The 72,089-nt window shown below is 38.2% G+C and overlaps 1 protein-coding gene across 1 annotated transcript; it reads left to right on the plus strand.

The window, feature by feature from the left end:
* Window positions 1-12,062: 12,062 nt before the first annotated feature.
* On the plus strand, window positions 12,063-51,121 carry LOC126095324 (carboxypeptidase N subunit 2-like). Its single transcript, XM_049910129.1, has 10 exons — window positions 12,063-12,106; window positions 14,855-14,997; window positions 20,789-20,946; window positions 30,450-30,596; window positions 32,078-32,271; window positions 33,683-33,860; window positions 35,422-35,603; window positions 37,396-37,539; window positions 41,428-41,703; window positions 50,908-51,121. The coding sequence occupies exons 1-10, from the start codon at window positions 12,078-12,080 to the stop codon at window positions 51,059-51,061; spliced, it is 1,605 nt and encodes a 534-aa protein (XP_049766086.1). The 5' UTR covers window positions 12,063-12,077; the 3' UTR covers window positions 51,062-51,121.
* Window positions 51,122-72,089: the final 20,968 nt, after the last annotated feature.

Consider the following 72,089-nt stretch of genomic DNA (forward strand, 5'->3'; position numbering starts at 1 on the left):
AGGACATCACACAACACCCAGTCATCACGAGGCAGAGAAAATCCCTGACCCCGCAGGGAATCGAACCCGGGAACCCGGGCGCCGGAAGCGAGAACGCTACCACACGACCACGAGCTGCGGACTCACGGAATCTACGCTGGTTGGCACGAATGAGGTAATTCCGGGTAAGACACCTCATCCGCTGACAGCGTAAAGCCATTGCTAATTATAATTAGACAAGGGAGTGACACAGATGCTAATAGTATCCGCACAAACCTAAATATTTGTTCGCTCACACAGGATGACGCCGGCCGCGGTGGTCTAGCGGTTCTGGCGCTGCAGTCAGGAACCGCGGGACTGCTACGGTCGCAGGTTCGAATCCTGCCTCGGGCATGGGTGTGTGTGATGTCCTTAGGTTAGTTAGGTTTAAGTAGTTCTAAGTTCTAGGGGACTTATGACCTAAGATGTTGAGTCCCATAGTGCTCAGAGCCATTTGAACACAGGATGACTTAACAGTACTGAAACAATCGAAAAACGACGACAGTATACCGATGCTTACAATGCCGGTGTGTGCTGCAAGTCCATTTAGAGCATTTAACAGAGGTTCTCTAAACCCGTTCATAGTCGAGAGCACTATGCGACTTCTGGTAACAGCTGAGATGTTAAAGGGGCGATAACGGAGAGGTTTCCAGCAAGCAGCACACGGGACACTGACCATCGGCAGCGTCCGGTGACGTCACCGGCAAGGCCAAGGCCGGGAAGTGGGGGCAGTCTCGATATATTGGACGGCCGGCCGCCTGTTCTCCAGTTCTGCGTTTCGGCTGCTCAGCGCGCGACGCATCAGGTAACGATCTACCAACTGTTTACTTTCTTATTCTCCTTGTTTTAGTTACTTTAAGTCACACAGTTACATGTAATGGTATCTTATATTTACTACTTAGTCACATTCGTCTCATTGTTCTTTACACCTCTTCTCTCGCCCATCTAGTCGTTTTCTGTCTATAGGATGGTAGTTCATTGTTACTTCAGTGTTTTGTCATCTCCCACTGACGAAACGAAGGAACTAGTTTATTTTCTATACATTCATCTCCTGGTTCTTGTGTAATTACCTTCTGTAGTAGTGCAGCTACTATCAATTGAATAAAAAAAATACTGACTAAAACAGATAACGAAACTTATACCTCCTCAAAAGTTCTTAAATTCACATGCCGGAATGCTTAAGATTATAACTCACTTTCAAATTAGCTGCGATTTTCACAACCACAATGCAAGATCTGAAACTAATTTCTACAAATACTTACTTTTCTTCGGGAGGGATCAGAAAGCGTTTGTGCATTCTGTTGCAAAGACTTTTAACAACAGCATTACAATCCCATCTTATTGGCCACTATATTTACGGTTTGTCTGATACCTCGATTCTAGAACATGTCAAGCCCATTAGCAGGACGACGTTTAACACTTTGTTCATTACAAACAGGCTTTTTGCTCTTAGAGTATATAGATAATTGTTTGGCATTTAGTATTGTACTCATGTAAATACTAAGCACAATGGTCGATAAATACCTACTTCGCAAACCAGGAAAAGTAGCATCTTTATTATTTGTACTGAATGGAGACTTTACCACTACTGCTCTGTTTGCAGCCTTTAACAAGAAATGGATCAGATTATGTCAATTTCGGTGAATAGCTAATTAGTTTATAACTGATAATCCTCTCTCCTGCCATTTAGAATGACACGATCCACATTCGCAGAGGATTCTCCTTTCTGAAAATATGTATTAGAGAATGAATCACGAACACTGACTCTCTGGTCGCATACCCCTTAATCTGATCTACCGTATCTTCATTCGCCGTCGGCGTTGTCGTTGTTACCGTGAGACACCGTTATATCAAGAGGAAAGGTGCGTCGATCTTAGAGCATGAGATATGATGACCTTAAGCCATTGACAACACACAACGGTCACGGTAGCACCTGATTCCAGAATAGCTGCAGTAGTTAAGATCTACGAACTATCCCTTGTTGACCAGGTCCCCAAAACTTAACTCGTAACGAGATCCCTTCAAAGCAAATTGTCATAACGATCGTCTATAATGGCTTCGTACAACGAGAAGAAATGTTACGGTTGATGGAATAATAACAGATACGACCAAACTGTCTTGTCTCTTCTGCTTTATTTAATATAACTTCGTTCACAGTTTCATTTCGCATTCACCACTCATTCACCGATACCCTTTGATGAACAGCTTTGGTTGCTTAACACAACAGTCAATGATAATGATACAGCTTTTCTCCTTTTTATAAATTGAAGCCCGCTCTCCGTGATATAATAAGAAAAAAAACGGTCTCAATACCGCGTCCCTCGTGAGATGCGAATAGACTTATCCCGGAATTGACCGCCCTGGAGGTGTACTCAATTTAATGACCACACTTCGCTGTCCGCTATTTCGCGTAACTGAATGTCCATTTGTTAGTCTGATTATACACTGTAGCTATTTAAAATTCGCCCCTATATTTTTCACAACGCACAATTAGCACTTCGTTACTTATTTGTTTTTTGTTTTCTAAGAGTAAACGAAAAAAAAAGACGCCGTATAATCGGCTTAGTCGACATAAAGCAAAACACCTTAATATGCCCAATTTCACCTCTTCTTATAGGATCGGCTACCTTACTCATTAATTTACTACATATTGTTTCCAATAACACTAAACAGGTATCGCCGTTATATTTTAATTGTATTCAAAAGCATGTTACTACTATTATGACCAACCAAATCGTCACAAATCGCGCGGCGTGCGTTTTTAATGATAACTTTACGCTATTCAATTTCCGTTACAGCTATCTTGACTCAATGTTACACTGACCGTTAACAAAATGGCTCTGAGTACTATGGGACTTAACTTCTGAGGTCATCAGTGCCCTAGAACTTAGAACTACTTAAAATGAACTAACCTAAGGACATCACACACATCCATGCCCGAGGCAGGATTCGAACCTGCGACCGTAGCGGTCGCGCAGTTCCAGACTGAAGCGCCTAGAACCGCTCGGCCACTCTGGCAGGCTGACCGTTAACACTTGCAGCTCATTTCTGCCTCGTTACTACGTTCCGTTTCCCACCCGGTCTTCTGTAACCAACAAATCTGTACACTTTTGAGTGTGCGTGCCTTTTGTTTTATTGTTATCCCTCGGCTGTCGCCTATTAATTTTATTAATCTTTATACGCATGACACAGTTTATCATTGGATAGCGTGTACTGGTTCATATGTGTGGAGCTTACCAGACATGGACCATCAGTATTTTATTGGCTGCTGGAGCTATGTAATTTACGCATTAAAATCTGTGGCATCTTTTCTTCTTCCACACTGTTAAAAGTTAAATCTTACCCACATAAATGTCATATCTTATTGGAAACTCTTTCGTAATCCGAAAGATTTTCTTGTGTTTGGTATCGGTGAGAGAAAAATGGTAGTAAAATTATGGCAAAGTTGGAACGATGTACTGTCATTAATAAACAGTGCTTCTCACACCACTAAACAATACCAATTGCTGTATCATGAACATTCTAAGATGATGAAACAGAATTTCCGACAAGTTACACTATGCAAAGAGTCGATCTTTCTTATGCCGTGTGTGTTTTTTAATGTAATCCTTTGAGATTTTTAAACTATGGTTACTTGCTGGATTTGTTTCTAACGCCATTGAATTGCCCTTGAAGAGTGCAATGGAACACTGGCTGTTAATGTTTGCAGTGAGACGTTTCACTAAAATAGAAACCGTATAAAAATGCGAGGGCAAAATATGCGAACATAGCTCAGTTTCAGGGTAATCCGTGATAGTTTTGAAAAATGAGGTGAAACTGAAGCTGTATCAGTTTTGGGATTTACTTGCAGTAGTTTTCCTGTCTATTCATGGTAAATGTTTCATTTCAAACACTGTCCGTCATTATCCATCCTCGCTGGCCTTCTCAAGAGCTCTCGAATGTTTTTGGAGAGGTCCCCGCTTTCTAAGAAAAAGTTGTTACCTCACCACCTTGGTACATAAAAATTTAAGGATACGAGCTATGCAGGAAAATGATAAACCTTACTCCTTATCGGAAATTCTGGTTTGTGAAATATCGTAGATGTAATTGTGCGCCCCGATAGCTGAGTGGTCAGTGCGACGGACTGTCATGCTAAGGGGCTCAGGGACTGGGTTTGTGTAGTCGTCATCATCATTATCATAATCATCTCAGCGACGCGCAAGTCGCCGAAGTGGCACCAACTCGAAAGACTTGCACCAAGCGAGTCTACCCGAAGGGAGGTCCCAGCCACACGGCATTTCCATTACCGTTGAATTCTTTTTCTTGCTGTCATTTATTGACGCCAATAGGACGTTTGAATTCATTTTCTTTTTCCTTTTCCTCCTGAGTTCGTTTTAAATAACATCCTGTTCATTTTTCTTCATTTCTCGTGTTCTCTTTATCTCCATACACATTAACATCACACTAGCATTTTACTATGTACTGTCATCGTTTCACATCTCTTCTTACAAGGGAACCTCCCCATCGCACCCCCCTCAGATTAAGTTATAAGTTGGTACAATGGATAGGTCTTGAAAAACTGAATCCAGATCAATCGAGAAAACAGGAAGAAGTTGTGTGGAACTATGAAAAAATAAGCAAAATATACGAACTGAGTAGTCAATGCGCAACATAGGCAACATCAAGGACAATGTGGGCACAGGAGCGCCGTGGTCCCGTGGTTAGCGTGAGCGGCTGCGGAATGAGAGGTCATTGGTTCAAGTCGTCCATCGACTGAAATGTTTAATTTTTTTTATTTTCAGACAATTATCTGTCCGTCCATCCGTCCGTCCGATGCGAGGTAACTGCACCGTAGTATGGGGACGCCACACCTAAACAAACATCGAAACACGTCAGTCGACTACAGCGCACGGAAGAGAGAGTATTCCTGCTAACGAGGCTCCCTGGCTGGCAGTTGACTGTTCACTACTTTGGACGAGAGTGCATTAAATACGTGAGATGTATTCCGTGGGCAATATGAATCCAGCAAATATAGCTCGCGACTTCAATAACAATCGCACGGTTTTGCTGTGCGGTCGCAAAACACAGGCGCTAAACTTATTACAGTGAACAGAGACGTCAGTGAACGAACTGACAGATCGTAACTTTGCGAAAATAAATAAAGTAAAATTTTCAGCCGAGGGAAGACTTGAGCCAAGGATCTCTCGTTCTATAGCGGCTCACGCTAACCACGGGACCACTGCACTTCTACACTCGCAGTGTCCTTGATGTTGCATATCTTACACATGGACTACTCAGTTTGTATATTTTGTTTACTTTTTTCATAGTTCCACACAACTTCTTCCTGTTTTCTCGATTGATCTGTGTTCAGCTTTTCAAGGCCTATCCACTGTGCCAATTTATAACTAAATCTGAGGGGGGTGCGATGGGGAGGTTCCCTTGTTAGAGGAGAAAACCAATATTGTTTCATCCTAGATAAGCCTCGCGAAACGACTTTGAAGATTCAGTTAGTGTGATTCGTGGTCACGCGGAGACTTCTTCCCACAACTGGAACAGGAAAGGTGGAGTGGTGGGGTGGGGGGGGGGGGGGGGGGGTGGCAGTGGTAAGTAAAATACGAGGCACCACACACTAAAGTGGCTCGCGGAGTATACGGTGGATGTAAATGTAAGTAAATTCATTGTTGCATTGGTGTTATATCGTTTTTTTCCTGTAGTTTCCGATCATCGTTCTAAATACCTCTTTTAAACTTTTTTATCTTTGACGTGCCTAATGTTCTCGGCAGACTAAAACTTCTGTCTTTTGCTCCCAGGTGCTGTAAATTTTTGAGAACTGTTTGCTCCATCGTCAGTGAGAGCTCAGTATATTAAAAAAAGTTTATATCTCAAACGAATAATTGGTATCCACCGAATTATACCCAGACCGCAAACATATTTTATTAGTATATACAAAGTAAATAATTTTATGTCATTAATACGAATAATATAAGTGCCACCTTTTTCATTCGGCTATCTGAAATTACACGCCCGCATCTCGTGGTCATGCGGTAGCGTTCTCGCTTCCCACGCCCGGGTTCCCGGGTTCGATTCCCGGCGGGGTCAGGGATTTTCTCTGCCTCGTGATGGCTGGGTGTTGTGTGCTGTCCTTAGGTTAGTTAGGTTTAAGTAGTTCTAAGTTCTAGGGGACTGATGACCATAGATGTTAAGTCCCATAGTGCTCAGAGCCATTTGAACCATTATTGAAAAGTTGAAGATAATGTTATTGTGCCTGCTTCTCAACTAGAAAATTATTTGCGTCAGTGACTCAGTTGTGGCGCTTCTCGCAGTTAATGTGCCGTACACGGTGTTTTTATATGAAGAGACGCCATCTCATTCATATGAAAATGTACGACCTAAATTTATGTGTATAAAACTGCTTCAATCCATCCAGAACTTGTAGGTTTTGACACTTTCATTATCTTGGCCACTAAGATGGCCAAATGATTTGTCTATGGAGACGCATCTGGAAGCAATATATCCACGCATCTGGAAGCAATATATCCAGCGACGTAGCGGAAACCTTCTAGAGAACACTCTGAAGCTTCTATCAACTGCGAAAACAGTTAAATCATCTAATGTAGTCTCTCATTTGTTGCTCATCAATAACTGACAACGCTTCCTCAACGCCCGGCACAAGTCCGGTAAACAACTTGACAGTCAGTTTGTATCAGTTTCCACTGCGACTGGTGAAGAATTACGTAACTGTCAGCAGTTCTTTAGCTCATAATTAAAATACGCAAACGGCTTTTGAACTCCACCGGTAAGGGATCATCACATTCGCTGCCAGTTGCTCTTATCTGGGAAAGTAAGTTTTCCAGGCAGTCTTGGTTGAACCTTGAGGTCAATACATACTTCAAATAGTAGCTATGTTTCAGATCAGAGAAACAGCCCAATAATGACCTATCGAGTTGCGTTCCTGCTCTTTCTTTCTTTTTTTTTTTTTTTTTTTTCCACAGATGGAGTAGAATCTGCGAACAACATCCTCTTTTGTCTCCATTCACAATCGAAAAGCACTAGAAACTGGTCGCTTGACAACAGGCACCTTGGAACTCATGACGCCAGAGGTAGCTTTCACCAATTTAAAAAATTCTGCTCTATCTTTTTCTTCTGAGATCACGAAAGAAATCTGACACGGTGCTGGAAAGAGCTAGCGGGCAAGATGAACACGTTGTCGATCCCTTCCGGAAACTGTCAGATGACGAGCAGTAAGTTTAGGGCACCATTTTAATTCGTCATTAACTTAAAACAGCTGCTCGATTGCTCGTTTTATTATGGTTTTCCATCGCTTAATGCAAAATCATCATCCAAAAAGTGATTTCTCAAAAGTTTCACCATATGTGACACTTCACTTCAGCAGCAAATACCAAAACACGTTTCGTTTCATCGTTAAGGTTGATGAAGCAAGTGCTTGGGTAGTCTATATGGAATTTCTTCCACACTTTTCCATTTTTACCTCCCAAATCAGACACAATACCATCTGCATTACATCCCACTTTCTGCGTCTCTTTGATACTGACCAGAAAAACCCGATGCATTTTAGTATCAAAACTATAATACACAGGTTGCTTCCAGGTCCCACATAAACCACGTGCCATAACAACCTGTATCTGACCATGTGACCCGTATGTGGTGTCTCTCTTGGTCGTAGCATATGCGATTGTTCACATTTATTTCATCAAAATTCAACACGCACAACCTCTCTGCTTCGCCAACTTGTCGATTTCCCAAGTTTTATGAACACGATAAGGAGATGAACGGAAACACTAACTCTCTCGAAGACGCCGGAGGAGCTGCTTGCAGAACAATTAGCGGCTCCGATGTCGAAGGTGACGTAACGGCCGGGGAGCGGTGTGTTAACCACAGGCCCCTCCGTTGCTGCTGACCGCTGAGTCACCAGGCAGGGGTTGACATATCGGTCGTTGTGGCGGTACGCCACATAACGTGATAAAACATTAAATAACTTCGCAAATATACCAAAGCTGATGTCGTAACGAAATACGTTACTGTGTGAAGTGCCAAGGACAAAAATAATATCTCTTCTCAGGAAAATAACCAAGTCTCTAATCAATTAATATGATCTGCGAATGTAACTATAGTCTCTTTTTTTGCAAAAAGATTCCTTCTCTTCCCTTTTTTCGTAGTGTAAGAAGCCGTTTTGTGCCGAGGCACGAAAACGTAAATTTCGTGTAATATTTAGCCTAAATATAATCAAATATTACTTAAAAGTATTCTCAATTTTTATATGCACCAGCTTCTAAATTCATGAAGTGGTAAAAATAATTTCTATGTGCAAATTTTATTTGGTACATTGGTGCAGAGGCCAGCGCCATTATTCTAAACGATAATGGCCCAGAGTCGTAATAAATATCTTAACATTCTATAATTTTGACAACTAAAAATAAATGTAAATGCAGGATATTTCTCTTGATTAGCGGTTCTTCCTTTGCAACAATAAAAGTAATAAAATTTTTAATATTAAATCATATTTGAGTAAACTGAGTTCAGTAAATTTTTTCGATCCTCGCTTAACGAAATCGCGAGAATCTCCTTAGCCTTGTATTTTCACAAAAGTAAAAATAACTGACAAAAATTAATTTTAACAACAGTCATATCTGGAATTTTGTTTGAATATTGGATCACAAGTTTGAAGCCCTGATATAGAAAAAAGGTCCTATGCTTAAGCCATACGCACTAATAAGATTTTCATTCTTATACAGAGTTAGCGGTTCTTAAAACTAAAATAATAGGCCAAACAATAGCAGCAGAGAACAACACGCAGGCGTACAGCTTCTGCGGTTCTCCAAAACGGATTAAGACATTTAAATTACTCTTCAAATTTTTGAAAATGAGGCGATTAATTGTGTAACTTCTGTATCATCATGCGTAGTAATGTGTCAAGTAACTGGAATTATATAGTTTCCTTACTATTTAAAATCAGCATGACAAAAGTGTTATACACTATTTCCGATTGTGACGCAAAATATGTTTTCTAAACTGAAAGCTCTTGTCATTGTTGCATTTACGTACAATTGAAAATTGTATAATATTTGAAAACTGACTGAAGTAAGCTAAATTATGACTTATATAATGAAAAATATCGAATAATAGAACATACATGTTAAGGAGACCACAATCAATTGTTTTGCCATTCCTAGAAAGACAGTATAAGAGTTTCATAGACGCAGTAGGTAGTAACATTCGGTACCTGTATAGGTAAACTTCTATCGAACTCATGACTGATTACACGGCCCTTCAGTTTTCGTAAATAAATGTATGAGAGGAATAGCGCCTGAAGGTTCTCGACAGTGACGTCACGAGGAAGCGCGCGATGGCTGCCCAACGCATCGGCCCAGCCTTGTATGTAGGAACCTGGCTACAAAGCATTGGCCGTGCAAGCCAAAGTTCCTTTTCAAAGGAACAAGTCCGGCATTTGTCTTATGTGATTTACAAGAACTATAGAAAAGCAAATCAGGAAAGTGAAAGTTTCGTTTATTATTTCGTCTGTCGGTGCTTCCATGCTAAGCTTTATTAAATTTCTTATCAACACAGAGAACTATTTCTGCTTCATATCAAATTAAGTTGGGAATGTCATTTATAAACAAGGTGTCAGTCGTAAAAGGAATTTCCGTGATATCTCATATATAATTAAAAATACGGAAGCAAAGAACTTCGCAGTTTGATCTGATTTATCCGTAAATCCAGGTTAATAGGGTAGTCCTGCAGTGAGTCTGCAGTTACAGTTTTCACATTTCCTGATCCTGACTTTTCGAGATGGCTTCACTACAAATGTTGTTATATGTTCAGGTATTAGTCGTACCGTGAAGTAGTCACCTTTCTTACAGACAACTTTGTTTCAATGTCTCATCCCGTTTTGAAATATGAAGGACGTTCGTAATTTCGTGACACGTCATTGTATCTACTGGTGGATGCAGAATCAGCTCCTATCTTATAACAGTACAGATATTTACACGGTGAGATGATGATCTTTTATGCAAGCAGATGCAGCTGACTAACTTGACTCTGTTGCTTCAGTCCACATTGCCAGTTGTGTTAGCGTGGATTTGGTTAGTCTAAGACCTTGGTATTACATCACTCAGATTGAGGACAGAAGGGTGAGAGGTGTAAAAGATGTGTTTGTTGACCGAGAGGCAGAATCAGAGTGTGACCCCGAGCCTGATTGTCACCGTGACCCACTCCTATCTGCACAGGTTAGGGGCTATCGCGAACTCTCCAGCCGCCATGGAGATGACCTACCAGCGCCAAGTCTCCTCCGATAAAACGTGTCGCTTGTTTTCATTTGTTCCTTTCTATACCGATTACTGACACTGAAAAGTTAGGGTGGTACGCGATAAATGGTAAAGTGTTGCGTAATGAACACAGATCGAACAAATACGTTGGACAAACCGGTTAGCGTTGCAAAAATTGACGGTCTTTTTCAGAGAAAACCGCAATGCGTCGTTGTAAAACATATTCTATTGTCCGCTTAGATCACTTTTTTTTATTTTTAAATTGTGGCTGGTTTCGGTTCCACATGCGCCACATTTAGATCCGTAAAGCAAAAAATAAAGTAATTAACCAACATACGATCTACAATGTGCAACATTACCATATGTACCAGGACGTACCTGAATGTACTGACTGCCATTTAAGAGTAACCCGTACAGTTCATCAGCAAAATAAGTGAACTTCGGAGAAAAGGCTGTAAATAAATATTCCGTACGATAATGAGATGAAGCACACATAATTAAACAAAAATTTATTAATAAATAAAAGCCGGCCGGAGTGGCTGCGTGGTTCTAGGGGCTACAGTCTGGAGCCGAACGACCGCTACAGTCGCAGGTTCGAATCCTGCTTCGGGCATGGATGTGTGTGATGTCCTTATTAGGTTTAATTAGATCTAGGTTCTAGGCGACTGATGACCTCAGAAGTTAAGTCGCATAGTGCTCAGAGCAATTTGAACAATTAATAAAATGGCCCAGTTCCTTAGAGAAGCAATTAAATGAGCAGCGGCCGCCATACTGTAGCTGACAACGACCATTCTGGTTTCCTGGGAGACAGTGATAATCCCTAGATCAGGTTCCTCATGTTTCTCTGAATACTGCGATTAAAGGACAAGTACACACTCAACAAAGTTATTGTCTTCAGGTCTTCCGACAGTTCCAATACTCTTCTTTTACGTAAGTGTATTCGTTTTGCATTACAGTGAAGTCAAGACCACTGCCACATTAAATAATTATTCCGCTTGTTAACTAGTCGCAGTTAGAATTTACTACCAGTAGATGTTTGGCTCTACGGGTCTTAACTTCTAAGGTCATCAGTCCCCTAGAACTTAGAACTACTTAAACCTAACTAAGGACATCACACACATCCATGCCCGAGGCAGGATTCGAACCTGCGACCGTAGCGGCCGCGCGGGTCCAGACTGTAGCGCCTACAACCGCTCGGCTTCTCCGGCCGGCGTAGATGTTTGTTTTGCGTCATTCCCGGTTTCTTTTGTTTTGCGTCATTCCCGGTTCATGAAGAAACATGCTCAGATGTCTGTGTGCTCTAATTGGCAACATCTTTCTTCTCTTTCGCCGGATTCGATCGTGACGTGAAATACACGATTGTAAACGGATGTGGTACGGTATTAGCCGACAAGAGATCCGATATCAGGACGTCTTTAGTGTTGAGCTTGGCTTCCAAAATGGCTAAGTCCAAGTTTTATCACCATTAGTTGCCGCTAGTTTTCGTATTTGCTCGTTTTGTGTAACAAATGAAAGAGAGAACACAGATTTCACATTAATATGAGATTGACATAAGTTAGTAACTAAACAACGCAGCGTGTGGGCATCTGTGTGACTCTTGTAATTATTTTGAGCAAATGAGTTGTCTTGCGTTGCTAGACGAGTAAAGCTTATGAGGCACGAAGTAAGGAACTCCATAGTCGCGGGGCTGACTTGAAATCGCATGCAGGCGAGACAAATTCTGGCCACTTGCCCAATGTCGCGCATTACAGATGCAGGAGCGGACCTAACTGCGAGAAAATTGCGCCATAAAGCAGGATGTTGGTCTCGCCAGCTGTGCCAAATCGGTGAGTCACAGTTAACCACTTCAGTACTGGGAAAACATCCCGCCAGGCTATGGTTAGTTCTTGATTCATTGCCATTGTCAGGACTCAGTTTCTTGTGCGTATTTGTGTCCAGTACCGGTATTGTTCGCACAAGCAAGTGTTATTGAAGAGAGAGGGGGGACCAGACAGCGAAAAGATCTTACGGCAGGGCATTCTGGAAGATGTGGACAAACATTTAGAGACAATAATTTGGGCCCCTCTGGAGGAAAAATATCATAAAAACACGTGCCCTGTTCTTGCCGGATTCCGAAATACTGTTGTTTGAAACAATAAGGAGTAGGAGTGTTGAAAGGTAGTGTTAATTTCTAAAATTTTAGGTGCCGGAACTCTCCTCTTCAACCGTACAACCTCCCCCAAACTTAACAATGAAAAATCACTTTTTACAAGATACTGTTCTGAAATTCAGGCATTTATAGTAAAATTTCTTAAGACTAAAACAATAACGCCACAAGATTTAATATAAACAGGTGTTAACTGTCTGTCCTCGGAGCATTTAAAAGTTCATTGCAGCCGGCGCAGCGGCAAACTACACTTAGCGGTACTTTCCGATTCGACATCACGTGTACTATTTGCCGACTTTTTTCAGTCAAGCTAAAAGAAGGAAGTCTCTGGGAGATGCCGGTGCGCCGTTCCGGCCAAAATTAATCCCTGGTTCAAGGATACTTGTCTAATTCTGTTATCGATTATAGCTAAAATAGGCACTGCTATCTTCACTGCATTTTAAAGCGGATGTTGCCAAAACTTGTGAGGGTACATGTACAAAACTCAAATAATTTGTGAAGAACAACATTTGAAAGTGAACAAGCAAATTCTCCCATATACATAGTTGTGCCAATAACGTAACTTACAAGTGACCAACATGGTGCAGATAGTGACACGACGCTGCATTTTGCAGACCTGTTAAGCACAGAGCATATGTTTAATGGTTTTCCATTCAGAGTGGCACATGCTATGCAGAGCTGTACCGAGGTGATCCCGTGTCCTTTGCAGAACTACAAAAGCTGAACCCCCCTCCATTTTGTAAGTAAATTTAATAAAAAGCATTATTGGAAAAGAAATTATGATACTTAATGGAACCGTACTGTGTACAACCAATTAAATGTATCATTGTACTCTGGTGTGCAAAACTTTTGAATGAAAGTAACTTTCATATGTCACTGCCAAGTAACATAGCTTGATGAAACCTGGGACTGTACAGTGACTGAACTGCTTCAGTATAGCAAGAAGGTAACTAAAAGAAATACGCATAGAGACAAACAGAAATGACACTATATCCATCATTTTGATTTGCAGCTTCTTGTATTGGCCCTGTTTGCAGTTAAAATTGTTTGGATGTGAGGTCTGCCAGTTATGCAAAACACCATTTTTCTCAGTACCCAGACATGTTTTGTTTTTATTTATTCTGCAATGTGAACATTTTTGTTAAATGATTATAGAATTATGTGCATTTTAGTTCAAATGACAGATTGTTTCTTTTTGTAAATACCTTTATATTTGGTGTGCATGAATTTTCTGGATCACTTGTGTGTTAATTACTACAGGTAGCTTGTCATCTGCAACCAAACGATGTTGATGAGAAAGTTTTTTGCTGGGAGTTAACCTATCTTCTAGAATGTAATTTAGTTTTTCGCGATGTTTTTGCGCCTGTATTTGTTTTTACATACGTTTTCTTGTGGCGAGCGCGTCCATTCTCTGCATCGACACCTCAGCAGTTTGAATTAGCTAAATGTGAAGAGAAAAGGGAAGCTACATCTGCAAACAACTTTACTGAAAGATAGCTTGTGATGACTCACTAAATGGGGAGCAGTGTCATGGAAATGGCAACAGTATTCTGTATATTGATATTCTGCTTTCAGCAGTAAAAGTGGATGAATAGCAGTGAAACTGCACGTCATAAGCCATTGGACATCTAGGTTTCTTCTGAGAACTTGGACTATACTTGTTTGCTCAGTCAGTGAACAGGCTAGACTGCAGTGTGCAAAGTGAGTGGAAGCCGAGTACTATTCCAGGGAAGACAAACATTGAAACTTCCTGGCAGATTAAAACTGTGTGCCCGACCAAGACTCGAACTCGGGACCTTTGCCTTTCGCGGGCAAGTGTTCTACCAACTGAGCTACCGAAGCACGACTCACGCCCGGTACTCACAGCTTTACTTCTGCCAGTATCTCGTCTCCTACCTTCCAAACTTCTGAAGACAAACATTGTTTGGATCACACTGCTCATAACGCATTATTGCAGATTTGCTCTGAAACAAATGTATTCACTTAGTCGTTACCAAAGGCACGATGGCAGTTGTATTCTTGTTAGCCACAAATCCTTTGCAGCTGGTGTCGTCCATACCAGACGTGGAATCTTTCAGTATGACACAAGAACGGAACACAACAGTTATTCGAGTTGCTTGTGGCTAAATTCCTGTCAATGTACCAGCTTACAAATGTCAAAATATCAAACCTCTGAAACACACATGATGCAGAGCACAAGCTAGAAGTATTTAAAGCTCCTCATTGTGGTTTTTAGTGAACACACAACCATTTGTAGTTGGATGTACGAAAGAGTTGTAGACTTCATATCATGAATTGCAGGAGTTTTGTGTAACAACACTGTTAGGTGGTGGCAACAATTTTTTTTAACTTGTCAATGCATTGTGCATAAGTAAGGTAGCGTTAAATAACAAGTATTCTTCAACTTATCAGCATTACAATGTTACAGAATGTGGAAGCTGGTGGCTTTGACTCTAGCAGCAGCCTGCTGCATTGTTCTGGGTGAGGAGTGTCCCTGCAACATCAGTGGGAACAAGCTCATCTGTACTGGTATCAAACTTGATGCTTCACCACCGGAGTCTTGCTTTGCAGGTACAGTACTGATATAATTAAAATTTTAATCTTCTGCAACTGTAGGAAATGCTAAGGTGCAAGCTCAATGGCACCTGGAATACTGTTCATGTGACATTGTATTTTATAGATTCAACAAATCACACTGTTGTACAATTTGTACATCATATGGTATTGGACAAGTCAAGTATACATTTTACAAGTAATTTTTACAATTTATTTGTTAAAATTTTAATGTATTGTATAAAAGTCTGTGCAATATTGCTAGAAGGTAACAGGCATCACATTGTAGGCTTCTTTCACTTGGGTTGTAAATTCTTTTTACAGTACTATGAAATTCAATGGAACATGTTGAGAGCAAAATAGGAATAAAATACAGACCAGTACATACATCCTTTTAGGAAGAATGCACAATAGTGCCATCAAGAATTTGTAACAGCAAAGATTTTCAGAGTCGCAGCATACTTAGTGTGTACTGGAACTGAAATATTGTATTCATTATACTTGCATTTCCATTATAAAGGAAGACAGATAAATAATGTCCCTACTTGTGCAGTTGTGTGGAGACCTTTAAAAAGAATTGTGAAAGTTTCCAACTGCAGTAGATCATCTTATGAATTTGTGTGATGTTAGGGACTGTAAACTGCCAGCCATAAAGCTTGTGCCATTAATATGCTGTATTGCAATAACTTCTTTACAAACATAAATTGCACACTGTGGATGATCTATATATCTATATAAAATATTGCTTAATAATTTTATTGTCAGTAAGATTAAATTGCATTCCAAGAATTTTAAATTCATCTTGATCTCTCCATACACTATTATAATTTGATATATTCATAATTCTGACGGAAGCAAATAGCCACTACTTCCAATCTAAAATCACCTCTATATTAAACACATGCACAAAACTTAACTTCTTTATGTTGAAGCATTTTGCCGCGATAATTGACAAGTGGTTATCAGATTATTATCAGAAGTTAGATGTTAATAGCAGTGATACATGTCACAAAGATATGTTGAATGTTGATGGTAGAGGCGTTTTTATAGCTATAAAAATATATCATCTGGTAAGGTTAGTAAGATTTTGAATGTGAAATAATTTGGGTGAAGCTAAATGTTAAGGTCCCCTTGCCTCAGAAGCAGTAGTGGTGGAACATTTGAAAGGAAACTTGAAGATTTTGTATAAGTTCTCTGATCAGTATTAGTTGTAGGTGGAGATTTCAACTTAACCAACTATAAGGGGTGGGGTTTGCAAAGACAGGGAATCATATTAAGTTTCTGTAAATGTTGTATTTGAGAATTATCTTGAAAAGCTAATCAGAGAACTGTTTGATAAAGACAACATTAAAGCCATTACAGCAGTAACTGAATATGGCTGTAGGTAGGAATGTAAAGAAAAGAAAGGAAGATATTTCTGCCTTGCAAGAGCAACAAAACACAGATTTTAGATCACTTCAAAATTAATCTCTTAGACCAAAATTCTGAGTATGAATAGAAAAAACTAGTGTTCTACATTATTGCTCAGATATGTGACAAGCAAAATTGTGGTGAAATGTTTTTTATTCCAATCTTTGATCACAATATAAATTGATATTGTGATCAAAGACTGGAATAAAAAACATATCATAGTATTGGATTGCTGTTCGTATATGCAACTGTTGCAACTGGTGAAAAAATTGTGATGGATGAGAGAGACCTGCAGTGGTTCAGCAGCCACATTAGAAAGCTGCCACAGAAGCAAAGAAAGCTGGAAATTTAAATGTATCCAAAAGTTCACAGACAAAAAACTGAACAAAATCAAAATTAGCATAAGGAGAGCCATATGTGAAGTGTTCAGTGAATTCAAAAGTAAAATTCTGTCTACTGCCTTTGCAGATAGCCCTAAGAAGTTTGGTCTTCAGTTAAATCAGTAAATTGGTTGAAGCCATCAATCCAGATACTCTACATCTACATATACTCCACAAACCACTGTGAAGTGCATGGCAGAGGGGTACGTCCCATTGTACCAGTTATTAGGATTTTTTTCCATTCCATTTACATATGGATTATGGGATGAATGATTGTTTAAATGCCTCCACATGAGCTGTGATTAATCTCTTATTGTTGTCCTGATCCCTATGGGAGAAATATATAGGGATTATAGTATATTCCTAGTGATAATTTAAAGCCAGTTCTTAAAACTTTGTAAGTAGGCTTTCTTGGGGTAGTTTGTCTATTTTTAAAGTGCCTGCCAGTTAAGTTTCTTCAGCATCTCCATGACACTTTCCCACAGGTCAAACAAACCTGTAGCAGTTTGTGATGTCCTCCTCTGTATACATTCCGTATCCCCTGTTACTCCTATTTTGGCAAAAGTCTCTAAAGCTTGAGTAATATTCTAGGATGGGTCGCATAAGTGGTTTGTAAAGCTGTCTATAGACTGATTGTATTTCCCCAGTATTCTAGTAATAAATCAGTCTGCCACCAGCTTTGCCCATGACTGAGCCTACATGATCATTTCATTTGATATCCCTAGAAACTATTAGACCCAGCTATTTGTAAGAGTTGACCAGCTGCCTTCATGAGTCACTAATATTACATTTGTAGGAAACTGTGTTTGTGAAATGCATTTTCTAAATGTTTAAAGCACGTTGCCAGTCTGTGCACTGCTTTGAAATCTTGTCAAGATTTGGGTGAATATTTATGCAGCTTATTTTAGGCAGACTCTGTGACCATAATGCTCAAAATGGAGACTGACAGAGAAAAGATAAGGCCAAAATAGTAAATGCCTTTCTCTGAGTTTGTTTCACCCAGGGAGATCATACTGCAATTCTTTCTTTAAATCATCATACAAATGTCAAAATGACAGGTAGCAAAACATGTAATCATGGGATAGAAAAGCACCTAAAACCACTCAACAGGGGGAAAGCCACTGGACCTGATGGGACACCATTATAGTTCTGAGTAGAGTATGTGAAGAGCTTGTTCCTCTTTTAGAAGTAGTGTACCATAGGTAAGAAGGATGGAATATCAGACTTGTAGAGAGAGAGAGAGAGAGAGAGAGAGAGAGAGAGAGAGAGAGAGAGGTGTGTGTGTGTGTGTGTGTGTGTGTGTGTGTGTTGTGCCTATCTGTGACTCCTGGATTTTCCATTGTTTGATTATTGTTGATCAGTCTGAGATCTGTGCCAGATAGTATTGATGAGGGGTGAATAGAAAAGATCTGCAGAAGAGCAGTGCGCAAATGCATCGTGGAGACACTCGGCCAACTTCAGCAGCAGGCACTTCAACAGAAATATTCTGCATAATGCTGAGGTGTGCCTTTAAAACACAAAGAGCATACATTCCTAGAAGAGTCAACTAATAATATTGCTTCCTCCTACATATGTCTCAAGAAAATACTATGACTGTAAAATCAGAAATTTGAACTGTCACAGAGGCTTACCAAGAATCCTCCTTGTGAGCCATTCATGACTGGAACAGAAAGGAGGAAAAATGACAGTGTCACACAAAGTACCATCCACCGCATACTGTAAGCTTGCTTGAAAAGTATATAATTAGATTCTACATACATTCTCGTAGCTGACACAGAAATCACTTCAAGGTCCTGCGAATGTATGTGTAACTTGCAAAAATTTTCTTCCAGTCATTTACTTACTATTATTACAACATCTTGTATTTGAAAGATTTTACATTTTCAGTTCAAATAATTCCTGTTATGATGAGCAAGATGTATGAAACAGGCGAAATACCCTCAGACTTCAAAAAGAATGTAATAATTCCAATCCCAAAGAAAGCAGGTGTTGACAGATGTGAACATTACCGAACAATCAGTTTAACAAGCCACAGCTGCAAAATACTAACATGAATTCTTTACAGACGAATGGAAAAACTAGTAGAAGCCGACCTTGGGGAAGATCAGTTTGCATTCCGTAGAAATACTGGACACGTGAGGCAATACTGACCTTACGACTTATCTTAGAAGAAAGATTAAGGAAAGGCAAACCTACGATTCTAGCATTTGTACAGAAACCAGATGGCAGTTATGAGTCGAGGGACATGAAAGGGAAGCAGTTGTTGGGAAGGGAGTAAGACAGGGTTGTAGCCTCTCCCCGATGTTATTCAATCTGTATATTGAACAAGCAGTAAAGGAAACAAAAGAAAAATTCAGAGTAGGCATTAAGATCCATGGAGAAGAAATAAAAACTTTGAGGTTCGCCGATGACATTGTAATTCTGTCAGAGACAGCAAAGGACTTGGAAGAGCAGTTGAATGGAAAGGATAGCATCTTGAAAGGAGGATATAAGATGAACATCAACAAAAGCAAAATGTGGATAATGGAATGTAGTCTAAGTCGAGTGATGCTGAGGGAATTAGATTAGGAAATGAGACACTTAAAGTAGTAAAGGAGTTTTGCTATTTGGGGAGCAAAATAAGTGATGATGGTTGAAGTAGAGAGGATATAAAATGTAGACTGGCAATGGCAAAGAAAGCGTTTCTGAAGAAGAGAAATTTGTTAACATCGAATAGATTTAAGTGTCAGGAAGTCATTTCTGAAAGTATTTGTATGGAATGTAGCCATGTATGGAAGTGAAACATGGACGGTAAATAGTTCGGGCAAGAAGATAATAGAAGCTTTTGAAATGTGGTGCTACAGAAGAATGTTGAAGATTAGATGGGTAGATCACATAACTAATGAGGAAGTATTGAATAGGATTGGGGAGAAGAGAAGTTTGTGGCACAACTTGACCAGAAGAAGGGATCGGTTGGTAGGACATGTTCTGAGGCATCAAGGGATCACCAATTTAGTATTGGAGGGCAGCGTGGAGGGTAAAAATCATAGAGGGAGACCAAGAGAGCAGATTCAGAAGGATGTAGGTTGCAGTAGTTACTGGGAGATGAAGAAGCTTGCACAGGATAGAGTAGCATGGAGAGCTGCATCAAACCAGTCTCAGGACTGAAGACCACAACAACAACACATGATCTACCCAATGGCTCCAAACACAAATTTTTACAATGAGCTCAACCTTTGCACTGCTTGCTATGAGCTCTCACTTAGAACTACCAACTCTCATAGAGATTATTTTCACAGCCATGTGCTTCTGCACTGATGGTAGCAAAAGAAAGAAAATAAATGCAAAAAATGACTTACTACTATATTAACTATTGCAATGTACATACCTTGAATATAATCATACTTCTCATTTAAAATAATTTTCTGTTTATTATTTTATAATAACTGTTTCTTGTTTCCTTATTTTGACTATACCTGTAACTGTAATTGCTTACTTACCAGTCTGAATTTCAGTGCAAATATAAAAGTTCTAATTAAAGATTTGATGACACAAAATGGGTTAATCAATGCCTATTGATTAACAATAATACAAAAATAGTAAGATTTCTCACTGTATTTTCCTCACATATTATTATTTTATTTGTGGAATAGGGCTCTATTTAAATTTCCAAATGAGATAAATTAATTTTAATAAAATATGGTTGAATTACACTGGAGGACCCAAGACTTAGATGTGTCACATTGTTACTGTTATAAACCTTCCATGAATGTTGTCAGAACATCAACACTCTTTAGTAATGTATACTATCTGTATGTATTATCTCTCAACAGTGTACTACCCAATACACTCAATTATACACAGTATTTTTTTCATTAATGACAGTTTGGAACATCCTTTTCTGAGATGTGATTGGAAGTTTTTTATTATCTCAGTCTAGTGAAGTTATCACACAGTAGGTCCAATCATCTCTGTTTGACACACACCTGCTGACATCTATTCTGATTTCTAGACAGCTGATGAATTTGCTCTTATTTCAGGTAAATCAATAAAACAGCTAGTAATTTCAAGACTACAAGAAGGTGGATTTAAGACACTGCAGTTGCCATCATCACAGTACTGTGCCAGTTTGGAAAAAATCATTGTGACAGACGTAGCCAAACTCTGGGAGGTGGAGGGTCTGTCACACTGCCCACAGGTAATAATCAAAATATTATTGTCATTTCTTGTTATGTGTGCTATTTACAAAAAGCAATAAAACAAATTACTATATATATTCTTCTTGTATATATGATACATTTACAAAGTTGTGAAAGTTCCATATACTTGAATAGCTGCTTTTAGTTTTTCCTGTGCAGCATTATTGAAATTTGGTTTTCGTTACACCTAGGTTCTGTTTTACTGTGGGCAAAGAAGGAATATCTTTGATTATCAAAGGATATAAGAGTAACAACCATCCTCAAGTCACTTCTTGGTACAATCACGTGAGAAAATAGATAGTGAAATTGAAATACAGAAGGATAAGTTGTCTCTGGTCCTATGTAAAATCACTAAGTGCCACTAAGGCTTCCATTCAGCTCCTTGATGACCAGTGTGGTGTGGCAGTTGAAGATAACAAAACAAAAGAAATAGTTTCAAATTTCATGTTCAAGAAATTGTTCACACAGGAGAATCGTACAAACATACCATCATTTGACCTTTGGACAGACTCCTGTATGGATGACATAGTAATAAGTGTCCTTGGTCTAGAGAAACAACTGAAAGATTTGAAAGCAAATAAATCACCAGGTCTGGGTGGAATCTCAAATCAGTTTGCCAAAGAGTGCTCTATGGCATTGGCCTCATACTTAGTCTGCATTTATCATGAATGTCTTGCGTAGCATAGTCCTAGGTGAATGAAGGTTGCAAAGTGAAAAGAAATGCAACAAGCATGTGAGAACTGTGGTAAGGAAGGTGAATGGTCAAGTTCAGTTTATTGGGAGAATTTTAGGAAAGAGTGGTACACCTGTAAAAGAAACTGCTTAGGACGTTGGTGTGACCTATTCTTGAGTATTGCTAGAGTGCTTGGGATCCATACTAGGTCATATTGAAAGAAGGCATCAGAGCAATTCAGAGGCAGGCTGCTTGATTTGCTACCATCATGTTTGAACAAGATGTAAGTGTTCTGGAGATGCTTCGGTAACTCAAATGGGAATCCCTGGAGAGAAGACATTCTTTTTGAGGGACACTATTGAGAAAATTTAGAGAACTGGCATTTGAAGCTGACTGCAGAACAATTCTACTGCCTTTAACATACATTGTGAGTAAGGACCACGAAGATATGATAAAAGAAATTAGGACTCATATGGAGGCATATAGATAGTTGTTTTTTTCCCTTGCTCTATTTCTGAGTGGAGCAGGAAAGGGAATGAGTAGTAGTGGTAAGGTACCCTCCACCATGCACCGTATGGTGGCTTGTGGAGTATCTGTGTAGACGTAGATTTGTTAACGAGAGCTTCTAATAAAAGACATAAATAATAAAGTGACTGCTTCTTAGTAGATATCAGTTATCTGGATTCCCCTGAGACCTAGAACAGCTGTAGAGGAACCTTCACTTGAGGGAAGTCTGGTAGTAATTGCAGAAAGGTGAAAAGAAACTATTATTTTTCTCATACTACAAAATCCTATTACTGGGATTTACAGAGAATGTTGTATACCATTATGAATAAAGAAGCAATAGCATATTATGAGCTGCTGGAAACAACTCATTATATCATATAGATGGTAAAATGGAGGGGCAAACATTTCTGTATTCCCTACTTAGGTGTACGATACAGCACAAACCTGAATGCTGATAAAATTTCAGAGGTTGTTTGGGGATATTTTCTAGGCATTTTAGTATAAGGGACACATTGTCTCCAATATCTCATCATGGAGTAACTTCATTCATTCATGTCGTTTTTGCCCTTATGGACAGTGTTTGAACTCAAATATCTCATGACAACACAATTTGCACTTCCATCCTTTCTTCCTTTTCTTGTCCCAAAATCTCTTCATCCTTTGCATTTGCCCTTGTTTCCTTTGTTCTGTCCATAATGCTCCCGTCTTCCTCTTCTCATTTACCATAAATTTTGCATTCCTAATTTTGTTCCTGAATTCCCTTCTGATCATTTGTTTGTTGATTCCCAGCTGCCTTATGTCTTCCTCTGTTTCATGATACCAATTTGTCTTAAGGCTTGAATGTTTTATTAAATCAAAGATTCTCTTTGTAAGTCTGGTGTTGTCCATTCTCTGTATGCATCAATCGAAATTTATTCTGCATTTCCTGATCATGTCTGTGTGTCTGTCAGTGTGTTGGTCTTTTTGTCCATGTGCATCTTTGTGTATTGGTCCAAATATTATCCTGAGAATTTTGCATTCTATTTTTTCTGTCTCTATAATGCCTGATGCTCCAGTTGTGGTTGTTTCTGACACACGTAGTGCTTCCGGTAATACAACTGTTTTGTAATGTCTAATTTTGGCCTGTCTTGATATGCTTTTCTTATTATAATGTGACCATGTGAGTTTATATGCTTTCTGGAGTCTTTTGGTTTGTTCTATGTTGGATGCCTTGTTTGATCCTCCTATTTGTATGTATTCCCCTAAATACTTAATGGACCCATACATTGTTTGGATGATGTGTACATTGTTGGTTTGTCGCTCCATGTATTGAGTCTTCTCATATATCTGTAGACCTGTTTTGGCAGCTATTTCATTATGTTCCAGTGCTTCCTTTGCCTCCTGTGTATTATTACTAAGTATGGCTATGTCATCTGCAAATGCCAGACATTTTACGATTGTTCTTATTTCACATGTTCTTCCTAGCTGTATTCCTTTAACTTGTTCTTCCCATTGTTTGACAATTTGTCTAAGACTATGTTAAACAGGATTGGTGAAAGCCCCTCTCCTTGTCAGACACCTATTTGTACCTGGAAGGGTTCCGAAATTTCTCCCAGGAACTTAATCTTCGAGGTGGTGTCTGCGAGAGTGTGTTGTATAATTGCCCTGGTTTTTCTGTCGATGCCATATTTTTCCGGTATGTCAAAGAGCGTTTGTCGGACTATGGAGCTGTATCTTTTTTCAAAGTCAACATAGGTAATGGAATAATAATGTAATTATGACTTAATTGTTTGTTCCCCCCAGTTATCTTTGTTACTATGAAAACACCTTCATATTGTTGAGTCATCAGAATGTACATCACTGATTTCCAGTACAGACAGAAGTAATGTGATATGGTTGCTTTGCTGCCTGAAAATTTCAGCATATCATTATTGTGCCACTCTTCAGTTCCATTCAGTGAGCACATACACATGAGATGCATGCTGGCCAACTCTTAATCTTTAAACCTATCAACACAATGCATGCCATTAGTTTATTGGAAAAATATTTTCGGTGCAGTATGGATGCAAAGATAAATGGGATGGGGGGGGGGGGGGGGGGAGGGGAGAGGAGAGAGGAATCAAACTGAAAAACAATTAATCTGTGATGAATCACTGAAGGCCAGGGGTCCCGTACACCAAAATACTCAGAATATGTCCCTGAGCGAATGAAGTGCCAATGTTGTCTGACCCAGTCAGCATAATTACCAATTTTTCCCACATTCATCGGTTGTTTTTGTGACCAGACAACAGTATGTGAGACCAGTCAAGAATGAATTAGAATGGGGGGAATGGTCAACACTACACAATGACATGTGATGTGATCCAGTGAGAGTTGGATAGAAACTTCCTATTGTTAAATACAGAATTCCTTGGGAAAGTAGGCAACCTCATGGTGATGATGTTGGATATACTTATATGGTATTTTGTTGGTACCATGTCAAGGAAAGGTTGTGTGTATGTATTAGGTGGTCAAATTTGTCATGCTTTGTTTAATATTTTTAACACAGATGAATATTTCTAAGATGACAGAGACAAAAGCATCCTTTTTTTATAAAAAAAACCTTGAGCTACCATATATATATATATATATATATATATATATATATATATATATATATATATATATATATAAAAAGAAAGATGATGAGACTTACCAAACAAAAGCGCTGGCAGGTCGATAGACACACAAACATACACACAAAAATCTAGCTTTCGCAACAAACGGTTGCCTCGTCAGGAAAGAGGGAAGGAGAAGGAAAGACAAAAGGATATGGGTTTTAAGGGAGAGGGTAAGGAGTTATTCCAATCCCGGGAGCGGAAAGACCTACCTTAGGGGGAAAAAAGGACAGGTATACACTCGCACACACACACATATCCATCCGCATATACACACACAAGCAGACATTTGTAAAGGCAAAGAGTTTGGGCAGAGATGTCAGTCGGGACGGAAGTACAGAGGCAAAGATGATGTTGAAAGACAGGTGAGATATGAGCGGCGGCAGATTGAAATTAGAAATTAGCGGAGATTGAGGCCTGGCGGATAGCGAGAAGAGAGGATATGCTGAAGGGCAAGTTCCCATCTCCGGAGTTCAGACAGGTTGGTGTTAGTGGGAAGTATCCAGATAACCCGGACGGTGTAACACTGTGCCAAGATGTGCTGGCCGTGCACCAAGGCATGTTTAGCCACAGGGTGATCCTCATTACCAACAAACACTGTCTGCCTGTGTCCATTCATGCGAATGGACAGTTTGTTGCTGGTCATTCCCACATAGAACGCTTCACAGTGTAGGCAGGTCAGTTGGTAAATCACGTGGGTGCTTTCACACGTGGCTCTGCCTTTGATCGTGTACACCTTCCGGGTTACAGGACTGGAATAGGTGGTGGTGGGAGGGTGCATGGGACAGGTTTTACACCGGGGACGGTTACAGGGGTAGGAGCCAGAGGGTAGGGAAGGTGGTTTGGGGATTTCATGGGGATGAACTAAGAGGTTACGAAGGTTAGGTGGACGGCGGAAAGACACTCTTGGTGGAGTGGGGAGGATTTCATGAAGGATGGATCTCATTTCAGGGCAGGATTTGAGGAAGTCGTATCCCTGCTGGAGAGCCACATTCAGAATCTGATCCAGTCCGGGAAAGTATCCTGTCACAAGTGGGGCACTTTTGGGGTTCTTCTGTGGAAGGTTCCGGGTTTGAGGAGATGAGGAAGTGGCTCTGGTTATTTGCTTCTGTACCAGGTCGGGAGGGTAGTTACGGGATGCAAAAGCTGTTTTCAGGTTGTTGGTGTAATGATTCAAGGATTCCGGACTGGAGCAGATTCGTTTGCCACGAAGACCTAGGCTGTAGGGAAGGGACCGTTTGATGTGGAATGGGTGGCAGCTGTCATAATGGAGGTACTGTTGCTTGTTGGTGGGTTTGATGTGGACGGACGTGTGAAGCTGGCCATTGGACAGGTGGAGGTCAACGTCAAGGAAAGTGGCATGGGATTTAGAGTAGGACCAGGTGAATCTGATGGAACCAAAGGAGTTGAGGTTGGAGAGGAAATTCAGGAGTTTTTCTTCACTGTGAGTCCAGATCATGAAAATGTCATCAATAAAAACTCCTGAATTTTGACCTCCACCTGTCCAATGGCCAGCTTCACACGTCCGTCCACATCAAACCCACCAACAAGCAACAGTACCTCCATTATGACAGCTGCCACCCATTCCACATCAAACGGTCCCTTCCCTACAGCCTAGGTCTTCGTGGCAAACGAATCTGCTCCAGTCCGGAATCCTTGAATCATTACACCAACAACCTGAAAACAGCTTTTGCATCCCGTAACTACCCTCCCGACCTGGTACAGAAGCAAATAACCAGAGCCACTTCCTCATCTCCTCAAACCCGGAACCTTCCACAGAAGAACCCCAAAAGTGCCCCACTTGTGACAGGATACTTTCCCGGACTGGATCAGATTCTGAATGTGGCTCTCCAGCAGGGATACGACTTCCTCAAATCCTGCCCTGAAATGAGATCCATCCTTCATGAAATCCTCCCCACTCCACCAAGAGTGTCTTTCCGCCGTCCACCTAACCTTCGTAACCTCTTAGTTCATCCCCATGAAATCCCCAAACCACCTTCCCTACCCTCTGGCTCCTACCCCTGTAACCGCCCCCGGTGTAAAACCTGTCCCATGCACCCTCCCACCACCACCTATTCCAGTCCTGTAACCCGGAAGGTGTACACGATCAAAGGCAGAGCCACGTGTGAAAGCACCCACGTGATTTACCAACTGACCTGCCTACACTGTGAAGCGTTCTATGTGGGAATGACCAGCAACAAACTGTCCATTCGCATGAATGGACACAGGCAGACAGTGTTTGTTGGTAATGAGGATCACCCTGTGGCTAAACATGCCTTGGTGCACGGCCAGCACATCTTGGCACAGTGTTACACCGTCCGGGTTATCTGGATACTTCCCACTAACACCAACCTGTCTGAACTCCGGAGATCGGAACTTGCCCTTCAGCATATCCTCTCTTCTCGCTATCCGCCAGGCCTCAATCTCCGCTAATTTCTAATTTCAGTCTGCCGCCGCTCATATCTCACCTGTCTTTCAACATCATCTTTGCCTCTGTACTTCCGTCCCGACTGACATCTCTGCCCAAACTCTTTGCCTTTACAAATGTCTGCTTGTGTCTGTGTATATGCGGATGGATATGTGTGTGTGTGCGAGTGTATACCTGTCCGTTTTTCCCCCTAAGGTAGGTCTTTCCGCTTCCGGGATTGGAATGACTCCTTACCCTCTCCCTTAAAACCCATATCCTTTTGTCTTTCCTTCTCCTTCCCTCTTTCCTGACGAGGCAACCGTTGGTTGCGAAAGCTAGATTTTTGTGTGTATGTTTGTGTTTGTTTGTGTGTCTATCGACCTGCCAGCGCTTTTGTTTGGTAAGTCTCATCATCTTTCTTTTTAAATATATTTTTCCCACGTGGAATGTTTCCCTCTATTATATATATATATATATATATATATATTTTTTTTTTCTTCCCTGTGCGATTGTAAAATTTCAGCATTAGGCCATTTTAAAGTATCTAACACGGAAGTTTCATACAGTGGATACATTAGTGACACTTGTGTTTTTGATATAGGAACAAATCATATCTGTACACATACTAGGCGCATTGACTTACTTTACGGATGATTTTTTGGTAACAGATTGTCATATACGTTGTTGCTCCTATGACATCATATCATGCTCATAAATTAGTTCGAGGTGTTCACACTATTTTAGGAGCACTTTATTTTTGAGCAGTTGTTGCAAAACTCTTATATATAATGTACTTAACACTAGGAAGATTATAATTATTTTACAGAATTTTGCTACTTAACCTGCATATGCTTTTGTTCTCAGTTATATTTAGTTATTGTTCATCATTTGTATAAATATGACTGTATGTAATTTCTTTAAAACAACTTGTAAATATTTGTTCTGTTATGGTAGGAGCACATCATTTTTGAATAGTTGGTACAAAGATCTTATATATAACATTTATCGCAGTATTCTAGTGAGATAGTACTGAGAACCACGAGAGTCTAGTAAAAATTGCTTTATGGTTGCTTGATGTTTCGCATTAGTCATATTTATTAATGAGTGTAGTGATAATTGTACATTCTATGCTTCTGTAATGCTTCGCCCTAGAACTGGTAGAAAATTGTCTAGGAATTTCCCATTTTGCAGGTCGTTTTGCTCATTTAAAACTGTCTGACTGATGTTTTAGATGTATGTAGATTTCAATTTCCTCCTTTATGTCCATGACTTTTCCTTCCTTTAGCTTATGTAATATTTGAAGTGATCCATCTATACTAGGTATTTTATGGTTGGTGTCTTTTAAGTGTGCAGCCCATGTGGATGGGATATTGTCATGTGTTCTTTAAATCGTATGCCAAATTTTCTTCCTGTTTGTCCAATATAAAATTTTGGACATTCTTCACAGCTAATTTTGTAGATTCCTGATTGTGAAAACAGCTCTGATTTACATAGTATGTTTCACAACAATTGGTTTAGATTGTTACTGCTTCTGTAAATGATGTATAGTTTTGTATCCTTGAATCATCGAGTAATTTTGTCAGAGAATTCCTAGACATGACCGTACAAGGACTTTATTTTTTCTGTGGTTCGTTTTTGTCTCTATTTAGTTATTTTGTCTATTCAAAAATGATGTGCTCCTACAGTAACAGAACAAATATTTAAGTTATTTTAAAGAAATTCCATACAATCATATTTATACAAATGATGAACAATAATTAAATATAACTGAGGACAAAAGCATATGCAGGTTAAGTAGCAAAATTCTGTAAAATAATTATAATCTTCCTAGTGTTAAGTACATTATATATGAGCTTTGCAACAACTGTTTGTAAGTAATGTGCTCCTACAGTAGTGTGAACTCCTTGAACTAACTTATGTCATAGTATCAACAACATATGACATAATCTGTTACCAAAAATCATCCGTAAAGTAAGTTATAATGCATCTAGTATATGTACAGATATTACTTGTTCCAATATCAAGAACACAAGTGTCACTAATGTATCCACTGTATGAAACTTCAGTTTTAGATACTTGAAAATAGCCTAAGGCTGAAATTGTACAATCATACAGGAAATAAAAAAAAGGCAGCTGCAAGCTTCAAGAAATCATTCAAAAAATTCATTGCAGTTGTGGACCCTATCTCATTGAAAATTAAAAAAAAAACATCTATTTAGCTTTGTCCAGGTGCATTCATCTGATAACATTTGTTGATAGCTTTAGACCAGAGAATGTGGTGCAAATTTGGTTATTTGCTAATGGAGACCTGTACTCCATCACATATAAGTGACAAAATGCACTCTGTGAAAGAGTCATCAATTTTTGCATCCATTATCACAAATTAAATATGTGACACTAGGTAAACTAATTGAACATGATTTTAATCATATCTGGTACAGTATTTTACTGTCCGATTGTGATCTGTAATTACCTGTTATTCACAAGTTTGCATTACCATGGGACCCCAAAAAGTTTTTACAGTGATTTCATACATAAGTTGCTTGTGCTATGTGTCCAGCAATATTTCTTATCAAAAATATTCTCCTGTTTCATCAGATAATGTCCTTTGAAACTGTTGTGATTTTCCTGGTTTCTGTTATTTAGCGGCCTACTAACTTATCATAGTTTACTACTATGTCAGGTACCTTAATGTTGCTCAGACATAGTTAATTCACTATTGTGTTGGGTAATTAGTTTTGCTGCCAGTCTGTAATATTTCTGAAAACAAAAATGTATTATTAAAAGCTTTTTATCTTTCAACTGGCACAAATAATATGAGAATTGTATAAGTAGTATGCTGTGCTGCATAGCAACCTGTTCTTTCATTGGCTTGCTCTGACCAACATGTGGGCAACAAAGATCAGTGTTTGTGTAGTGTTGTGTTGTTATGGATGACAATGGGATGAGCAGCTCATAACCTGTTACCAATTCTCATCAGTAACTTTCCACCGAGGAAAGCAGCACCATCCCAATTCTTGGGCTTCACCTACAGCTAGATTGGTGTCTCAGTTTCTGTTGTGTTTATGCTACTGTAAAGTTTTCATTTTGTTTATGCTGCTGTCAGTAAAAGATGTTATTTTCAAAGAAAGTTGTTTTAAGTAAACCCACATATTATCTTAATTAACATAAACCAATGTGTATAAGTAATTGTAGTATCCCCCCCCATTTTATGTGAATAAATTCGACAGACTACACATGTGTACTTCTGTTCTAATGTGTCTACAAATATCTTTCCAGATTAGGCAGGTTATAGTAAAATCATGCGCTCTTAAGCAGCTACCATCAGTGACTGGTCTTGCAAATCTGAAAGATGTTGTCCTCCGTAACAATGAAATCAGTGAAATTCCAGCTGATGCCTTTGCCACCAACCCCAGTCTTGAAGAGGTGAATATTCTGGTTTATAGCATTATACACATATCTTTACATCTAATTATACATTATTGTTAAAGCTGTTATAAAGCAGAGTATTTCTATAACTATATACACTGAAAATGCTTGTGGACTAATAAACAGAAGCAGAGAACTTGAAATTTCTGAAACAAAAATATCGGAAAAATTGGGGAGCAATAAAGTGTTTCATGTATGTCCTCCAGCAAACACACATCAGTTCAGTACTGCTTTGAAGAAAACTAGAACATGTAATTGATACTGACAAGTAAAAAGTGTATTCAGAAAAATCCCATTTGTCATAATAGATTGATACAATTAAAAGTAAAGAATACAATGCTTATATATCATCAGTGTACTCAATGCATGCTCCAACATTATTTGTAGCTTAATGTTGTACACATTATATAATTTACAGCTACTACGATGCATACATGTGCACTCTTGCCTGTGCCCCTCTGTATGCACTTTATAACAACACTGTGCATGCTGATGCATCATGTGTTGCTCTGCTTTGGATGCGATAGAGCAAGATGTGCATCATGAGATGTGCTTGCCCAAGCCAGCGGGCATGTGAGGGCACCTGATGTTATTGCACTAACTGTTGTTTGCTTACTCACCATTGCTTATCACTTAAAAACTACTCCTAGGAGGTGTGAGTAACAGCTAGTACATAATAGATTACTTTGATTAATGGTCGAAAGTTTTACACTTGTATATATAATGCCAAATGTTCAAGGAAGGCCTTGATGGCAGAATTTGTAGAACAGTAGCGAATTAGTGACAACAGATGTAATGTAGGTGCTTTATAATTTATTAAATTCTGTGTAATAAAAGTTAAAAATATGGATTTTCTTTGTAAGAGACAAAGAAACTGAAAAGTAAAATCAAAACTTGCATAAAATGGTATAAAGACATGCTGTCATTTTATCTGGTAGAAAAGTGATTGCAAAAGGAAAAGTAGTATACACTGAATTTATTTTGAGTAAATTACCTCCAGATAAGTCTGAATGCGCAAAAGAAAGTCAACAAAAAATTCTCCCAAGCAGTTCAAAAGGTGTGAAATATTGTTTTATTTCAGTTTTGGCTTTTTATTCACATTCTTAAGAAAATAATTATAAAAAAAGCTGAAGTGTGTAAAGTCAATGTGCAGCACAAAACCAAAAAGTTGCACAAAATCAAAAATATTATTATTTTTATTTTTTAATCTTTATATGCCTAGGTTTCAGAATGTCTTCCAGTTTCTCCTAATTCATCACATTTCCTTCATGCTGTTCCTCTTTGTTATTACAGTGTTTAAATTGCTAGGAGTAAACTTTGTGAGCAGCTTGCAGTGATGATACTGTTACCTGCTCAAGGGTCTGTCTGATACCATTAGATTTCCTTGATTTTATTTGATTGAATAATTATATAACCAATTCATAAAGAAGCATGTTTTAAAAATGTCTTACTTAAATATGTGTATATATGTTTTACAGGTGAATCTTTCATACAATAAAATTTCAGAAGTTCCAGAAACAATATTTGCAAATAATCCCAAGCTAGATGAAGTGGACTTATCATACAACAAGATTACCACCTTGCCATCTGGTCTATTTTCTCACAATCCCAAACTGGAAGAACTCGAACTTACCCATAATGGCCTTACTTCATTGCCATCAGACATTTTCAAGTAAGTCTATAAGTGTATTAAGGTGAAACAACATTAAGAATTTTTCAAGACAACCCTATACTGGGGCTTTTGTGGAAGAAAAGTATTCACCAAGCATAGGTTTCCAATAATGACACAGACAGACACACACAAAATTTGGAAGAAGTCTCAACTGACAATTTTAATTGATAGTCCATACACCCATTTAGTCATGTTTAGTATTTCTGACAGCTCATATTAACTTAAATTAACTAAAGGAATTAACTTAAATGTATGTTCAAAATGTGTACTCCATAAGTTATTTTAATTCATTTTTCTTATAAGGACAGCGTGGTTTTTACATTTGTCTTTGGAATAAGACAAAATTTCAAAGTTAAAAATTGGACATTGCAGTAGTTAAAAAGATGATTCTTGGTGCTACACATGTTTGGGAACAACACAGTAAAATTGTTTTGTAGGGGCATATTTTTCATTCAAGGCATTTTTTAACAACTAAAACTTAATTTCAAAGTGTTTATGATAAGAATTTTTTTGGATTTCATGTTCCTTAAGACTTTTCAGTGGAAGAGATTGGTACTAAATTCTAAACTTTGAAATTGTGGTCTTCTTACCTGAATTATTAAGAAAAAAGAAATTAGTGGAGAAACAAGAAAGAAGCCACAGAAGATACCTGTGTTACTAATGCTACAAAAGTGCTGAAGCAGGGATCTCTCTTGAGAGAGAAAAAAAGAGTAGAGAAGCTGATTTTCTGGATACATTTCCGAATAATGAAACATCTCCATTTGTGACGGAAATGTAAAAATCTGCTTTCCATTAAATTAGGACCTTAAATATTGTTTTTATAAAACTGTTGACCTCAATAGTTCACAAAAATAGCTAACTGTTCTATAATTCAAATGTTCATTTTTTGGCTGACATAAAATCTTTGACACTATGAACTCCAAGCCACTGATTCAACAGATTCCATGTGAAAAACATAAAGAGAGAAAAATGTGAAATAGGTAAAAATAGAAGTGACAATCCATGCTAAAAATTTATTTTTCTCTTTTGTTTTTCCACCATAGAGAGGAATCATTTGGTTCTAAATAATGATTTATCTATTTTTCATATTAGTATTGTTGCTTCATGCTTTTGTAAGATTCGATGACTGAAGTTACTTAAAGCTGTCCCAGGTAGTATGTTTTTATATTTTACCTTCTTTATCAAAATAAATTTTAGGATAATTCAAACAGACTTTCATTCTTAAACTCTTGTTTATTCTTGTTCTTTCTGCCTAGGGCACAATTAGTCCATTGTTTTACTGTCTTTGTGGTACACAGCAAAACTCTGAATCATTTCAGCACACGATAGGCAGAATTCATCATCAGTTTATTGTTATGGAGGCTATGACAAACAAATCTTATACTAATATTACCATTTTTCTCCTCATTAGAAACAATCGCAAGCTGGAGAAAATTGACATTAGCAGCAATAAGCTGAAATCTCTACCTGAAAGAGTGTTTGATGGACTGGTTGAGCTGGAAGACCTGTACATATCAGGAAATGAACTAGAATCTTTGCCTCCACATCTGCTAGATCCTCTTGTTAAACTTGAAGATCTCCTGCTACAGGTGAGCCTGTTTTTTAATTTCTTTATTGAATTTACTAAGAGCACAACTGACCATTGTATACTCATGTTATAACTTGTATCAAATGACAACTTAATACATGAAAGCAAATATGTGACATTATACAACAATACAAGAATTTATATTGTGGCATACGCTAATGGCACATTCATATTTGTATGTATATAGACTGAAGTGATGGGTGAAAATTTGTACCAAGGTCAAGAACTAAACCCGGGTCTCCTACTTACTATGCAGGTGCATTAGCCACAAACGCACCTTGGCACAGTGGTTCACGCAATTGCATGGATTACCTTTGCATGTCTCCCTCCTCAATCCAAATTCCCACTGCCACCCCAGCCTACTTTACATGTCCCCTTAAACACGAACAGAATTGCCGAGGCTCTCCATGTACTGGAATAGCACCTCAGCATCATACAAATGAAATGATACAATTTCAGGGACTTCACTGGTCTCGTACAGATAAGATTTTACCTATATAGACTGAAGCAGTGAGTGAGAATGTGGAAATCCTCAGCAATTCTGTTTGTGTGTGAGGGGGAATTTAAAGTACACTGGGGCAGCAGTGAGAATTTGGACCGAGGAGGGAGGTGCCCCAGTGTAATTCATGCAGTTGTGCAAACTGTTGGGCCAAGGTACCTTAGTGGCTAGCACACCTGCTTAATAAGTAAGAGACCTGGGTTTGATTCCTGTCCTTAGTACAAATTATCACTCACTGTTCCAGTCTATATGCATATAATATCTGTATGTAACCAGTAAAGTCTCTCCAGCACTCTTAGACTGTTTGCAGATGATGCTGTTATTAAACGTCTTACAAAGTTCTCAGATGATAAAAGCCAATTGCAAAATGATTTAGACAATATATTTGTATGGTTCAGAAAAAGGAAGTGAACAAAATATTGTGACTTATTGGCAGAACACAGAAAAGAGACTCTACACTATTTTTGTCTGTCCTCTTCTGGAGTATTGTTACACAGTGTGGGATTTGCATCAGATAAAACTGACAGAGGACATTGAAAAAGTTCAAAGAAGGGCAGCTCACTTTGTATTATCATGGAATTGGGAAAAAAGAGTGCCACTGATGATACACAAACTGGGACAGCCAAAAATTAAAACAAAATCATTTTCAATCACCAGCTTTCTCCTCTGAATGCAAAAATTTCTTGTTAGTGCCCAGCTGCATAGGAAGCCATGATGATCACAATACAAGAGAAATCAGAGCTCACACAGTGCTAATTTTTCCTGCACACTGTTTGAGAACTACACAGAAATAGCATGAAGGGAATTTTGGGGCACACTGTCAGGCACTTCATTGTGAAAAGATTGCAATTATGACCTGTTGGTTACTTGGAAACAACTAAACTAAACAATTTTTTATGCCTCTTCTAAGTCCATTCTGAAATGAAGGACAGGCTCAGTTTCTAATGGTATTCTCAATGACCATTAAATCATTATCAATGGCGATTCTTGATTCCTTTTTATCAGTATTTGTGATCTTATTCATTAAATGTTGCTTTTGTGAAACAAAACATTTATTTTTCAGGACAATTTACTGACAGAGCTTCCACCTACACTACTCAGCAGCCTGACTCATCTTGAAAAACTGAATGTATCCAACAATAAACTGGAAAGGTTGCCTGAAGGACTGTGTGCTTCCAACAGAAGGCTGGAGAAATTAGATGTTAGTGGCAACTATTTAACTGAAATTCCTAGTGATCTCTTGAGGTGAGTTTATAGCACGCTTGAATGAGCTAAAAAGAATAAGAACAGTTCTTGTCTTTCATGTTTAGTTTTTCATGTCAGATTAACCTTAATTTTGCTATATGTAAAAAGTTCAATCTAACTGTGTCAGAGGACTATGTAGCAGCTGTTTGCTGCCTCAGAAATGCTAAGTGGTGTAGGCTAATTGCTTTATGTCATTGTATAAATCTCCTCCTTTCCTGTTCTTGATGAATGACAAATTTGTTGAGTCACATTTCCTTCACATAGGCATACTGTTAAAGTTGTGTTGGTAGAGCTGCTCATCTGTAATTTATGCTCTAGCACTTTTGAATCCCCTTGCCCCTTTGATCATTAATATTTCTTCATTTATAACATGATATCTTAAAGAGTTGATAAAATGACAAGTATAACTGAGAATTTAGAGGAATTAAGATCTTTGCTCTCAAGAACCAAAAGAACCATTCATCTAAGAGTTAGGAATTATTCTGAGTGTCATCTGTTGCATGATTAGAACATATTGTGTCTCTAGGGTGCAATTAGAGGCTTCCCCTTAAACCTGTTGGTGGTTGTCAGGTAGAAATTTTTGAACGTTCCTCATAAGTGGGTTATTGGGACTGGACCTGGAGGGATTGTATTTCAGGTGATCTGAAAGAAAAAAATTAACAGGAGTTAAAATTTTTAGACTAATAACTAAGCATTATGGTGTTAGAAATATTTGTACTCTCAGTAGTTTAGAAATATACCAGTAAGTTCATTTTTATGCCTTTCAATGTTTTGTGAACAAAAATGGGCAAAAAATTCAATGAGAAATCATCATTTTACCATCCTAAACTTTCAGTACTATTATAGTTGGTCTTGGTTCCCATGTGATTATTGCATTTATCAGCAGATAATTTTCATTGAGATTTCTGGATGCCCCACTGTGGTTAATCTCAATTTTGAATTCGTAATTCTGTGTATGTATTTGTAATGGGTGAATTACTGATAATGTGGTTATGATGACACAGACAGAATTTCAGGATTCAATCCTCTGTCAGTCCCATGACTTTCTTTAATAGTTATCTTTCCTTCCTTTTACCTCTGGCAATGATTTGTACATGTGAAAAATGCAAGACTGCACCATTATTCTGAATCCACATTAAAACTGTAGATCTTCTTGGAAAAAGGTTTGATCTGTCAGTTCACATGTCAGAGTAAGGCAAAGAAATAGCTCCAATAGGGCCATGCCTAATAAAGCTCTCTGCTGTTCAAATCATGCTGAGGACTGCTTTGCTTTTGTTAAACAGCTTTGATAACTGAGCTGTAGTGTGACAGTCATGACTAGCTAACTAAAATATTTCAGTATTTTCACTATCAGTATTTTAATTTTTTGTATTTCTAAAATTGTTTATGAATATTGGTGGATCACACATTATGAAGTTCGAGGCAGTGAAATTAATTTTACAAATCTTCATGAAACCTAAGGACAAAATTGAAATGAAATCTCAAATGTTTAAATATAATTAAAACAGTTGTTTTTGATGGTTTGTAACATTGCTATCTTATTGCGGTATTCACCTTGCAAGTTTTTAGTGTCTCTGGACTGGTAGATTCAGGATCATCTTAAATAATATTTTATAGTAAGCTGGGAAACAGAATTTAGCTCCTGATGGCCAAAGTGGTCACTGAATGTTGAACTTCATACTCTAAAAGCACCAAACACACTTCAAAATGAGCTTCTTAATTAAATTTATGGTTTAGCACAGTCAGTTTACAAAAAATAAGCAAATTACACCCATGTCAAATTTTTTTTCAGTTCTGCATCCCGGTTGGAAAAATTGGCACTCTGTCATAACAAGCTGACAACTCTGCCATCAGGACTACTCAGTTCTGCAACACGACTGAAATATCTCTGGGCTGAGTCCAACAAAATCTCATCACTGCCTGCAGATTTTTTCAGGTGAGTATCCATTGAAAGAGGAAGGTAAAAAATAATGTGGACTTCTCCTGTAGTTATGAGTAACATATCATTTGATCTACAGTGGGGAAAAAATTGTTCTCAACTCATGTCAGTAGACTGAAAATGGAAGGACAAGTTAGATAAAATAGGCAGCAACATAGAAAAGGAGAAAATAGCAGAATTAGGTGAGAAAATACATGGGAAAAATTATCAGTGTAGGAGAAAATAGACAGCTGCTTACCAGCTTGTATAAAGAAGAGGAATCAAAATAGCATGCAACAGACATAAAGCATTGGCTATTGTGCTGTTATGTTATCATTATGTAAAAAGCTGACTAAAGATTGCTTTTTGGTTGGTATACAATGTGAGTCATTTCATACATGGCTCTTTCTTTAACTGGAGCTGACCAGGTATAGGTCTGACTTAGGTAAGTGTTGTAAGTCTTGTTCTTCAACAACCAGATTTTATTAAGCATAAGTTATTTACAATTAAATCACAGAAGGTGATTTTCAGATTTTCTGGAAATATACAAAATGACCTTTTGAGGTGGACACCTCTTGCCAATATATTACTCTGAAAGTTTGTTGAATAATTCACATCAGTGCTGGAGAACACCATATAAAGTGTCAACTGGGAAGCACTCTGTGCATCCATATTCCATCAATTTGTCCACTGAAAACAAAAATGTTGGTTGAACTTTAAGTGAAGACAGTGGTGCACTCAGCAGAGGGGCAAGCCTGTGCAGTAACCAAATATTGATAGGTAACAACAAAGACTAAATCACAGCCCAGGAGAAAAGCAAGTAGTGTAGGGTATAATCAATACACACACCAGAGCCCTTGCTGTAAATATTGACTCTTGTGTAACAAGTGAGGCTGCCGTGGACTGTGGCAGGCTTAAATCTTCACAGGTGTTTTGCAACATGACCTGTTACCTGAAGGTATATCCTTTCGTGCCATGCCTATTGACTTCATAGGACAAATGCATAATTATGATTTATCCATCAACAAATTAATGTAGTACTATGGTTAGCTGTTTATAAACCATGCCACAAATTTTGTTTTATTCCCTGAAATATTGCGAGTGGAAAGGTATTTCCCTCTGCTTCTCACTTACAATGAAGATATGATCTGAATGCATATTTCACAAAAATTTTCCCATTTGGGACTGGTGCTGACAATTACATCTATTAAGTATGGGAATATTTTTTTCAGATGGATAATAGCACAGACCACTGCCAGCAATACTGGAAAGGCAAGACACACTTTCCATGCTTGCTAATCCACTCCTTGTGGGCATTTTCTGAACTGCCCACAGCAAACAGATTCTGTCACATCTGTATGATGAAATGTTTGTCAGTTCCATGTCCTCCATGTGACAATAGACATTCTGAATATAATAGAGGGAAACATTCCACGTGGGAAAAATATATTTAAAAAGAAAGATGATGAGACTTACCAGGGAATCACCCTGCTATGCCACTGTGGAAAAATCTATGAAAAGATCCTGGAGAAGAGAATAAGAAGCAGTATTGAAAGTAGACTGCAAGAGGAGCAGTATGGTTTCAGACCGGGAAGATCAACAATGGACCTCATATTTGCGGTAAGGCAACTGCAGGAAAGGCACTATGAGTACGGGAAGGACTTAATCATGGCCTTTTTAGATATTGAGAAGGCGTATGACAGTATCTGTAGGGACAAGCTCTGGGATGTGCTGAACGCAAAAGGGATAGATGAAGAGATAACACGAAAAGTCAGAAAAATGTATGAGGGAAGTGAGAGTTGTGTGAAAGTGGGGAGGGAATGTACTGCATGGTTCAAGCTGGAAAATGGGCTGCGACAGGGAAGTGCACTTTCGCCTTTATTGTTTATTATTGTTATGGATGAAATCCTACAGCAAGTGTCAGATGCAATTGGAGATCATAAAATGAAAGCAGTGCTTTTTGCCGATGACCTGATGTTATGGGGAAATTGCGAGAAGGAGGTGCAAGAGCAGTTAGATGCATGGGAGGCAACGGCAGCACAATATGGAATGCATTTCTCTGCAAAGAAAAGTAAAATAATTGTCACAACAAGGAAGACGAATAGGCCAAATGTGGATATAACTTGTGGAGGGGAAAAACTACAAGTGGTAGAGAACTTCAAGTACCTGGGAAGCGTGATTGAAAGTAAGGGGGGAAACGCAATGGAAATAAATGAAAGGTGCAGAAAAGCAGGGCAGTTCTACAAATGCATTAGGGGGCTTATTTGGAGCAAGGAGGTGCCACAGAAATCCAAGGGAATTATATACCGAACCTACTTTGTCCCCATATTGGCATACGGAAGTGAGACATGGGTAATGCACAAAAGCGACAAAAGTAGAATACAGGCTAGCGAAATGAAGTTCCAGAGGAGCAGGTTGGGTGTAACAAGACGAGACAGATTGCGAAATGAGTATGTGAGGGAAAGACTAAAGGAGGAACCAGTACAGGACAGGATAGAAAAATCAAGACTGCAGTGGTATGGACACATGAAGAGAATGGATGAGGGAAGAATTCCTAAGAGGATGTTTGATCTGCAACTGGAGGGGAAGAGGCCCAGAGGAAGACCAAGAGATAGATGGGTGAAGGGAGTGAAGGAATGTGTGACGAGAAGAGGAGAGAACTGGACGAAGGTGGAAGAGGGGGAATGGTGGAAAGACAGAACACGATGGAGAGGCTTGTGTTCCCGACAGACCCAGCCAGTGGCTGGAAACTGTCCAAGATGATGATGATGATGATGATGATGATGAGACTTACCAAACAAAAGCGCTGGCAGGTCGATAGACACACAAACAAACACAAAACATACACACAAAATTCAAGCTCTCGCAACAAACTGTTGCCTCATCAGGAAAGAGGGAAGGAGAGGGAAAGACGAAAGGATGTGGGTTTTAAGGGAGAGGGTAAGGAGTCATTCCAGTCCCAGGAGCGGAAAGACTTACCTTAGGGGGGAAAAAGGACGGGTATACACTCGCGCACACACACACACACACACATATCCATCTACACATATACAGACACAAGCAGACATTTGTCAGTGTCTGTATATGTGTGGATGGATATGTGTGTGTGTGTGTGTGTGTGTGTGTGTGTGTGTGTGTGTGTGTGTGTGTGTGTGTATACCCGTCCTTTTCCCCCCTAAGGTAAGTCTTTCCGCTCCCGGGACTGGAATGACTCCTTACCCTCTCCCTTAAAACCCACATCCTTTCGTCTTTCCCTCTCCTTCCCTCTTTCCTGATGAGGCAACAGTTTGTTGCGAGAGCTTGAATTTTGTGTGTATGTTTTGTGTGTCTATCGACCTGCCAGCGCTTTTGTTTGGTAAGTCTCATCATCTTTCTTTTTAAATAGACATTTTGAATATGAAGCCACCGGGAATCGTGATTTGAGGGTTCTATATAGGGTCCTTTGCTTCTAATATACATTATTAACCTTCCACTTCCACTGTTAAAGACACAAATTGTTTTTATTTTCGAAATGATATAAAAGAACATAAGAAAAAAATGACAGTCCTCATGATGGCAGAACATGAATAGAACTATTTAAAAACATCAAAAAGATCGTGTGAGGAAAGCAGGTTTTCCTTAGTTTTATAATACTCAACAAATTCATTTCAGTACTTCTAACAAAACATCATAAATTGTAAATAAATCTAATATAGTGTTCATAGAAACATGTATTTTCAGGACTTTTTGCAAAACTATATAAGCAATGATATTATAGCACAGTCATTTGGAAACAGGGGTTTCACATACCACTGTCAGCAATTTCAGCTAACGGCTGCAGTCTTTCCTGTAAATATAACATTATTTTCTTTTTGCCAAAAGTAAAAATGTTTTTTTGGTTTAACTGTGTAATTACTCTCATTACAGGAACACAGCCAAGTTGGAAACACTTGATCTGTCAGAAAACCACCTGACAGACCTTCCTGAAGGCATCCTGTCTCCGCTAACTAAACTGCGGTCTCTGCTGCTTGCAAACAATGAGCTCACAAGCTTGAAACCTGTGTGGTGGCAAGGGAACTCATTGAGAAAACTGTCCTACCTTGATGTTTCTGGCAATAAGATACACACACTGCCAGAAGATTATGAACTGGAGAAAGTGTTGGTAGACCTTGATAAACTTGGGCTAAACAACAACCCATGGAAGTAAGTTGGAATGACTCATATAAAATACCTGCAAATTCAGTGTAACATTGAAGGGTCAAATAATTATTATCATTAACAAAGTCTCATGGAATGAAAATTGCATCCTGAACTATTTTAATAATACCATGTACTTGGCCATGTCAAGGACTGCAAACTGGGGTAAAGGTAATCTTTGTTTACAATGTCTTAACAGCTCATTATCATACAATGTGTTTTGAGGCTTAATATCTCACTATAGGGTACATATCTACAAGAGTCAGTTTCATAAAACAAAAAGTTTTCTGTGTAAGAACAAAAGCAATTAAGTTTTGACAAAATAATGTAATTGGATAGCTAAAAAAAATCTTCTTACCAAGCAGTGGCAGCACACACATAAGATGGTTGTAATTAGGCAAGTTTTCAGAACAAGTGGCTCCTCCTTCATGCAGAAGGGTTGGAGGGGAAGGAAGAGAGATGAAGGAAAAGGACTACAGAGGTCTAGGAAAAGGGGTAGGTTTTCGGAAAGGCATGAAAAACCGTGGGTCAGGGGAGACTTACTGCACAGGATAAGGAAAGACTGATTGATGGGGACTGCATTGGATGAGATTTGAAAATCTGGAAGCTTCAAAGTGGCAGACCAGGTAATATGTGAGACTGAGATTACTGCTTAAACATCATTCATGAGTTAATAAGAGTGAAAAGCTAAGTGCATTGTATGTAACACAGGTGGGAGGGGGGCGGTCAAAAATAGACGGGTAAGACAATGAAAGATGTAGAAAACTAAAACAGTGTGAAGAAGAGTAGTTACTGTGAATAAATTCTGAAATGAAAGAAATTAATGTAAATTAAGGCCAGGTGGGTGGCAAGAACCAAGGACATGATGTAGCATTAGTTCCCACCTGCAGAGTTCTGAGAATCTGGTGTCTGGGGGAAGGAAGGGGGGGGGGGGGGAAGAATTAAAATGGCAATTGTGGTGTAACAGACATTGAGGTTACAATTGTCACGTTGTAGAGCATGCTCTGGAACAGGATATTGCATGTTGCCAGTATACACCCTCTGCCTATGCCCATTATCCTGATTGATAATTGGGTGGTAGTCATGCTGATGTAGAAGGCAGAACAGTGCTTACATAACAGCTGATATGACGTGTTGTTTCACAGGTGGCTCCCCCTTTGATAATATATGTTTTTACAGTTACAGGACTGCTATAGGTGGTGGTAGGAAGATGCATCGGGCAAGTTTTGCAGCAGGCACGGTCATAGTGGTAGGACCCATAGGGTAGAGAGATGGGTGTAGGAGGAGCACAGGGTCTGACAAGAATATTGCAGCTACTGGAAGGGTGATGAAAAGCTATTCTGGGTGTGGTGGGCATGATTTCATTTCATGGCATGATTTCATTTCATGGCATGATTTCATTTCATGGCATGATTTCATTTCATGGCATGATTTCATTTCATTTCATGGCATGATTTCATTTCATTTCATGGCATGATTTCATTTCATTTCATGGCATGATTTCATTTCATTTCATGGCATGATTTCATTTCATTTCATGGCATGATTTCATTTCATTTCATGGCATGATTTCATTTCATTTCATGGCATGATTTCATTTCATTTCATGGCATGATTTCATTTCATTTCATGGCATGATTTCATTTCATTTCATGGCATGATTTCATTTCATTTCATGGCATGATTTCATTTCATTTCATGGCATGATTTCATTTCATTTCATGGCATGATTTCATTTCATTTCATGGCATGATTTCATTTCATTTCATGGCATGATTTCATTTCATTTCATGGCATGATTTCATTTCATTTCATGGCATGATTTCATTTCATTTCATGGCATGATTTCATTTCATTTCATGGCATGATTTCATTTCATTTCATGGCATGATTTCATTTCATTTCATGGCATGATTTCATTTCATTTCATGGCATGATTTCATTTCATTTCATGGCATGATTTCATTTCATTTCATGGCATGATTTCATTTCATTTCATGGCATGATTTCATTTCATTTCATGGCATGATTTCATTTCATTTCATGGCATGATTTCATTTCATTTCATGGCATGATTTCATTTCATTTCATGGCATGATTTCATTTCATTTCATGGCATGATTTCATTTCATTTCATGGCATGATTTCATTTCATTTCATGGCATGATTTCATTTCATTTCATGGCATGATTTCATTTCATTTCATGGCATGATTTCATTTCATTTCATGGCATGATTTCATTTCATTTCATGGCATGATTTCATTTCATTTCATGGCATGATTTCATTTCATTTCATGGCATGATTTCATTTCATTTCATGGCATGATTTCATTTCATTTCATGGCATGATTTCATTTCATTTCATGGCATGATTTCATTTCATTTCATGGCATGATTTCATTTCATTTCATGGCATGATTTCATTTCATTTCATGGCATGATTTCATTTCATTTCATGGCATGATTTCATTTCATTTCATGGCATGATTTCATTTCATTTCATGGCATGATTTCATTTCATTTCATGGCATGATTTCATTTCATTTCATGGCATGATTTCATTTCATTTCATGGCATGATTTCATTTCATTTCATGGCATGATTTCATTTCATTTCATGGCATGATTTCATTTCATTTCATGGCATGATTTCATTTCATTTCATGGCATGATTTCATTTCATTTCATGGCATGATTTCATTTCATTTCATGGCATGATTTCATTTCATTTCATGGCATGATTTCATTTCATTTCATGGCATGATTTCATTTCATTTCATGGCATGATTTCATTTCATTTCATGGCATGATTTCATTTCATTTCATGGCATGATTTCATTTCATTTCATGGCATGATTTCATTTCATTTCATGGCATGATTTCATTTCATTTCATGGCATGATTTCATTTCATTTCATGGCATGATTTCATTTCATTTCATGGCATGATTTCATTTCATTTCATGGCATGATTTCATTTCATTTCATGGCATGATTTCATTTCATTTCATGGCATGATTTCATTTCATTTCATGGCATGATTTCATTTCATTTCATGGCATGATTTCATTTCATTTCATGGCATGATTTCATTTCATTTCATGGCATGATTTCATTTCATTTCATGGCATGATTTCATTTCATTTCATGGCATGATTTCATTTCATTTCATGGCATGATTTCATTTCATTTCATGGCATGATTTCATTTCATTTCATGGCATGATTTCATTTCATTTCATGGCATGATTTCATTTCATTTCATGGCATGATTTCATTTCATTTCATGGCATGATTTCATTTCATTTCATGGCATGATTTCATTTCATTTCATGGCATGATTTCATTTCATTTCATGGCATGATTTCATTTCATTTCATGGCATGATTTCATTTCATTTCATGGCATGATTTCATTTCATTTCATGGCATGATTTCATTTCATTTCATGGCATGATTTCATTTCATTTCATGGCATGATTTCATTTCATTTCATGGCATGATTTCATTTCATTTCATGGCAGGATTTCATTTCATTTCATGGCATGATTTCATTTCATTTCATGGCATGATTTCATTTCATTTCATGGCATGATTTCATTTCATTTCATGGCATGATTTCATTTCATTTCATGGCATGATTTCATTTCATTTCATGGCATGATTTCATTTCATTTCATGGCATGATTTCATTTCATTTCATGGCATGATTTCATTTCATTTCATGGCATGATTTCATTTCATTTCATGGCATGATTTCATTTCATTTCATGGCATGATTTCATTTCATTTCATGGCATGATTTCATTTCATTTCATGGCATGATTTCATTTCATTTCATGGCATGATTTCATTTCATTTCATGGCATGATTTCATTTCATTTCATGGCATGATTTCATTTCATTTCATGGCATGATTTCATTTCATTTCATGGCATGATTTCATTTCATTTCATGGCATGATTTCATTTCATTTCATGGCATGATTTCATTTCATTTCATGGCATGATTTCATTTCATTTCATGGCATGATTTCATTTCATTTCATGGCATGATTTCATTTCATTTCATGGCATGATTTCATTTCATTTCATGGCATGATTTCATTTCATTTCATGGCATGATTTCATTTCATTTCATGGCATGATTTCATTTCATTTCATGGCATGATTTCATTTCATTTCATGGCATGATTTCATTTCATTTCATGGCATGATTTCATTTCATTTCATGGCATGATTTCATTTCATTTCATGGCATGATTTCATTTCATTTCATGGCATGATTTCATTTCATTTCATGGCATGATTTCATTTCATTTCATGGCATGATTTCATTTCATTTCATGGCATGATTTCATTTCATTTCATGGCATGATTTCATTTCATTTCATGGCATGATTTCATTTCATTTCATGGCATGATTTCATTTCATTTCATGGCATGATTTCATTTCATTTCATGGCATGATTTCATTTCATTTCATGGCATGATTTCATTTCATTTCATGGCATGATTTCATTTCATTTCATGGCATGATTTCATTTCATTTCATGGCATGATTTCATTTCATTTCATGGCATGATTTCATTTCATTTCATGGCATGATTTCATTTCATTTCATGGCATGATTTCATTTCATTTCATGGCATGATTTCATTTCATTTCATGGCATGATTTCATTTCATTTCATGGCATGATTTCATTTCATTTCATGGCATGATTTCATTTCATTTCATGGCATGATTTCATTTCATTTCATGGCATGATTTCATTTCATTTCATGGCATGATTTCATTTCATTTCATGGCATGATTTCATTTCATTTCATGGCATGATTTCATTTCATTTCATGGCATGATTTCATTTCATTTCATGGCATGATTTCATTTCATTTCATGGCATGATTTCATTTCATTTCATGGCATGATTTCATTTCATTTCATGGCATGATTTCATTTCATTTCATGGCATGATTTCATTTCATTTCATGGCATGATTTCATTTCATTTCATGGCATGATTTCATTTCATTTCATGGCATGATTTCATTTCATTTCATGGCATGATTTCATTTCATTTCATGGCATGATTTCATTTCATTTCATGGCATGATTTCATTTCATTTCATGGCATGATTTCATTTCATTTCATGGCATGATTTCATTTCATTTCATGGCATGATTTCATTTCATTTCATGGCATGATTTCATTTCATTTCATGGCATGATTTCATTTCATTTCATGGCATGATTTCATTTCATTTCATGGCATGATTTCATTTCATTTCATGGCATGATTTCATTTCATTTCATGGCATGATTTCATTTCATTTCATGGCATGATTTCATTTCATTTCATGGCATGATTTCATTTCATTTCATGGCATGATTTCATTTCATTTCATGGCATGATTTCATTTCATTTCATGGCATGATTTCATTTCATTTCATGGCATGATTTCATTTCATTTCATGGCATGATTTCATTTCATTTCATGGCATGATTTCATTTCATTTCATGGCATGATTTCATTTCATTTCATGGCATGATTTCATTTCATTTCATGGCATGATTTCATTTCATTTCATGGCATGATTTCATTTCATTTCATGGCATGATTTCATTTCATTTCATGGCATGATTTCATTTCATTTCATGGCATGATTTCATTTCATTTCATGGCATGATTTCATTTCATTTCATGGCATGATTTCATTTCATTTCATGGCATGATTTCATTTCATTTCATGGCATGATTTCATTTCATTTCATGGCATGATTTCATTTCATTTCATGGCATGATTTCATTTCATTTCATGGCATGATTTCATTTCATTTCATGGCATGATTTCATTTCATTTCATGGCATGATTTCATTTCATTTCATGGCATGATTTCATTTCATTTCATGGCATGATTTCAAGAAGTCGTGGCCCTGTCAAAGTAGCCAATTAATACATTCCAGACCAGGATAATACTGAGTCACCAGTGGTGTGCTCTGAAGTTGTTTTTCAGAGGGTCAGCAGCACCAGGATTGGATGTGATGGCCTGGCAAATCTGCTTTTGAACTAGTCTGGTTGGGAAATTGTGTGTGCAGTGGAGGCTGAGATGAGAATGGTGGGCATACAAACAAATATGTTTGCCTTGAAAGCCAAGGCTGTATGGGAGGGAATGTCTGACATGGCAAGGATTGCAACTATCAAAATTTAAGTACTATTGTTTGTTGGTAGGTTAAATGTGGACGAAAGTGTGTAGCTGGCCTTCAGTGAGTATGAGATCAGCATCAAGCAAAGTGGCATGGGAACTGAAATAGAACCACATGAAATGTAACTGGGAGTAGGTGTTAAGAGTTACCAGGAATTTCAACAGGTCAGTCTCACCATGAGTTCACGCAGTAAAGATGTCATCATCAATTTAGCTATACCAAACGAGGGGCTGAAGACTTATGGATCACAACCAGCCTAGTTCAAAAGCAGATTTCCTGGACCATCACATCAAATCCTGGTACTGCTGATTGCTCAAAAAAACAACTTTGGAGCACAACACTAGTGACTCAGTATTATCCTGGTCTGGAATGTATTAATTGGCTACTTTGACAAGGCCACGACTTCCTAAAATCATGTCGTGAAATGAAAATTTGCCCACCACACCTAGAACAGATTTTCATCACCCTCCCAGTCGCCACAATATTCTTGTCAGACCCTGTGCTCCTCCTACACCCATCTCTCTACCCCATGGGTCCTACCACTGTGACCGTCCCTGCTGCAAAACTTGCCTGATTCATCTTCCTACCCCCACCTATAGCAGTCCTGTAACAGGAAAAACATATTCCATCAAATGAAGAGCCACTCATGAAACAACATGTCATATACCATTGTTATGCAAACACTGTGTGGCCTTTTTCATTGGCATGACTACCACTAAGTTATCAATTAGGATGAATGGGCATAAGCAAAAGGTGTATACTGGCAACATGCAATATCATATTGTGGAGCATGCTCTACAACATGACAATTGTAACCTTGATTCCTTCACCAGACGCACCATCTGGCTGCTTCTCCCAGACACCAGTTTCTCAGAACTCCACAGGTGGGAACTAGCACTACATCATGTTGTATGTTGTTGGTTCTTGCCACCCATGTGGCCTTAATTTCTTCCATCTCAGCATTTATTCACAGTAAATACTCTTCTCTTCACACAGTTTTAATTTTCTACATCTTTCTTTATCTTACCTGTCTCTTTTTCACTCCCCACCCCCTGCCCACCTCTGCTATGTACAATACACTTAGCTTTTCACTCTTATTAACTCATGTACAATGTTTTAGCAGTAATCTCTGTCTTGCATATTATCCTCTCTTTCACTTTTAAGCTCTCTCAGGTTTTCAAATCTTGTCCAGTGCAGTCACCAACAGTCTGTCTTTCCTTCTCATCATGTGTGATAAATGTCCCCTGACCCACAGTCCTGGGTGACTTTTCCAAAATCTACTCCTCTTCCTTCCCCTTCAACCCTTCTGCTTGAAGAAGGTACCACTGGCTCCAAAAGCTTGCCTAATTACAAACCTCTTTTATGTGTGTTTTCTGCCACTGCTTGGTGAGTAGATCTTTTTATCCACCCAATTAAATTAAAATGTTTACTGTGATGTTAGTTTACCTGATCTTATGTGCTTATTTCAAATGGGAATGTTTGTCACAAAATCGCAATGTCATTTAGGCAAACACTAAGCCACGCTGTGTAGTAGACATGCCTGGTGAGGTATTAAGCCTTGAAATGCACTGTGTGAAGTTATTACATTGAACCACAACCAGTTATAGATGATATCTTATGTCCATTCTCGAACCATTTCTTGTACCTATTCTTGTCTAGATTGTCTTTCATCATATTTTGAAAGGCTGCATCTTTCTGTTTCAAATCACAAATTATTTTTGTAATTGAAATATACATGTGTTGCTCCATGTATTTCATTACACTTCACGATTTCATCCTTTCTTTGATTTTCAGTTTCAGAATTTTTATTCTTTATTTTTTTTTATAAAATGTCGTGAACACTCTATACACACTTAGCTGTATTTGTGATATGGATGATACACAACATTAATTTTATTGAAACAGTACATCTATAAAACACTACAAACCCTTTCATAAAACTGAAAGGGAAGTTCCATTATGAGGACGTTAGGAATGTCCCATAGAATTGTTAATGATAAATACTTAAACAAGAAATTGTTTATCTGGAAAACATGGAACATGTGCAGGTATTCAACAACAATCTGGGCACTCAAATGTCATGACTTTCAGTACAGTCTCAATTTTTAATTAGGACTGAACCTACTGAACCTCATTTATATCATTACTTAATAACGGACGACTAGTGGCTGCTCTTCTTTGGAGACAAGTATCATTAGCATGGATTGGTAGTAAGTTTTTTGAATTTGCAGCCTGACCCTAAAATAAAATTGACATAATATTTTGGGTGAACAGCTGAAAAGCCATAACCATTGCCCCTATGGCACAGAACATGGAAATTTTGTGGGTTGTATAGAGGCAATGTCTCTAATCCCTCAGGAGTTCATCTTTACACCTTCCATGAATTTGATTTTCGGATCTGTGATCCCACGACAAGTACTATGAATAAAGACTCAGAGTATAGTCTATGGAGTGACAATAGCACTAATTTTTTTAGTTTGTTTCAGTTTTTTTCCCCTGCCATTTTCAGCTAGAATTTCACTAGTGGAAAGATGTTGTTGGTGCAAGATGGTTAAATCTGTTGTTTACTTTATCCTTCAAATAGATTTTCTTATGAATGTATATTTTCCTTAAGGGAGATAATTTTTGATTTGATTGATTCTGGCCATTGGCATTAACGTTAGGTTTATCAGGGAGTTTCCCCTTGTTCTCATAAGTACTTGCATATCAGTGTGACATAAGCTTGAACTTCCTGAAATGGTGCTGTCATGAACATATCCTGATAAATGCTGACTTCATACTCAAATAAGATCTGACTTCCTTAATGTTGTTATTTTAGGCTATACCATGTTTTTCAACTAGGCCAGGCTGGTGATAATCTGATTATATACATAGTACTTGAAAAATATAAATATAGTGTAACTACTAACAAAATATTGTCAGGTATATTTTCTGGACCTTGTTGTTTCGTCACTATCCTGCTGAAACTTATTAGAACTGTGTAAATAATGATTGGTTTCTCTCTAGATGCGACTGCAGTCTGAAGCCAGTACTGGACAAGCTGGCTGCTAAAGGACGCCTTCAGCCATCTGTACTTCTGGCACCATCGCTGTGTGCAGAGCCATCAGAGGTGAAGGGAAAGGCACTCACGGACTGGAGAACAATTGCTGACTGTCATTAATTTATTATATACACTCTTTATAACCATGTATGCTAAATACAGGCAATTTTTGTAGTAAAAGAGTTTTATTTATGATACTTCCTTTCACATATATAAGAGGTCTATTCAAAAAATTCCAGAAGTGTTCCTCAGAATTTTCGTACATTTACCTTCTACTTATTGTGTGCGGTATCCTTCAAAATACTCTCCTTCATAATTGATACACTGCTCCCAATGCTGTTTCCACATCCAGAAGCAGACTCAGTATACCTCTTGCTGGATTACATAAAGCACCATCTGCAAATTTTGTATCTTGTCTATCATTATAAATCTGCATCATTTCAATGGGGCCTTTAACTCTGGAGGGGGGGGGGGGGGGGGGAGGAGGGAAGACTACAGGGATCAGGTCTGGAGAGTATGGCATGGCAAATGAGGCAGCACAATGAGTTCATTTTTTGTGCAATAGTCATGCACCAACAGGGATGAATGTGTTGGTTGTGTTATTGTGCAAGAATTGTCTTGCCACACTCCAGACCATTTCCTTCTTGTATTTTCTCAAAGGTGTTGCAACATGTCCCATCAATTAACAGTTTGACCTTGTGGTGTGAATTTATTATGAACTAATCTTTCAAAGTTAAAGAAAACTATCAGCATGGCTTTGACATTTGACCTGACCCGATATGACCAGCTTTTTCTGGCCTTGGAGAACCTTCGCTGATCCATTGTGGAAATTGAACCTTGGTCTCAACATCATAACTGCAGACCCACATTTCATCACCAGTTATGATGATCAGTTATTATGATCTTGTTCTTGTTTGATCGATCCACAAACTCTTCACAGATTGGGAGGTGAAGGTCTTCCTGGTCTCGACTCATGAGCCATGGGACAAACTTGGTGATAACACGATGCATTCCAAGGTACTGTGTCAGGATTTTATTATATGATCCAGCTAAAACACCACATTCTTCTGCAATCTTTGTCGGTCTTCGACTGGCACGCACAATTTCGTTGACGTATCTGATAAGAGCATTGCAGTTGATATCGAAGGGCATCGTGCACAAGGATTATGTTTAACTTCCATCTGGCCATTTTTGAACCATGTGAACCATTTGTAATACTGAATATGGCTTAAGCACTCATCACTGTAGGCTTCCTGCATCATTTGTTGTGTCTCTGTAAAGATTTTTTGTGTCATGCAAAATTTATGCATTGCTCCTCTAACTCTGCCATCTCAAAATTCACAAACTGTGGGACACAACATTCTATTCAAGACATCACTGAACAATAACTGACATACAGCAATGAAACTTCTGGCAATTACACACTAAAGACAGGCATGCGCAGGGATGCCAACTGCTTCTCGCTCCAACACACCATCGATGCGAAATTACGAATGTTCTGGAATTTTTTGAACAGATCTCATATATATCAATAAATATCAATAAATATAATTTTGTGCTGCATCTGAAACGTAAAATTTGCATGCATACTATAATTATTTAATTAAAAAGATCAGAGTGGAATACTTAAATTTTTCTCCTCCTCCTTTTGGGAAGTACAAAAGTAATCTGATAAATGGTGTACAACAAGAATGACAGTTCAAGGAATGTGCAAAAAATTGGTATTGGATGGGCTCTCGATAGTGTATATAGCTATGTGATCAAAAGTATCCGGACACCTGGCTGAAAATGACTTAAAAGTTCATGGCGCCCTCCATCAGTAATGCTGGAATTCAATATGGTGTTGGCCCACCCTTAGCCTAGATGATAGCTTCCACTCTCACAGGAATATGTTCAATCAGGTGCTGGAAGGTTTCTTGGGGAATGGCAGCCCATTCTTCAGAGTGCTACACTGATGAGAGGTATCGATGTCAGCCGGTGAGGCCTGGCATGAAGTCGGCGTTCCAAAACATCACAAAGGTGTTATATAGGAATCAGATCAGGACTCTGTGTAGGCCAGCGCATTACAGGGATGTTATTGTTGTGTAACCACTCTGCCACAGTACGTGTATTATGAACAGGTGCTGGATCGTGTTGAAAGATGCAATCACCATTCTCGGAATGCTCTTCAACAGTGGGAAGCAAGAAGGTGCTTAAAACATCATTGTAGGCCTGTGATGTGATAGTGACATGCAAAACAACAAGGGGTGCAAGCCCCCTCCGTGGAAAAACATGACCACACCATACCATAACTGCCTCTGAATTTTACTGTTGGCACTACACATGCTGGCAGATGATGTTCACTGGGCATTCGCCATACCCACATCCTGTCATTGGATCGCCACATTGTGGACCTCGATTCATCACTCCACACAATGTTTTTCCACTGTTCAATTGTCCAATGTTTACACTCCTTACACCGAGCAAGGTGTCATTTGGCATTTACCGGCATGATGTGTGGTTTATGAGCAGCCACTCAACCACAAAATCCAAGTATTCTCACCTCCCGCAATGTCATAGTACTTGCAATGGGTCCTGATGCAGTTTGAAATTCCTGTGTGATGATCTGGATAGATGACTGACTATTACACATTACGACCCTCTTCAACTGTCGGCAGTCTGTCAGCAACAGATGAGGTTGGCCTGTACGCTTTTGTGCTGTATGTGCCCCTTCATGTTTCCACTTCACTATCACATTGGAAGCAGTGTATCTAGGGATGTTTAGGAGTATGGAAATCTTGTGTACAGACATATGACACAAGTGACACCTAATCACCTGACCACATTTGAAGTCTGTGTGTTTCACGGAGCACCCCATTCGGCTTTTTCACAATGTGTAATGAATTCTGAGGTCACTGATATGGAGTGCCTAGCAGTAGGTGGCAGCACAATGCACATAATATGAAAAATGTATGTTTTTTTTGGGGGTGTCTGGATACTTTTGATCACATAGTGTACATGCTAATGCAATGGATAGAGTGAAGGATAGTTTCTGGCTCATAATCTGTGTTAGCTATAGAGATAATGCAAGTACCTCTGCAATTCACTGTTGTTAGCAACTTGTGCATAAACAGCATCTGTCCTTACTCTGTCTGTGTTTAACTTCGTCACTAGATTAACAGGATTGGAGAAGACAGAATTTCTTGTGTCATGTGGTTCTGATTCATCATCAGGATGAAAAGTTCTTTCTTCAAAGAATCCTCTTCACCAATGAAGCACTCCTTAAAAATTATTAAAAACTGAATGTAAGAAGTACTCATTACTGGGACCTTTGGAATTTGCACTGGCTATGGCAGGTTGAAAGCTGGAGGCAGTGGAGTGTTAATGCTGTTCCTGGAATTGGAGATTATTTAATTGCTCCTTACTTCATTGATGAAAACTTAATGTGTAATAGATGCACATCGTTTCATACCAAAAGTGCTGCTAGCTATCCTAGAGGAAGTATCACTTCAAATAATTAGGTAAAGTTGTCACCAATTCAAAGACTGGTCTCAACATAAGTGCTGTATGGAGCATTGTCTGACTGGAGGTGGTATGCTGTTGCCTTCCTCCAACTTTTGAAATGACTTACTCAGTCAGTTGTAAATACGTGGGATCAGCACAATGAGTATCTAGCTTACTACTTGTGAGCATTCAGTTTGCTTGATAAAACATGAAGGCATTGTCATTTGGCACACACATTCAGCTGTTTTGAGGCCACTAGACTTTATTCTCTGATGTGAACATGAAGAAGTTTCTAGGATATGATTGGTTTTAAAACATGGCATTGTTGCAGCACATAAAACGAAAATCAAGCAATCTCTGTAGTCTAACCAGAAAATCCTTGCAACAGGGACTGCAAATGAGTATTCTAGTAGATGGAGGTAATTTTGAACATTCTATGATGCAAATGGAATTTAATGGAAATGTTTATGACCTGTTTCATTCATGATTTTTTTTTTTGTTCTGGTTGCAGAGTTATTCATTTCCACAGATCATTTGCATGATAAATTGTAATGTGGAGTGGGTCATTTTGTATTCATATGTTGTAATTTTTCACTGTTCATGAAGTCATAAGTTAACAGTTTTTAAAACTCAATTTCTTATTTTACCAGCCTATCCTATCTGTGACACTGACCCATGTTTAAGGCTTGGAGCCAAGTGGAGTACCTCAGCCAGAGGCTCTGTCAATTCTCTGATAGTCTTGGTTGCGGATTACTGGATCTCCATTAAGAGAATTTAACTGAATTGAATTGAATCTTATTTGATCCTGTAAGATTACATTGTGTACAGTAAATGTACGTGTAATATAGGACATGTCAAAGTATTAACATTCTTTCCAAACAAAAGCGCTGGCAGGTCGATACACACACAAACATACACACAAAATTCAAGCTTTCGCAACAAACAGTTGCTTCATCAGGAAAGAGGGAAGGAGAGGGAAAGACGAAAGGACACACAAGCAGACATTCTTAAATTCACCCACTGATGGTATGTTTGTCCTTATTGCTTAAACAAACTAAAAAATTTGTACTGGGCAACCACCACTTGTACCCTCTCCTCATAATATTTTGTAAGCGCCTGTAATAGTTCCTCATATTTTACATGTTCCGGGTGCAAAGTGGGGAAATAATTTGGCACACAACCTGTAAACAGTCACTGCTGATGTGGCCAACAAATAAGAAGGTTTGTCAGTACCTTGTATATGATGTGCTGTGATGTGTGCATTGAAATCTGTGAGACATTCATTACAGTCTTCCTTCAACTTGTCAAACTCATGAAAGATCACAACAGATGCAGATGGTGTGGGCAGTGGCACTGCCATTGGTTTTGGCATTGTTTATCAAGGCCATCTGCACCATCATGAAACTATTCATCACTTCAAGAAGTTGTGCCATTCGTTGACCCTGAAAGTGAATGAAATGAGATACATCAATTGCAGGGGCACCACAGGTGATTGTAGCATGGTAGTCATTTTGAATAAAGGAATGCACAAAGAGGCAAAAACAAATACAAAATAGCATAGAGAAAAGGGGTGCAAGGGGTGCAAAAGCAGCAACCACAGAACCTAGAATATAAATAGCACAAGCAAATCAAACACGGAAAGAAAGAAAGAAAGCCAAAAGACAAGAGTAACCCAAAAGACAAGAGTAAAGTAAGAAGTCAATGAGACTTGAAATAAAAACATCTCACCACCAGGTTTGTTGTGTACTACTTCATACACAATTGTAAGAAGAGGTGGGCTATAGACTGGTGCAGCTGCTGTCACTGTAGGGAAGCTGAACAGGAGCAGAGAAAAAGCACTGATGAAGTCCAGCTATTACAAGAATCAAACTAAAGGACAATGGGCAGTGTGAGGGTCCTGCTAAGAATACAGGAGGAAACTGTCTATTACTAAAGATGGCAATGGCTGTGACTGTGACTGAGACTGAGACTGGGTCATGTAGCTGCCACTGGCCATCCTACATCACAGTGGCAGAGGATGCCCATAGCCAGGTCCACTGAAGGCATGCCTCAACAGAAGCACATCATTGGATCTGCCGGGTTGCCCTGCATGGGGAGCGTTTATCAGAAACAGAGTATTGTCAGGAGAGCCCGTGATCTGCATCTGTTGGCTGGTGGTGGTGTAGTGTAGGAAAAGTATCATTGTTTGATGACTGTAGGAGGATACAGAATGACTTAGACAGAATTTCTGTTTGGTATGATGAATAGCAGCTTTCTCTAAATATAGAAAAAATGTAAGTAAATGCAGATAAGTAGGAAAACAACTCTCTGAAATACAGTCTTAGTGGTGAGCTGATTGATACAGTCACATTGATTAAATACATAGGTATAACATTGCAGAATGATATGAAAAGGAATGAGCAATTATGGTCAGTATTATGAAAGATGAATGGTCAACTTCGGTTTATTGGGAGAATTCTGAGAAAATTAGCTTATCTATAAAAGAGACCACATGTAGAACACTAGTGTGATCCATTCTTGAGTACCGCTCGAGTGTTTGGGATCCCCACTAGATTGGATTAAAGGAAGATATTGAAGCAATTCAGAAGTGTACCGCTAGATTTATTACAGATAAGTTCGATCAATTTGTGAGTATCACGGAAATTCTCTGTGAACTCAGTTGGGAATCCCTGGAGGGAAGACAATGTTCTTTTTGCAAAACACTATTGAGAAAATTTAGAGAATGTTGTTTATGGCTCAATGCAGATCGGTTCTATTGCTTACAATGTACATTTCCCAAAGGATTGCGAAGGCAAGATAAGAGAAATCAGGCCTCATGTGAAAGTGTATAGACCAGTGGTCATCAAACTGTGGCCAGCAAGCCGCATGTGGCCTGAATCATGTATTCGTGTGGCCCATGGTTCTCAGCTGCATTTTATAATAATGTGTATCTATCAACTAACAGCTGAATGCAAAAACCCCTAAATTTAAGAGTTTCTCAAGAGCATGATTTTCTTGCTAAGTGACAAACAATGTACTTGATTTTAAATGGTGTTGATGAAATTGACAATGAGCTTATTAAAGTTGGTTGTTTATCTCAGCATCAGGGGTGTGGGGTTGGCAGGGAGGGGGTGGGGAGTAGTGCAGCTGCTAAAGAGGATGTGACACTGGGACTGTTTTACTGTTTGTCTTCCAGTCCCGACAACACATGGGTCAGCTCAACTCAAACCAGTCAGCCACTCTGGTATAAATTTTGGCATGGAAATTACATAGATTCATGAGTACACATTACAGAGATGGTTATCTTCAAACTTGGTAATTATTCATTACTAAGACTATAACAACACAGTGTGCAGTGAATAGAAGAAAACTGACTTACACAACTTTTACTAAAACATTTGTGATCCTGTCCCATATGTATTGCCTAATGCATTCAATTGTAAATATAATTACTGTTATTAATCAATTAATCATTCACTTAAAAAGACAATACAACAACATTTCATCATGTAACTACTGTGCCACAACTTTGGGGTTGCTCACTGTAGCAGTAATATGAAACAGAGAACAGTTGACACAAAGTGTTCAGAATGGTGTCAATTTTTAACAGTCAGTACTCTGAGGCCAGTGGCCAACTTATCACTATAGCTAATCTATTGGGGCCACTTAAACTAACTTATGTAGATTAAGAATTAATTATAAGATTGGTATATACGTGGTTCAAGGTGCCACTCGACAAAATCAGTGTTGGCTCTTGTGCAAAAAGATTTGAAGACCACTGGTATAGACAGTTGTTTTTATTTTGCTCCCTTTTGCAAATGTTCTGTTAGTGTGAAACTCAAGGACTGTCTGTATGACGACATAGTCCTACATGATGAACAAGGCAATCTGTATGACATCAGAACCCAAGATCTACATCTACATCCATACTCCGCCAGCCACCTGACAGTGTGTGGCAGAGGGTACTTTGAGTACCTCTATTGGTTCTCCCTTCTATTCCAGTCTCATATTGTTCATGGAAAGAAAGATTGTTGGTATGCCTCTGCATGGGCTCTAATCTCTCTGATTTTATCCTCATGGTCTCTTCGCGAAATATACGTAGGAGGGAGCAATATACTGCTTGACTCCTTGGTGAAGGTATGTCCTCGAAACTTCAACAAAATCCCGTACCGAGCTCCTGAGCATCTCTCCTGCAGAGTCTTTCACTGCAGTTTATCTATCATCTCTATAACACTTTTGTGATTACTAAATGATCCTGTAACGAAGCGCGCTGCTCTCCGTTAGATCTTCTCTCTCTCTTCTATCAACCCTATCTGGTATGGATCCCACACTGGTGAACAATATTCAAGCAGTGGGCGAACAAGTGTACTGCAACCTACTTCCTTTGTTTTCGGATTGCATTTCCTTAGGGTTCTTCCAATGAATCTCAGACTGGCATCTGCTTTACCAATGATCAACTTTATATGATCATTCCATTTTAAATCACTCCTAATGCTGATCTTTGCACACTAGCACAAACTTTGATGACCTCGAGATGTAAGGACAAAGGTTGCAGCCTGGGCACACTGGGACAGTCTGTATGCATATTAGAACAAAGGGTGAAAACCAGCAGATATGAGGACAAAGGATGGTGACCTTTAGATGTGAGAACAAAGCATGGTAGCCTTGGCACACTGGGACAGTCTGTACGATGTCAGAATGCGAAATGGCGACATAGGTATACTGGGACAGTCCTAAGTTTTTAAATGGTGGGAAATTTTATGAAAAATTAAAAAGTCATTGAATTTCCACACATTTAAATCTGCATAGGCTATGTTAAACAATTTCCCCCCAACATTAGAGTTTAAATAATAATTGTCACCCTTTGTTTGAAACCAAAGAGATGGTTGTTCTAACTTTACAACTGTATAGTTCACGTATGGTTATCACTATCATGTGACATAGGAATAGGGTAGGAATAATTAAGTCTTTATTATTTAAACTAGCACTGCACTGGGGAGAGCCCCCTTCTATGGTCTCCAGACTGTGCCTAACATTCTCTGCCCATTATTTGATTTGCTTGTCCTGTTTCTCTGTAAGGACATCTAGTTTCGTCTCTAGCTCAGCAGTGCTTTTAGAAACCTTCTGCCATTTCTCACCACATTTCTCCTTGTCTTTTCTTAATTCTTCCTGTCCTATTACTACATTCTCTATGCACCATAATAAAGGGTCAAATCAGTCCTGACTGACAGTAGTTAGTCTGTCGTTGTCTCAACTGAACAATGCTTTCATGTCCTGAAATATAATTTTCACAACTATACATTGTACTGTTACATTCCCTCTTGGATTTTCCATTGTTTAATTTTCACAACTAGTTTCTTCTAAATTTCTGTAACCAACCAAAGGATCTGAGATAACAGTACACTCTTGGTTGCACAGTCATATGTTTCTAATTTCACCTTCCCTTCATCACTGTCTTCTTTTTGAACACAGTCCTCATGTCTTGTCTCATCCCTGCTCACATCTGTTGGTACTGCTAAAAGAACCAGCTGCTCCGTCATCTACCTGCATGTTTTCCATCACGCTTGCTGCCTCCAAGGTTTTGAAGTTAACTATTTTCACTACTATTTCTCCTAGCCTGGCTGTGGATATGCATTTAGTCTCTATACATGTCCACAATCCTACACCTATTCCTTTTGATGTCACCAGTCATAAGCAACAATGTTAGCAAGACAACAAACAAGCCAAGATCCATAGGAGCATATATAGAAATGATAAGCTTATGAACACAGAACAAGAAAAAAACATTTAAGTGAAAAGGAAGATTAATTATGAGCAAGAAGCATGTAAATTAATTTTCTCAGGCATTCTAGCTCCTAGCTATTTTGCACAAAAAAAAAAAAAAAAAAAAAAAAACCTGAAGCGAGATTCACTATTTTGATTCGGCCTACTGTGTCATATCAATAATCCTGAGATGTCATCATGAATATACCCAAGTTTGTACCATGTCGTCAAAAGATTCTGGCACGGCTATGCAAGTCATTAGCAGGATCACCATTTTATGCAAGGTCACAGTCTGATAACAGAGGAGTCTGGAAAGGCAAATCCTGAAGCAGGCTTGCAATTTTAATGCAAGGAGCTGGTTGTGAGCCTTCATGTGACTGTTGGTTAATGTCTGGTGCCAGACAGACTGTCCTTCAGTTAGGATGCTCTCCACTATTCATATGCCTGAATCAAAATTGAATTAAAGAAAAGGTTACAAAACCTCAAAACTGAGAAGACATCCTGCGCAACTCTAAAAAAGTTTCTAATAGATAAATATTCTATAGTGTGGCTGGGTACATGAACAGACAGTAAGCTAAAGTTCGCTTTATGAATGATAAATTTTAAGAGAAACTAACCATTGAAATTAGTGTTAGAAAGTTAACTTTATTAGAACCACTGATGTACAATAATAGATAATATTATGTCACAAATTGTGTTTTTTAGCTCTGGTACTGTAGGTCATTATGTTTTGAAAATCTTAGTGCTTTATATAATATTATTTATATACTATGTAAGCTATTACACAGTCCAGCCAGATTAATGTGACCACTACATTCATTGTCGATGTGCAATGACTACTCAGATGGCAGGTGGCAGCACTAACAGTGGAGGGTATATAAAGCATGTCAGGGGGTTGTGAAGAACAGTTCAGTCAATGCAACAAAAAACCAGTCCAAAGTTGCAAATTTCACTTTTTTTATTATTTACTTGATGACTAGTTTCAAGCCAGGACCAGTTTTCAAATCATTGTTACATAGTCAAAAATGGTATTTCTGAAGATGTGAAAACCATGTTATCTGTATGCACTGTAACTGTTTGTTGCACATTTTTGACATGGTTTCACATATTTGGAAATACTATTTTTGACTATGTTATGATGATTTAAAAATGGGTGTTGTCTTGGCCCGAAACTAGTCACTGAGTGAATAAAAAAAAGTAAAATTTGCAACTTTGGACTGGTTTTTTGTTGCACTGATTAACAGAAGTTTCTGACCCACAGCTACACCAGCATGCTGGAAGTTCACAAAGTGCATTCATTGTGTGGAAATGGAGTGATTTACATGACGGCTGGAAGGGCATGGTCACTAGCTTTTAGGCCAAGGCTGGAAGCATTTTGCAAATGTCTAAGTTTGTAAACTAGTTGTGTGCAGCTGTGGTTTAAATATACTGTACATGGTCAAACAGTGCTATCTAAAACTGGCACTGAGGTAACTGTGATGTACTACAGGTCACAGATGACAGGGGTGAATGTCGTCTGTGGAAACATGTATGGGCAAATAGACGTGCAATTGTGAAGCAATTGAGCAACCAGATGAACCAAGGATCTACCAACAATGTCTCCTCATTCAACATTCAGTGAACATTGCTGCATATGGGCTTCCGCAGTGAGCACCTGGTTCATTCACCTATGGTGACTGCTGTTCATTGGTGATGAAGGTTGGAATTTGTATGCCAATACTGCATCTGCTCCATTGACTGGTGGCCATTGACATGTATGGCCCTGTAAGTATCATTTTAAGGGTCGAGGCAGGAGGAACGAGCATTATGGGTAGGGCAATGTTTTTGTGGAATTCCCTGGGTGAACTTGTCTTTCGGGAAGCCACGATGGATCAAAACAAGCCCGCATCTATCCTTGGGGACCATGTCCAACCCTACATGCAGTTTGCTTTTTCTTCAGCGTGATGGGATCTACTAGCAGGACAATGCAATATGTCACACAGTTCATAAGGTACGTGTGTGGTTTGAAGAGCACCAGTATGAGTTTACTGTACTCCCCGGCCGCCAAACTCCCTGGATTTAAGCCAAATTGAGAAGATGTGGGACCACCTTGATCGAGCTATTTGCACCATAGATCCTCAACCGAGGAACCTAGCACAGCTGGTCATGGCACTGGAGTAGGTATGGCCACACAGCCTTGCTGATAGCTTCCAGAACCTCACTGACTTTCTTTCTGCATGTCCGCACTGCAAAAGGTGGTGATTTAGGTCTTTAACAAATGATCACATTAATATGGCAGGAGTGCATAAATTTTTTTACTGTGTTGGCTATTATGTTATTGACAACAATAACAAGTACATAACCATTTAGAAGATAATTTACAAGACCAATAAAAATCACAGTCACAGCTGCAAAAAATGTGGTTATACCCTGGGCTATGCTACCATTGGCTTTCTGCATCTTGTGAAGAAAGAACGCAAAAAGGGGTTTCACAAGATGCGTGATGTTAATTCTTAGTAAACAATTGAAGTTACACACTATTAACAGGTTATTACCAAAAAAAAAAAAACTTGATGGTATTTTCCTGTGTTAACCAGAGACTGTTAAGAATTCTCATGTGGAAGTATCAAATGTGAGAGATGTGTGAAACGTAACCTGCCACATACATTCGTAAAGAATTCACAATTTTCTAATGCTCACAGGACATCATGAAGTCAGTTGTCATATGATATGATGTCCGATTCGGATTCAGATTCTTTATTGGTCATTCAGCATTATTACATGCAATAGACTTTGTCAGTTCACTTAACCTATTAATTTTACAAAATAAATTTTTACATATTTAAGTTGATATTGGGCATTTCTAAAAATTCTTCTAATGAATAGAATGGATTAGTTAACAAGAAGTTATGAACATTGTCTTTAAATAATTTATCAGGTTGGATTAACCCATTTTTAGACAATTTGTTATATAATTGTAATCGCTATATACTTATGACTATTGTTAGTATTAGCTAATCTATTTTGTGGCAACAGCAGAGAAGTACACGTTCTTGTATAGTAGTCATGCCTTTGATTTGTTACACTTAAATTAGATAGTTCAGCAAGTATGTAGTTAACACTGTCAATAATATATTAATTAATAACTGTTAAAATTCTATATTTAATGAACAATGGTTTACGATGTGTTCTATTATCTACCTTAGCCATTACTCTGATTGCTTGCTTCTGGATCACCATAATTTCATTTATTTTTCTGCTGTTTCCCCAGAGTATTAACCCATACCTTAAAACAGATTGAAAAAAGGCAAAGTACGCCGTCCTTACATACTCAAATGTCACACAACACATCAGTCTCTTCAACAAATATATAACTCTTGACAACCTAACCACTATGTGATCAACATGAGAGTTCCATGTTAGACTGTTGTCAAGTACAATACCTAAAAACTTTGCCTTTTGTTTTTCTATTTTTGTAGTCTTTGATAGACTGAACCACATATTCTGGCTCTTTTCCTCATTTAATAGCAGACCATTGGCATTAAACCATGATGTTGCATTTTCTTTTGCCAATTTCATATCACTTACAAGGTTATCAAGTATATGGTTTACAGATAGAAAAGTTGTGTCATCTGCATACATATATGTCTTCACATCTATATTTCCTGGTAAGTCATTTATGTCTACAAGGAAAAGAAGTGGTCCCAATTTAGATCCCTGTGGTATTCCGTGTTGAACCTTGAGTATGTTTGACAGATGACTTCCTGAACTCACCACCTGTTTCCTTTTATTGAGGTATGATTTGATGAGTTTGAAACTTTTATCACATATTCCATAGTACTCAAGTTTAGAGAGCAGAAGTGAGTGGTCTACACAGTCAAAAGCTTTGCTCAGATCACATAAGGTTACCTGTGTGTGCGCATGGTCCTCAAATGCTGCTTGAATGTCTCTGACTAAGAGCTCTATGGCATGTATAGCTGACCTTCCTTTTCTGTAACCAAACTGTGATGCACTTAACATACCATTTAGTTCTAGGTACTAGATTAGATTAGATTAGATTAGATTAGATTTACTTTCATTCCAATTGATCCGTAGTGAGGAGGTCCTCCAGGATGTGGAACATGTCAGAAAATCAACAATACATGACAAATATTTACAACTAAAACAAATAAGCTAATGTACCATTCCACAGGTCCCAAGTGGAATGATTGTCTTTTTTAATGAACACTAAGAGTGATTTTACAAATACTAATGCACTGAATTTAAAATAAAAAAGTTTTTTATTTATTTATAAGGTAATAAACATGTAATACAACTACTGTAATACTTATTTACAATGAACACATTACTGCACTGAAATGGTGCAGAAGTTAGATTATACTTACACACACACACAGACACACAGACACAGACACACAAATTTTCAGTGAACACAATACTGCACTGAAATTGTGCAGAAGTTATGTTGTACTTACATAAAAATCAGTTGGTTTTACTAAGAAATTCATCAATGGAGTAGAAGGAGTTGGCCACCAATAAATCCTTTAGGCTTCTCTTAAACTGAATTTCATTGGTTGTTAAGCTTTTTATGGCTGCCGGCAAGTTATTGAAAATGTGTGTTCCTGAATAATACACACCTTTTTGTACAAGACTAAGTGACTTTAAATCCTTGTGAAGATTATTCTTATTTCTAGTACTGATTCCATGAATTGAGCTGTTGGTTTGAAAAAGTGATATATTTTTAATGACAAATTTCATTAAGGAATAAATATATTGGGAAGCTGTAGTTAGTATTCCTAGTTCCCTAAACAGGCTTCTGCAGGATGTTCTTGAGTTCACACCACATATAATTCTTACTGCACGTTTTTGTGCCCGGAAAACTTTAGCTTGGCTTGATGAATTACCCCAAAAAATAATCCCATATGACATTATGGAATGAAAGTAAGCATAGTATGCCAGCTTTTTCATTTTTATATCCTCTATGTCTGACAAAATTCTCATTGCTAACAGAGATTTGTTAAGACGCTTCAGCAGTTCTGTGGTGTGCTCCTCCCAGTTGAATTTATTATCAAGCTGTAATCCCAAGAATTTAACACTGTCCACTTCTTCTATCTTCTTGTCATCGTATGTTAGACATATACTCTTGGGACACCCCTTACAAGTTCTGAACTGCATGTAGTGTGTTTTTGCAAAGTTTAGTGACAAAGAATTGGCTAGGAACCAGTGATTAATGTCCACAAATATTTTATTGGCTGATCTTTCTAAGACTACACTTGATTTGCTATTTATTGCAATGTTTGTATCATCGGCAAACAAAACAAACTTGGCATCTGGTAATGTTACTGATGAAAGGTCATTGATATACACAAGAAAAAGTAAGGGCCCCAAAATGGAACCTTGTGGGACCCCACATGTAATTAGTTCCCAGTTGGACGATGCCTGATAGCTTGATACATGTCTCTTTCCTAATGACACCCTTTGTTTCCTGCCAGAGATATAAGATTTGAACCACTTTGCAGCATTTCCTGTTACGCTATAATATTCCAGTTTACTTAAAAGGATATTGTGATTCACACAGTCAAATGCCTTTGACAGATCACAAAATATACCATTGGCCTGCAATTCTTTGTCCAATGAACCAAGCACACTTTCACTGCAAGTGCAGATAGCCTTCTCAACATCAGAACCTTTTAGAAATGCAAACTGTGACTTTGACAGCATGTTATTTGAGATAAGATGGTTATAAAGACGACTGTACATTACCCTTTCGAAAATTTTTGAGAATGCTGGCAACAGCGAAATTGGACAGAAATTTGATGCTATTTCTTTATCTCCCTTCTTAAACAGTGGCTTAACTTCAGCATATTTCAGCCATTCAGGAAATATTCCACCGATAAACGACTGGTTACACAGATAGCTTAATATGTTACTTAGCTCAGAATCACATTCTTTAATTAACTTTGTTGATATTTCATCATACCCACTAGATGTTTTTGATTTTAAAGATTTTATGATGGACATTACTTCTGTTGGGGTAGCGAGGGTCAAATTCATATCATGGAAGTTACCTGAAATGTCTGGTCTAAGGTAATCCATAGCAGCATCCACCGAACCTGACAACCCCATCTTTTCAGTAACAGTTACAAAATGCTTGTTAAAAAGTTCTGCAACACTACACACATCTGTCACCAATGCATCATGTACTCCTAATGCTATTCGCTCCGCTTCATGTCTGGTTCTACCCGTCTCCTCCTCCACTATATCCCACATTGTCTTTATTTTGTTATCTGATATGACTATCTTTTCCTTGTAATATATTTGCTTTGACATCCGTATTACAGTCTCTAATATTTTGTAGTATTTCCTATAATGTGCTATAGCATCAGCATTGGAAATGTTTCCGATTGACAGATACAGTTTTCCTTCTGTCCCACAAGATACCCCCATTCCTCGAGTAATCCACGGCCTCTTTGTAGACCTTGCTCTAACCTTGGTAAGTTTTGGGGGAAAGCAGTGTTCTAACAAGGTAAGCACTTTATTAGCAAAAATGTTATATTTTTCATTCATGCCATGAGCACTGTGTACTCATACATCTGTTTGTTTATTTATTATGCCTTCAAAGACTTTTCCTAGTACTGGAATTAGTGAAATTGGTCTGTAGTTTGCAGGATCTGATTTGACACCCTTCTTAAAGACTGGAGTTACCTTGGATAGTTTGAGAGAATCACGAAAAACCCTTCTATGAGACACAGGTTTATAGAATATATTAATGGTGCTGCAATGTAATGTATGATTTCTTTCAATAGATTGTTTGACATATTAAAAATATCTGTACTGTATGAATGTTTCATTTCTTTGACTATTTTAAGAACTTCATGTTGGTGTACCTCTTTGAAGTGTTTCAATGATGATCTGGCCCTATTATGATTTACGTTTGCTCTCTTAAGATAATGTATACATGTTACATTGGGTTTACTGTTCAGCTTCTTGATATCGTCAGCACAGCTTACAAGATATTTATTGAATGTATCTGCTGGTATTGGGACTGTCTTGTCGAAGTTTCTGACTTCACCTTTAATGGTATTAATTACTGACCAGGCTGTTTTGCATTGGTTTTTACTATTTTTTTATGAAATTTGTGTTGTATCTTTGTTTCGCCAATTGCAACTCTTTCTTATACAGTTTCTTAGTGATTTTTTCTTGATCCTTAATTTCATTAGAATTGTTTACTTTGGCAAGGCGCTTCAACAGCAGTAGCTTATTTTTTAGATTCTCCAGTTCTTTGGTGTACCAAAATTTACCCTTTCTCATTTTATGGTATTTCTTTTGAACAAGATGGGCTTTTAAAATACCTGTTAAGGGGCAGGGGGGGGGGGGGGGTAATATGACTGGTGCGAATTGTGCCCTCCGCCACACACCGCTTGGTGGCTAGTGGACTTTATATGTAGATGTAGATGTAGATGCACCACTGAATGTACCTGCAGTATTATACACTGAGGTGACATAATCCATGGGATAGCGATATGCACATACACAGAGGACAGAAGTATTGTGTACACAAGAAATAAAAGGGCAATGCATTGATAGAGCTGTCCTTTGTACTCAGGTGATTCATGTGAAAAGGCTCCTGATGTGATTGTGGCCACATGATGGGAATTAACAGACTTTGAACATGGAATGGTACTTGGAGCTAGATGCTTGGGACATTCGATTTCATAAATCATGAGGTAATTCAGTATTCTGAGATCCACAGAGTCAAGAGTGTACAAAGTATACCAAATTTCAGGCATTACTCTCACCATGGACAATGCAGTGACCGATGGCCCTCACTTAATGATTGAGAGCAGTGGCATTTGTGTAGAGATGTCAGTGGTAATAGATAAGCAACAGTGTGTGAAATCAGTGTGGGATGTACAACGAACATATCTGTTAAGGCAGTGCATCAAAATTTGTTGTTAATGGGCTATGGCAGCAGATGACTGATGACAGTGCCTCTGCATGACATTGCCCATAGCAGCTCTTCTGGGCTGTGACCATATCAGTTGGATCCTAGATGACTGGAAAACCATGGGCTGGTCAGATGAGTCTTGATTTCAGTTGGTAAAAGCTGATGGTAGTGTTTGAGTGAGGTGCAGACCCCATGAAGCCATGGATCCAAGGTGTCAACAAGGCACTGTGCAAGCTTTTGGGGGTTCCATAATGGTGTGGGATGTATTGACATCAAATGGACTACATTATCTAGTGCACCTGAACTGATCAATGACTGGAAAAGGTTAAGTTCAACTACTTGGAGACAATTTTCAGTCGTTCATGGACTTCCTGCTCCCAAGAAATGAAATGCCACTGGGTCACAATTGTTTGCAGTTGGTTTAAAAAACATTCTGGAAAATCTGAGTGAATGATCTGGCCACCCATATAGCCTGACACGAATCCCATTGAACATTTATCAGACTTAATCGAGAGGTCAGTTCATGCCCAACATCCTGCACCAGCAACATTTACGCAATTGTACATGAACATACAGGCAGCATGGCTCAGTATTTCTGTAAAGGACTTTCAACAACTTGCTGTGGCCATGCCACAGTGAGTTGCTGCACTAAGCTGGGCAAAAGGAGGTTAGACACGATATTAGGAGGTATCCCCTGATTTTTGCCACATCAATGTATCATTGTATGACACATATTTCAGGAGATAAAACATCATAAACTTGAGGTAGATGAAAAACTACTTTTTGCTTTAAACAGAGGGCAAATTATGCAGTTTATACTCAACCTGTGTTTGGTAATGAGAGTCCTTAATGACTTACCACAAACTTTATACACAATTTCTAATTTTTTCTCACTTAAATGTTCAATGTCATATATCTAACACATTAAACTCATTTGTAAAATTATCATAGGTTTGAAGCTGTTTTATGCATGGGAGTTTGATTCTTTAAAGAATCAGGAATTTACTGGTACTTGATAATTCATTACACAGCTTTTGGTCAAGAGAAATGTGAACAAGAGTGCTTAATGCCTGCAGTGTCAGCAACCAACATCACATCAGTGCTTTGAAGCTGCATAACAAACACTGGACAATTTAATGGAGGACAGACGCCCATGCTCCAATCGTCCACCAGGAGGTGAGCATAGTGCTGCTTGGGGCCACAGGCCACATTGTTCTATTGTCTTTCACAGGACAAGAAAATAGGCCTGGATATACTCTAGCATCAGGTGGTATTTAGAGCAGTGCTCATAACACAAATGACAACGGCTATTTATGGATATCAAGGTCTTTTATGTATTTTGTAACAACACTCCTTGCTGTGAGGAAATCTTAAAGAGGACCCTTGTAGGAGGGTGAAAGACATGTAGATACAACATGAACATTCCACACCACAGTCACATGATGGTGATGAAGATCTGCCACAGCTGTAGAGAGTATCTGCACGTCATCCATGGCCCAGGACATGTAGATACAACATGAACATTCCACACCACAGTCACATGATGGTGATGAAGATCTGCCACAGTTGTAGAGAGTATCTGCACATCGTCCATGGCCCATTTGGATGCAACTCGAGGTAGTCCAAATTGCCTGAGGCTCTTTAAAGCCAGGGGGTGCAGTGCAGCTTCAGACATTGTGGGGAACAGTTTTGTTGCCAACACTGTTTCCATTCATTGATAGTACTGAATTTAGTTTCCATTAAAGTGCTGGCTGTGATGAGAGTGTGATGTCTCAATCTTAGTCTCTTTTGCTGTGCATTGTCCATCGTTGGATGGATGGTGTTATTAGCAATCTCCTCATTTTCAAGCAGTAGTGCACTCTTCCGTCTGATTTCAGGAGGTGGAATGTGGCTGAAGAGAGGTAGCCAGTATGTGGGAGTAAATCATATTGACCCATTAACAATATGCATGGTCTCTTTAAGTTGTACATCTATCTTTTACATGTGTGGACTATTAAGCTAAACAGGTGCACAGTACTCTGTGGCTGAGTATACCAAATTGAGTGCTGAAACCCAGAGAGTATCTGTTGACGATCCCCAACAAGAGCCACAAAGTCTATAGAGAATGTTGTTTCTGGTTTCAAGCTTAGCAAATGTTCATGTTAAGTGCTCCTTAAAGGAAAGTGTCCTATCTAACATGATCCCAAAGGTATTTTGGACGCGTATTATCATTGAAAATGGATGCCCTCCTATGCCATTAGTTTTTCTCAACAGAAGAAGTCGACACCAGAACTAATTTTCGAATTTTGAATATGTCAATATTATCGCAGCTGTTTTTCTAAAAAAATGCGTATGATTTTGTACACAGTGTGTTATATTTCAAGCTAAAATCTGTAAAAAGAAATTACTGTATCTTCTCTGTTACAATTGACATGTACTTGCTGTGAATGTACAGTTAAAATTACTCTCTCTCCTTTTTTTTTTTTTTTTTTTTTTTTTTTTTGTCGGATGTGTTTTTGTATTTTGGAATAAAAATGTAATTTCCACTTTATTAATGTGAAAATTCAAAAGATGGTGTGATATAAAATGTGAGACAACAAATTATTGTGAAAACAAAAAGTTTGCACAGGCATTCTTTAGAGTTAATTATGTCAATTGTAACCATGAGAACCTAAGATGTCAAAAATTTCAGCTTCAGGAATCAGCCTCTAGACACGAAGAACTGGGTCCAACTACAAGAAGATAAGATAAGTAAAAATTTTATTGTAAATGTTACTCCTCTCCTATTTTTTAAAAAGAGAGACATCAACAAATTTTGTGAGGGGAGATTAGAAGCGGTGATGTCCGGGATTAGTTGATTAACAATGAAGTTTTGTCTGTTGCACTAGGAGGAGGGGGGTGATTTGTGTCCTTTGCAGTTTAAGTGTAAATGAATTTCTGATGACACAAAGAAAGAAGACTGAGGGCTGCTAAACAAAGTAAATTGTATCAACAGTGACGATGTACTACCAACAATTACGGACCGGATTGAATGAAAGAGGACTTTACAACTACACCCACAGACATCAAAAAGGACAGATAAGTACAAACTATTTGTGAAGTTAATTTGTTTGTAGACTCGTGTGCTTCTTAACAAAATGAATAGAGACGAGGGTAGAAGTGAGGTAGAAGTGAAAGCTGTTGGTTCCAGTCAGGACATGTCTTAGGTGAGTGAAATTGTAGTCAGCAAAGAAACAGTAAAAACCATTTTGCAGTTAATTTTGGCAAAACTAGAGGAAATGAAGACAGATAACAATAGTAAATTGGATAGGGTGCAAGACCAAATGGACCAACTTAGTAATCAGATTTCAGAGCTAAAAAATGGGTCATCAGAGGGGTTAAAAAGTGTGAATGAAAAAGTTGATGTCTTAGAAAATAAATTTATTGTTTTGGAAAATGAGTTCATTGTTGATTCAGCAAGACAGTTGAAGAATGTTAATGATGTCAGATTTGAATGGAAGGCTATAGTGGAAAAAATGGAAAAAAACATCACTAGTTTAGATCAAAAAATTTTAAATGTTGAAAACAATGTGCAAACTAAATGAACATTTTAGATCAAAAAATTCAGCAGTTCAGGAAAATTGTATACACAAAAATCTGTATTCAAACAATAGTACTGCATGATCCAACATTCCTGTCAAAAGTTTTACATCAGACAATTTACATCCAGTGGATTTTCTGCTCCACTGTAGATATAGTTTTGTGTGAGGCATGAATGACAATAAAAAAATTAAATTTGTTACAAGATGTCTTGAAGGCAAAGCTCTATCATGGGTAAATTCAAATTTAAGTCAGTGGGAAATATATCAAAGTTTAGAGAAAAGTTTTTTAAACAATTTTTGGTTGGAATCTGAACAGGGAAGAATTAAAAGTGAATTTTTGAATGGTCCTAATTATAGTAGTAGTGACAGTACTTTGAAAGAGTTTTGTAAGAACCCTCTTAAAAAATTAACACATTTGATGAAATGACATTGATTG

This window comes from Schistocerca cancellata, chromosome 8, assembly GCF_023864275.1.
Source record: "Schistocerca cancellata isolate TAMUIC-IGC-003103 chromosome 8, iqSchCanc2.1, whole genome shotgun sequence".
Lineage (NCBI taxonomy): Eukaryota > Metazoa > Arthropoda > Insecta > Orthoptera > Acrididae > Schistocerca > Schistocerca cancellata.

Coding starts and splice junctions, on each gene's coding strand:
- LOC126095324 (XM_049910129.1), top strand. CDS start 12,078: ATGTTGGTCTCGCCAGCTGTGCCAAATCG. Junction 33,861..35,421: donor TTGAAGATCTCCTGCTACAG/GTGAGCCTGTTT, acceptor TTTATTTTTCAG/GACAATTTACTGACAGAGCT. Junction 37,540..41,427: donor CTGCCTGCAGATTTTTTCAG/GTGAGTATCCAT, acceptor CTCTCATTACAG/GAACACAGCCAAGTTGGAAA.